At 47.4% G+C, this 68,174-nt stretch overlaps 1 protein-coding gene across 4 annotated transcripts; it reads right to left on the reverse strand.

Moving 5' to 3' along the window:
* Positions 1–13,259: 13,259 nt before the first annotated feature.
* P4HA2 (prolyl 4-hydroxylase subunit alpha 2) lies at positions 13,260–50,828 on the reverse strand. 4 transcript variants are annotated; one of them, XM_003259933.4, is made up of 16 exons: positions 50,629–50,702; positions 49,937–50,072; positions 41,475–41,574; positions 40,689–40,785; positions 40,133–40,284; positions 36,859–36,996; positions 30,946–31,185; positions 29,826–30,019; positions 28,351–28,527; positions 24,737–24,807; positions 24,408–24,507; positions 19,513–19,566; positions 18,849–18,914; positions 16,070–16,138; positions 15,547–15,643; positions 13,260–13,724 (listed from the first exon to the last, which is right to left on the reverse strand). In XM_003259933.4, the coding sequence occupies exons 3-16, from the start codon at positions 41,560–41,562 to the stop codon at positions 13,654–13,656; spliced, it is 1,614 nt and encodes a 537-aa protein (XP_003259981.2). In that variant the 5' UTR covers positions 41,563–41,574; positions 49,937–50,072; positions 50,629–50,702; the 3' UTR covers positions 13,260–13,653. The 4 variants fall into 4 exon arrangements, with proteins under 4 accessions (XP_003259981.2, XP_003259980.2, XP_030674339.1 ...); XM_003259932.4 differs by lacking the exon at positions 18,849–18,914 and adding an exon at positions 18,964–19,023; XM_030818479.1 differs by lacking the exon at positions 49,937–50,072 and having other exon boundaries at positions 50,629–50,828.
* Between the last annotated feature and the right edge of the window lie 17,346 nt (positions 50,829–68,174).

The following is a 68,174-nucleotide window of genomic DNA, read 5'->3' on the forward strand; positions in this document are numbered from 1 at the left end:
CTACAGGGCACAAAGACAGTTTGTGTACAGTCTCTATAAGCTGGCCAAAACTGGCTGGCTTGAGGTTTATGGCTATTTATCAGGAAAGAATGTAAGGCCAATTCTCTGTCCCATCAGAATTGTGGCAGGACCATGGTGGGCAACCAGCGGATCGGTTGGCTGGTGTCAGGTAGTAGTCTATCAGGGTCAACAGGAAATTTCCAGCTGTAGTTGTTTCTGTGATGTTTTTCAGGACCTGGTTTCTGCTTCACTAAAGGAAAGAAAACCTTATGGTAGTTAGTAACACAGGGATACAGGACCAAGCCCTCATCTTGCTGTGGCTGTTGGATTCTGGTTTTGGTATGTCTCATTCTAGCCACAGGGAGTCTGCTGGGGTATATTTCAACTCTAAGGCTCCAGATTTTTCATTCTATATTGCTACTGCTAAAGACAATGTTTCCATAAATCAGCCTGATGTGATTAATCAGAGTTAATGTTTGATGAAGGCTGGAATACAATGCATTCTCATTGTAAGTTTCTAAATCTGATGTTTATCTGTGAAAACACACTTTTTCATTTTATCATTATCATATCAGGAAGCTCTAACCAAAGGCTCAAATTCTTGAACTACAGAAGGTCTAGGAAGCTTTGAAACAGGTAAAATTTTGTGTGCACTTTTTAAAGGGAGAAAGACCCTGAAATTTCATATGGGTCTCGAGAGGGTCTGTCATCCCAAAAGGTTAACAGTCATTGTAATTGTATTTTTCCTACATCAGGCCCTATTTGTGATCATTTGTTGAATACTTTGTGACACCTATTCTAGATATGGGTCCAGGTGGGTATGTCCTCTAGAAAGTTGGATATAAGGGTCTAAAACAGAGCTCAAGAGAAAGATTCGAGTACAAAAAGACAATTCAATAAATCATAAACATATACATGTTAAAGCAGAGGAAGTAAAGATACTTCCTCCTATAGTATACAGTACTACCGTGAAAAGGAAACAAACTAGACTAGGGAACATATATATGAGAAGCCTAGGCTGATGAAAAGGAGCCAGGGAGGCCGGAAATAAAGGAGAACTCGAATCACGAAGTGATTCGCTGGAGGAAAAAAAAAAAAAAACTGTCCGAAGTATCTACTGGGTTTGGCCACTAGGAGGGCCCAGAACACTTTACCAGACAATTCCAGAGAATTAGTTGGGGTAGACTCACTGCATCAAAAAATTAAGAATGGAAGGTGAGGACAGTAAATCTAGCATAAGCAGCTTGCCTTAAGTTTCTTGAAATCAAAGAAGCAGGCAAGATGACAGCTGTGAGCCCAATGGGTACAAAAGCAGTTTGGGTCATTACTTTAGTGAGGCTCCGTTGGCTGCAAATTTCAAGAGAAAGAGACGGACTTTTCAGAGAAGAGTAAGAGAAGGGAGGACCAAGTTGGGGTGTGGGGAGGGGGCTGATCCTCCATGCTGTAAATGCACTTTCAGAAAGACACTGAAAAGTGCCTTAAAAACAAAAAACTTTGAGCTTGCCAAATACCCATGGCCTTTCCTACCACTTATCTTCTCACAACCCCCAAATGCTTTACAAAAAAAAAAAGTTTCCCCAGAGTTTAGAATAAAGAATCTTCACAAAAGTTAAACCTCTTCAAAGTAGCGTCAGCCTTAGATATTACGTCCAAGACGTCATTTGACTCACCCAGACCCCTCCCTCAGGGCACATCCTTGACTCACCAGCCTCTCTCTGACTCTGTCCTTGGGGAGAGACCGCCTCACAGGACAGAGCCCCACCGGCCCCAGGAGCCTTGCGAGCTGGTCCTGCCGGGCTGCTCCGCCAGGCCAGGTCCGAAAGGAGGGGCCAGCCAGAGCCCTAAGCCAGGGCAGCCACAGACACTGACACCCTGTGGTCCCACTGCTGTCCGCTGACCCCGCCATTCTCACCACCTAGCCTCTAGGAACACGCCCACAGGTCAAAGGACTTTCCCGAAACCTTTGACCCTGCCAGACCCCGCCCCAGGTCCTCAGAGGCCCCGCCCCTTCCCGTGGCCTCGCACAGCCTCGCCCCTTCCCGAGGCCTGCGCGGGGGAAGGGGTGGTGTCCTTTATCTGGGTACTGAGCTCTGAGTGCCATTTCAGTGCCCACTGAGCAAGAGAGGCTGCTTGATCCTTTCCAAAGGCTCATTCTGGGCACTGGGGATAGAGAAGTGGAAAAACAAAGTTCCTTCCTTCAAGGACCTTCTATACCATGGGGGAGACAGACCACGAACTAATACACAAATTACATCACTTAACGGGTGGCAGTGATGTGGGGCAGGTGAGCCCCAAAGTGGAGCTTAGCCCACGAGAGTTCTTGGCTTTGCCCAGGAAAGAATTCAAGGGCAAGCCAGAGGTAGAAAAAACAGCTTTCTTGAAGAGGCAGAGCAGGGCTACCCCATAGACAGTGGGTAGCAGCTCAGGGCAGTTTTGCAGTCATGTTTATAACTACTTTTAATTACGTGTAGATTAAGGGGAGGTTTATGCAGACATTTCTAGAGAAGGAGTAGTAACTTTGGGGTCATTGGGTCATTACCATGGAAAAGGGCCCTAGCAGCAGGGTGTTGTCATAGCAACTGCAAATTGACGTGGCACCCTAGTGGGCTGTCTGATTGAAAGCTACTTTGGCCCTGGCCCTGTTTTAGCCAGTCCTCAATCTGGTCCGGTGTCCGACGCCTGCCTCTGGAGTCAAGTCCCGCCTTTTACCTCAGTGATAAGTGCTCTAAAGAAAAATAAAACAGGGCCGGGCGTGGTAGCTCACGCCTGTAATCCCAGCACTTTGGGAGGCAGAGGCAGGCTGATAACTTGAGGTCGGGTTGGAAACCAGCCTGGCCAACATGGTGGAACGCTGTCTCTACTAAAAATATAAAAATTAGTTGGGTGTGGTGGTGCACACCTGTAATCCAAGCTACTCGGGAGGCTAAGGCAGGAGAATCCCTTGAACTCAGGGGACAGAAGTTGCAGTCAGCAGAGATCGCACCACTGCACTCCAGCCTGGGCTACAGAGCAAGACTCTATCTCAAAAAAAAAAAAAAAAAAGAAAAAGAAAAAAGAAATAAAAAAGAAAACAGGCTAAGGAGGAAGAGAATGAGAGTGCAAATCCTTTGTAGTAGTCATGAAGGCCTCTTGGAGTGGGTTGCAGTGAGCCAAGACTGTGCCCCTGCACTCCAACCTGGGCAACAAAGCAAGACTGTCGAAAGAAAGGGAAGGAGGGAAGGAGGGAGGAAGGGAGGAACCTCTTGGGAAGATTGCTTGAGGCCAGCAATTCCAGACCAGCCTGAGCAGCACAGCAGTGAACCCTTTTGGATATGGTAATCTTTGATCAGTCTTGAAAGGAATGAGGGTAGAAACTACTTGGGATAGGTACCTTCCAGGCAGAAGGACCAACAAGCACGAATGTACTGGGGCGCTCAGTGTGACTGAAACACAGGGAGCTGGGGAGAGGGTCATGGCAGTGGGGAATATGCTCGCTCCTCTCCCCTCGGATGGAGTGAGGCTGCTGTGATCTCCTAGACCTGGTAAGGACCGGACATGCCTACAGGCTGGACAGTGTGACACAGAAGCCATATGACTCCCCTTGTGTGTGCTTCAGTCATCCACACAACCAGCAATCAAATAGGCAAGACGTTGTTGGTGCAACAGTTACATTGTACCAAGCAGGCAGCTTTTTCAACCATGTAAGACAATTATTTTTAGAATTACCAGATATTATACAAAATGCCCAGTTAAATTTCAGACAAGCAACAAACTTTTTAGCATGCATACATATATTCTATGTAAAAATTATTTGTTATTTATCTAAAGTTAAACTGTTACTTGTATTTTCATTTGCTGAATCTGGCAAACCTAATATTGGAGTCAAAGTGCCAAGTTTGGAAACTTAAGAGCAGTGCTGTGCCAAACCATATTGAAGCCTGAGGCAAAATGAAAAATGTATGCTCCTTATGTATGTTTTCGTGTTTTTGTTAATTTTTACACAACATTAAATTTGTTGACAATATTGAAAGTTGGTATATTAAAACTCACATTAAGTTTAAATATTTTATACCAGTGACTTTAATGGAAGTAAACTGATCAATAAAATTGTCAAAATCTACTCCTCTTGACTAAGTGACAATCTTAAATAATTTTTTTTTTTTTTTTAAACGGAGTCTTGCTCTGTCACTCAGGCTGGAGTGCAGTGGCACAATCTCGGCTCACTGCAAGCTCCACCTCCTGGGTTCACGCCATTCTCCTGCCTCAGCCTCCCGAGTAGCTGGGACTACAGGTGCCCGGCTAATTTTTTTGTATTTTTAGTAGAGATGGAGTTTCACCGCGTTAGCCAGGGTGGTCTCGATCTCCTGACTTCGTGATCCACCCGCCTCGGCCTCCCAAAGTATTGGGATTACAGGCGTGAGCCACTGCACCTCTTAAATAATTTTTAATTAACTTCAGGACTTTGCAGGATACCATGGTGCATTGGTCTCCTCTTGCATTGCCATAGAAAAATACCTGAAAATTGATAATTTATAAAGAAAAGAGGTTTATTGGCTCATGGTTCTGCAGGTTATACAGGAAGTGCAGCGGCTTCCACTTCTGGCGGGGCCTCAGTAAACTATGAATCATGGCTAAAGGCAAAGGGGAAGCAAGCACATCTTACGTGGCTGGAGAAGGAGCAAGAGCAAGAGAACGAGACAGCGAGAGAGAGAGAGAGAGGAGCTACTACATTTTCTTTTTGAGACAGGTCTCTGTCACCCCGGCTGGTGTGCAGTGGCACAGTCTCGGCTCACTGCAGCCTCCACTTCCCAGACTCAGGCAATTCTCCAACCTCAGCCTCCTGAGTGGCTGGGACTACAGGAGTGAGCCACTATGCCCAGTTAATTTTTGTAGTTTTTGTAGAGATGAGGTTTCACCATATTGCCTAGGCTGGTCTTGAACTCCTGAGCTCAAAGCGATCAGCCCACCTCAGCCTCCCAAAGTGTATACACACTTTTAAACAACCGGATCTCACAATAACTCACTATCAAGAGAACAGCACCAAGGGGATGGTGCTAAACCATTCATGAAGGACCACCTCCATGATATGATCTAATCACCAACTACCAGGCCCCACAACCAACATTGACGATTACAATTTGACATGAGATTTGGTGGGGACACAGATCCAAACTATATCACACTGTGACTGGTTTTAAAAAAATTCTCAAGACCATTTTGAAATTTGGGTAAGACTGGACGAAGAAAAATTTGCAAATCAGTTTTAGAGGATACAAACATCATGATTTTATATTACAAATGTGAACAAAAGTTCTCTGGAAGAAAGAGACTTTATTCCAGTGAATAGTTTGCAAACTAGGGGGTACAACACAGTCTTCAGTGTAAAAGGAAGGTGTCGTCCAAAGAACAAAGGAAGGGTTATAGCTTTATAGCAAAAGTTCCTGCCCTGGTTCCCAATCAGGTCCCCTGATTGGGACAAATGAGACGGAAACACAGTTCTGATTGGTTGATACAACTGAGCAGCAAGGGAGGTGGGCTCTGATTGGTTGGTTCAGGTGAGCTCTTTAAGTTCCAGAGTTAAAGAGGTGTGGGTTTTCAGGGAACTCAAAATAGGTGTGTGGCCTCTAGTCACCAAATGGCTTCTTGGCTCTGCTTTAAATTTAGGCCCACTCAGCCACTTAAGATCCATCTTGAAGGACTGGCTCTTTCAGGGTCACATTTGTTCATGCAAACTATTGATATTGTATGCTATTTACCACTATTTCAGATGAAATTGCCACAGGATTTAAATCATTGGACTATTTAAGAGGTAAGTCAAGCCAATGGCTGCTTTTTGTTAATCAGATGTATTCGTAGAAAATTTCTCCAAGTAAAAATACAAAAATACTTCATTTGATTTTTCATATCTCCATCTCTAGGACATCTGTAATCTCTTTAATTTCTATTTGACAAACACTTTTCCCACAATAATTGATATACTCATTCAGTAATTTGTATATTTCTGATTTTTCTTTAAGTATATTCATATCTCTTTTAAAGTTTTACATTAACCAAACATAACTTTAAGTTACTTTCTCTCATTTGTTATAAGCAAAGGAATAGGCCTTTTATTAAGCATGCAGCTTTGTATACAGTCTTTTTTTCATAAACCTTTTTCTACTATACTTAGTTCAAAACACCATCCCACATAGACAAGTTACATGAAAATTTGTAATCTGTTCACACAAAGATGGTTCCCATTTCAGGATACTGCATTTTGTCATTTTATGTTCTTTTAATATTTGACAAACATCTTTGTGTAAAGTACCTTGATCATATTTGACTTTGATGCCTCTCAGGATTTATGTTTTTAATGTAGTTTTTAGAACAAGCATAACATTCCACTGCTCAATGAATTCATAAAAGATTATGTATCATTTGTACACACTAAAAAGGTTATATTTGAATTCATAGAAGCAGCATTTTTGCGATTATGAACTTATTTGGCATAACCATTTTGGGGGGAAATAATGGCTTTTCCACCCTTATATACACACCTGCTGTATTTGTCCAATTATATCCATGTCCTCAAAGATATTTTATGTCAATATCTTTTTCAATTTATTAATAATTTCATAAAAGAGCCTATATCTCTTTTCTCAAAATAAAAAACTTCTAGTGTTATGACATTATTCTTACGCAAACATACTTAATAATCAGATACATTTGTTCGTGATGGGCTATATCTGATGTACAAAGAGTAAGGAAAAGTATTTTGCTTTAGTCTCAATAGTATATCAGATCTAACATGATTTCCTAGTAGTTTTATGTGTTCTCCCAAAATTCATATGCTAAAGTCCTAACCCAATATGTGACTGTATTTGGAGACAGGGCATTAAAGACATAATTAAAGTAAAATGAGTTCATATGTGCAGGCTTTAATCGGATATGACACAGAAAACACATAGACCAAGAGGTGACATAGAAAACACACAGACCAAGCCAGGCAGTGAGGCCTCAGAAGAAACACAACCTGTTGACACCTTGATCCTAGACTTCTAGCCTCTAGAACTGTAAGAAAACAAATTCCTTTTGTTTGATCCACCCAGTCTGTGGTATTTTGTTATGGTAGCCATAGCAAATTATATACATTATAAATTCATTTTGAATTCTATTAGACAAATAAGACACAAATTCCTTTTTATGATTAGCTACATCAACATTATAGTGTCTAATTCAACTAAATTAAGAAACATAACATTTGTGTTTTTAACTTTTAGAAGCAACTTACTATGGCTACTAAAATAATATCCAAAGCATAACTGACCAGCAGTTGGGAGACAAAAGGGGGTATGATACTTAATTCTATGTGTCAACTTGGCTAGACAATAGTGATCATTTGTTTGGTAAAATTCTAGTTTAGATCTTCATCTCACCATCTTAGTTTTAACCAAACAAAAAAATTTATGTTGCCAGGCAAACAAGAGAGGACTATACAAAACATAACTATCAAAAAATGGCAAAGGCAGGGGGAGGTGCCATGGGAGATAGTGAATATAAACTAAATAATCATCTCTCAAATTTTTGAAGTGAAAAAATCAAGGAACAGCATTTTATAAGCATTTAATAGGCAAAAAAATTTAAAATAAACATAATTTGTGAAGGTTCCCCTAGGAAGGGAGGCTAGGAGCCGGCAGTAAGGTGGGACAGGAACTATTTAGGGTAATTTCCTTTGTCCCTTATTTTTTAAGCCACGTGCACGTATTTTAAACTAGGATAGCACAGTAAACAAATTCCTGCTCATACTTCAAGACCCAGCTCTAACGGTGCCTACTGTAGTGCCAACTTCTTGGTTAAAGTAGACCTTCACTCCTCAAGCACATTCTCTGTTATCAGACTTCTCACATTTCACACACCTATTTATGAGTCCCTTCCATTGCCCAGAATTCTTTAAAGGTAAAGACAGTCTTTATGTTTCCCCATCAAATCTTTAATAACTGTTAAATGCATGAAAATATAAATTTTGTTTTAGAGCAAAGGCTTTTGGAAGCTGCCAGTTTCATTCCCAGGTCCTCCACTTACCAGCAATGAGACTTCATGTGACCTCAGGTATATTACCTAACCTTTCTGACATTCTGCTTCTTATTTATTCATTCTGAAGAGTTGCTGAATGCAATAACAGACTACAACATCCCTAGCACAGTACCAAATGCATAATGAAACGCTCAATAACTCTTTGCTTCCCTAGTGAACATATTAATGCCAAGCTGAATTAATAAGGATTGCTGAAAGCAGTGCCCTGTCTCTAAGGTAGAAGTTATCCCATGTTTGTTCCCAGGACCATGCTGGGATTGATAGGCAGACATCAACATATAATAAGATTCTTTAACGGCTGATTCTATGCTTAATGTGAGAAATGCTCAAGATCAGTGTGGAGCGTCTTGTTATACTAGATAACAAAGGAAGATATCAAAGATAAGGTTTTCTATATCAGTATAAGAAAATAATTTTTTTAAAAAATGAATAGGCGACTTCTACTTCCAAGATAGAGTAGCTTATGGTAGACCAATTTTCATTCCTAGAATAAAGCTGAATAAAATCTCTTAAAATTGTTGGAAGACATCAGTGAATTGCTGAAGCAAAAAGAGTTTGAGCATCAAGATCCTGAAGGATAAATCTTGTGGGTGAGCCAAAAGTCTGTAGTCTCTTTTATCCTTAAATAATTTACTGGCCAGGCGCGGTGTCTCACGCCTGTAATCCCAGCACTTTGGGAGGCCAAGGCAGGCAGATCACGAGGTCAGGAGATCAAGACCATCCTGGCTAACACAGTGAAACCCCATCTCTACTAAAAAATACAAAAAATTAGCTGGGCTTGGTGGCGGGCACCTGTAGTCCCAGCTACTCGGGAGGCTGAGGCAGGAGAATGGGAGGTGGAGCTTGCAGTGAGCCAAGACTGCACCGCTGCACTCCAGCCTGGGTGACAGAGCCAGACTCCATCTCAAAATAATAATAATAATAATAATAATTTACTGATTGTAGCCATGGGGTAAGAGTGAGGTTCCAGAGCAATGGGGAACTACTAAGAGGCACAGAAACCAAAGTAATTTTTGACAGTGTCAAGGGGCATTGAAAAACCAAAATTAGCCAGTAGTTTCTCAGAATATTGAATAAGAGGGAGGAGTGCAGAACTTGGCCACTCAGCCTGTTTACCCACTGAGGCATTTTCTGAATTCTGACACTGTGCAGAATGGAAGGCTAAGAAGGTTAGCAAAAAATATCTGCTTAGATTCAAAAATTCAAATTCGTTGAAAAGGACGGTAAATTTTTTGGGCTGAGTCTGGTACTGAGAAGACAAGAATCAGAGTTGAGGAACTGCCAGTGGAAGCAGATCCAGTGAACACACTAGGCTCTCAATTAGAAAATCCTGGAGGACTACATCCTATAAGGGGGGAAATAAGGGTAAACCAGAGGTAGAGTCTTAAGAAAACTACCACCTAGTCTTAATTTTAAGTCAGCTCAGATCCTTACTGGATTAAGGTGATGGATCCCCACTCTGCATAGTAGAGGAAAGGGTGAGCCCTTTGTGCAGGAGGTTATCCACCCAGAGGCTCTACCATTTGTCATACATATTCAATCAAAAATTACCAGGCATATCAACAGAGTGGACCAAATGACCAGAAACTAAGGAGGGAAAAAGACAATAGAAAGAGAGCCACAGCAAATCGAAATCATGGCGTTATCAGACAAAAAATTTCACATAACTGATTTATCAGTCCGAGAAAAACACTGAGAAAACAGAAGACAGACTCTCCAGAGAATTAAAATTCATTAAAAGGACATGAATGGGCCAGCCGTGGTGGCTCACGCCTGTAATCCCAACACTTTGGGAGGCCGAGGCAGGTGGATCACTTGAGGTCAGGAGTTCGCGACCAGCCTGGCCAACATGATAAAACCCCATCTCTACTAAAAATACAAAAATTCGCTGGGCGTGGTGGCGCATGCCTATAATTCCAACTACTTGGGAGGCTGAGGTGGGAAAATTGCTTGAATCTGGGAGACAGAGGTTGCAGTGAGCTGAGATCCCACCACTGCACTCCAGCCTGGGTGACAGAGAAAGACTCCATCTCAAGGAAAAAAAAAAAGACATGAATGGATATTTTAGAACTGAGAAATATAAGAAAAATGAAATTAAGAACTCAGTAGATGGGTTTAGCAGCAAGAGTAGTAAGTGAATTGTAAGACAGATCAATAGAAAATATCTAGTCTGAAACACAAAGAAAAAAGCATGAGAGACACAAGAACAGAAGATATATAGAGCACTATGAAGAGTTCTAATATTCAGATTACTGAAGTCTCAGAGCAGATAGAGAAAAAATGGGACAGAAACAATATTTGAAGATATAATGTCTGAGAAATTTCCAAAATCGATCAGACATCAACCCAGAAATTCAAGAAGCTAAATGCCAAGCAGGAAAAGAAAAAGAAACCCATACTAAGTATACCATAGTAAAACTACTGAAAACCAAAAAGAAAACAATCTTTAAAGCAGCCAGGTGAAGGCAAAATTACCTTCAAAAGAACAACAAAGGACCAGACAGCAACTTTTCAACAGAAATGGTATAAGCCAGAAAACAAAGAATTACATCTTTAAAGTCCTTCAACAGACTCCTGGATGCACTTGATAGAAGACAGAATTAGTGAACTTCGTACAAAACAGCTATAAAATTCTCCCCAAATATAGCATAGATATAAAAATATGAAAGACAGATTAAGAGATAAGAATATCATGATAGGATCCAACTTACATTTAATCAGTTACAGAAGAAACAGACAATGCTGAAAGAGAAAATCATTTAATTTTCCAAAATTGATTAAAGATACCATTGTACAAATTCAAGAAGCCAAAAAAGTCTCAAACAGGAAAAGAAAAAACCTACAAACAAACCACCTAGTGTGCCAGTCCCGTTTCTATTCTCAGCTGCAAGCTCATCCTTGTAGTCTCTACTGTTCTACTGTAGCTGCCACTCTGTAAACTACATTTCCCAGATTCCCTTATCAGCTGGCTTCCTGTGAGGGTCTACCAATGGAAGCCACTAGAGGGAGATTAGAAGGCAGTAGATAGCAATTGCCCTAGACCCAGTGGTGTTTTGCATGAGACAATTTTATATATTAAGCCCCTGAGATTTAGGGATTATTTATTACTATAGCAAAAGCCCATCCTATCCTAATAAAATATGCAAAAAATTAAAAGTAGACCTTTACACTTCATACCATGTATAAAGATAAAATTAAATGACAAAGACTATATAGCTTTCAGAAGAGAACACAGGAAACATCCTCATGATCTTGGGGTATAGAAGGATTTCTCAAATAAGACATAAAAAACATAAATCGAAAAGAAAAAGCTTGATAGATTTGATATAAAAATTAAAAGCTCCTGTTTATCAAAAGACAGAACTAAAATAGTGAAAAGACAAACCACAGAAGATATCTGCAAAATATATAACAAAGAACTTGTGTACATATTTTAAAATTTCTATGAATCAATAAGATGACTTGAAGAAACCTAATAACTAATAAACATGGAGTTGTTCAACATTATCAATAATGTTCAAATAGACACTATACATGTACTGTCTTAGGTAGAGCTGCTATAATAAAATACCATACATTGAATTAAAAACATTTATTTCTCATGGTTATGGAAACTGGAAGGTCCAAGATCAAGATGCTGGTAGGTTTGTTTCTGGTAAGGGCCCCCTGGTTCATAGACAGGCATCTTCTTGCTATGTGTTCCCATGGCAGAAAGAGGGCTGGGATCTCTTCATAAGGGCACTAATCCCACTCATGTGGGCTCCATGCTTATGACCTAATTACCTCCCAAAGGTTCCACATCCTAATATCATCACATTGGGGGTTAAGATTTCAACATATGAATCTGGTAGGGGACACAAACATTTAGTCCGTAACATGTACCAAGCTAGCTAAAATTCAAAAGTATGAAAATACTAAATATTGGAAAAGGTTGGGGTAATAAGAACTCTCATTTACTCCTGGTGAGAATGTGTATAACCACCTTGGAATACATTATTTAGTAAAGTTGGAACACCATTAAGATTCCACATTTCCACTCCTAGATATATATCCTACAGAAATATGTGTTTATATGTGCACCAGGAATCATGTATAAAAATGTTTATCACAGCATTATTCACAATATACAAAGACTGAAATCAATTCCAGTGTTTATCAGCAGCATACTGGCTGTATTATGGTATAGTCCTACAATAAGCATTAACAAAACTGAATGTACTATAAAGATTAAAACAAACTACAGCTACACAAGCAACACAGATGAATCTTAAAACAATGTTGAACAAAAGAAGTCACATACCCAAAAATATTTACTCTCATTCTATTAGTAAAAGTTCAAAATCAGGGAAAACAGAATAACTACTTATTTAGGGATCTAATCATAGATGGTAAAACTATAAAGACAAGCAAAGGAATGAGTACCACATATCACAAGACAATGAGTTATCTCCAAAGTGCTGGGGGCAGTGAAGGAGATGTGATCCAGGAGGGGTTCCCAAGGTTCCCAAGGGGCTCCCGAGGTACTGACTTGAGAATATTCTCTTTTTTTTTTTTTTTTGTTTGAGACGGAGTCTCGCTCTGTTGCCCAGGCTGGAATGCAGTGGCGCAATCTCGGCTCACTGCAAGCTCCGCCTCCCGGGTTCACGCCATGCTCCTGCCTCAGCCTCTCCGAGTAGCTGGGACTACAGGCGCCCGCCACCACGCCCGGCTAATTTTTTTTTGTATTTTTAGTAGAGACGGGGTTTCACCATGGTCTCAATCTCCTGACCTCGTGATCCGCCTGCCTCGGCCTCCCAAAGTGCTGGGATTACAAGCGTGAGCCACCGCGCCCGGCCGAGAATGTTCTCTTTTCTAACTTGGTGTTGACACAGGTGCTCCTGCTTACCTTCATATTTTTTTAAGTATACATCTATGTATCATGAACAATTCTTATCTCAAAATTTAAAAATAAATTACACATTATAACAGCATTACAACCATGAACACATGTGCTATGTCCTCTGGGAGACAAAGAGAAACTATTTACCCTACTTTCCAGAAAAGGACACTGACACTTAGAGGAGACACAAGTGTTGAAATCAGGTCTGAAATCCAAGACCCAAGATGCTTTTTTGCTACTAAAGCATTCATTATCCAGATTCTGCCTGCATAGGAAATGATGAACCTGGTAAAAGCTTCCAGTCTTAAAAATACTCCAAGTAAGGCTCTTTAAGGCTTCTGGCAGGGACATTTTATTTTTTGGTAAAGCAACAATAGATAGAAATGCCATAAAAACAAACATGTAAACAAGGTATCAGAACTTTGGTTCATTGAAACATCTCACACCTAAAACACCTGAGGTACAAAGACACCTTGCTAGGCGCTAGACAGCTAACTCTGCTGCAGCCACTTTGATCCTAGCCTTGGGGCCAGGGATGGCACAGGCTGAATGGAGGGGCTGGGACTTCAGTCACACAGGACTCGCCCTAGTATGGTCTTCCTCTGCTCCAGACAAACATTCATTTCTCCAAAAACCAGCCTGATAGAAACTGGAACATACAAAGGTGTCTGTCACGTTGACGTGGGCTGCAGGACCAGGAAGGGGAAGGACAGAAAAGGATGTCAGTCAACTTCTGTTGATCCACAAGGTCTCAAGAACTCCTGTCCTCGTTCATGGAACCACTTATTGGAGACTGTGAAAAGAAAGCAAGCATGTTACAATCCTATTGGTCAGTTTAGTAGCCTGAATGAACAACTGCTTCATGATGACCCCTGCACTGTGCCCTGGAATCAGACACAAATAAGACAAGACATGATCTCAGGCCTCAATTTGCTGATGAATTGGTGAGGAAGACACATGTAAACAGATAATTGTATGAAATTCTGCCAGTGGGACAAGATACATGTGTGCAGGTTGCCATGGGAATAGCACCCAAGGGCATCTAATCATGCCCTTTCATGCCCATGACCTTTGATGCCCTTTGGCTCTATTCCCATGGCAACCTGCACACGTTTCTTGCTCTTAGAGGGAAGAGGAAATCCTAGAGCTAGAATATAAAGCTACATAGAAGTTATCCTGGGAAGAAGATGGACATACCCAGATGGTTCTCTCACCAAGAGGGTCCCAGGAGTGACAACAGGATGAAAAAGTAATCAAGGCAGGAGCCACCCTGATGTGTGTTGGGGACTCAAGAGGCCTAATATTACTGGGAGGTGGCAGGTAGAAACTGAGAGGTAGGGTGTGAGGATGAGGAAGCCTGTCAGCATTGCAGAGGTCTTGGACGTTAACCTCAGGAGCCGTGGGCCAGCAGATCCAGTCTGTATGCCATGGGCACAAGAACAACAGAGCTGCTGCCAGCACTATCGCCTCATGCCGTTATCTTCAAACACACAGGAACCATGATTCTGTTCCTCACAGACTCTCTCATAACGAATAAAAATTTTATTTCAATGCACTACTGAAGTTACAGAACTTTTAAAATATAAAGTAATACATGTACTTCACTGAAAAAAATAAAATTGTCACAAGGCTTATAATGATAAACAGCAATCTCCTAAGCCTCTCCTTCCCATCCCTAATTCCCACTCCCAGGGAACATTAAACTCCTCTAGCTGTTTCTTCTGATATTTAACCTCATTTTTCTAGATAAGATGCTTATAGTTTTATTCCTTGACTTTCAACTTTGGAATTCTTTTATTCTACCCCTAAAACACAAACTCATCCCCTGCCATCTTTCCAGTATAGGTAAATCACAAGTTTTAGTTAAAGTAATACTTGGTGTGTACATAATTATATCATGTGTTACACCTGAGCCATCTAGTCGATTATACTTACATTTCCTTTCTTGTACAACTTTTTTCTTCCCCTGAATTTGGCAATTGCCTTGTTTTCTTTTTCATATGCTTAATTATCTGCGAACCTATCACTATCTTCAAAACTCTCCAAGGGGGCTACACACTCATCTCCTTACAAATACTACCTGTCATATCCTGGTTTGAGCCTCTCCAAGGCTCACAACTGCTCCCAGGATAAGGCTCAAGCTTAAGCCTCTGCAGTTTTGTCCCAGCCTCCAGCTTCATCTCCTGGCCCCTGTGCCACAGGCCTCCCTTTCTTCAAGTGACAAGGGAGCCAGCCCCCACACCCATATGCTGGTTTTAGCCTCTGCCTCCATCCATATAGGCCTTGTTTGCCTGAGACACTCTTTCCCCTCACTGCTTCCAGCTCTCCACTCTGCTCCCTCAGAAGCCTTGCCAGAGGGTCCTGGACCTATGGTGCTTATGCAGTTGTTCGTCCTCAGGCCTTCTTCAGCTACCTGTGTATCTCTGAGTGTTTCCAACCAGCTGCCTTGGCATTTACCAGCTGCATGGACATTGCATGGCTGGATGGTAGTAACAGCAGAAAAAAACCTAAGAAGGGAGACAGTCTCAGCAAATTTGGCAGCAGTTGCCTCCCAGCTCAGAATCTAAGGCCAATAAGCAAAGCCCAACACCAACACTACCCCTTAAGACACTCACCCCACTTGCAGCCCACAAGCACAGGGCAGGCAGCATGTCTTGTTCGGTAGTCACCTTCCCCACTCCGCAAGAGGTTGTACCAGAACACAGCTGTACCCTGGGAGAGAGATGGCCTTTCAGAACACATTCTTAAGAGACTGTGCTCGGGGACCTGACCGCAAGCATCACAGAAGCTCTGCCCTGAGAAGAAACACCCTCATTTTCCCATGGATGGGGGATAGGGCTCTGGGACTCCAGCAATAGAGACATTTCCCAGAAAGCACCTACCTTTCTGGGGTAGAAGTCTGGGAAATCACCCGCCCCTGAAAGGGCTTCCCTCCCTGTCCTTTCTTCACAGGGAGAAGCTGGGGCTACCAGGTCAGACCCCAGGTGCGCTAAGGCACATCACAGTGACAATCAGGCAGGCCAGGTAATGGTACTGGGGGACATGGACAAAGTAAAGTCTGAGCCTTGCTCTGACCCACAAGAATCAGACCCACAAGAATCAGAACTTAGCTTCTGACCCACAAGAATCAGAACTTACCTTCTTAGGCCAAATTGCAGCCCCCAGATCAGGGAAGACGGTGGCACCACCAGCTTCTACATCACTCATCTGGAAATATAAGACATAGAGCTTGACCCTCCTACCCAAGGCTCTCAGAGCAACTCAGCCACAAAGGACATGACAAGGTATACAGATTGCCCTTCTCTCAGCATGAGTGACACGCTTGGTGTCTGCTCCATGGCCAGCCCTTTAGCCAAAAAAGGCTCTTCCCATGCCTATTTAACCAGTGTGATTCATTAGAACAGTCTCCATGTCATGAGTGTTCAAGGGTTGAGGCCCACAGGAGACCCACATCTGGGCTGTCCTTGGATGAAAATAATCTGAGTCTGTACTCAGAAAATGCCTGTTCTGACCCCCACCCTTTGAATCCCCATCTAGCCTTGGCCTTGCCTAAGCCACTGTACTCAGCAAAGTGCCCTGACCAGGTGCTCCCTACTGTTTCCAACACCATGTGCAATCCCCACTGCAGCTCTGTTTCTCTGGCTCTAGTAGTTTGCTGCTCTAGTCAGACCTTCACCTTCCCAGAGTAGCCACCCTTCCTGGGGCCAACTGAGTTGGAAGGTGGGGCACTGTGTCTCTAGAGGCCCTGCTTTCTCCCATGGTAAGGCCTTAGACTACATTGAACACAAGGTCCACACTAGCAAGGCTGCACTCGTGCCCACAGAGCATGCTTTGACTCATGGCCAAAGCACTACTTCTTTCCCATCTGGCTCTCTTACTTTTTTTGTCCATAATGTAATAAAAATTGGAGCTAAAAAATATTTCCACAGGACACATACCAGACTCACTGAAGGGTACTTGACAGACATATGGTAAATGAATAAGACAAAAAGCTCTGATGGCTTCTCACAGCCCTGTGGATCCAACTCAGATTATTTTCTAGAAGGCCCTGTCAGTCTCACTACCCTCTCTCCAGACACACCAGCCTTTTTCTATTTTTCTAACATCCCAAGCTCCTTTTCTCTTACAGGACTACATACACTCTCTCTTCTGCCACAAATCATGTTCTACCAGCTAATTTCCACTCAACTTTTAAGTCTCAACTGATAAGTTACTTCCAAAGAGAGGCCTCCACTAAACCCCAAGCCTGGGGTTCACAGCACCTGTCTCCATAACTACATAATAATCTCTCTGATGTTTAGGCTGGGTGCGGTGGCTCATGCCTGTAATGCCAGCACTTTGGGAGGCCAAGGCGGGTGGATCACTTGAGGTCAGGAGCTTGAGACCAGTCTGGCCAAGATGGTGAAACCTCATCTCTATTAAAAATACAAAAATTAGCTGGGCATGGTGGTGCATGCCTATAATCCCAGCTACTTGGGAGGATGAGGCAGGAGAATCGCTTGAACCTGGGAGGCAGAGGTTGCAGTAAGCTGAGATCACGCCACTGCACACCAGCCTGGGCAACAGAGGCTCTGTCTCAAAAAAAAAAAAAAAAAAAAAAAAAAGAAGAAGAATCTCTCTGATGTTTAAAATAAGTCTCTCGTATTGGACCTCATGCACCACAAGAGAGACCACATATGTTCTGCCCACCAGCATGTGCACAACACAATCTCCAGCATGTAATAACCACACAATAAAAGCGTAAAAGGAAAAAACGGACATAGGCTTCTGTCTCTTAAGTTACTTTACTGCCTCTACGCCTCTTTAGAGCTGGCTCTCAGCAGAGCGGGGAGGAAATTGCTCCTTATGTGAGAGGTAAACCCTACAACCTATGGATGGAACAGAGGCAAGAGGTGGGAATCAGGCCATTAAGCCTTGGAGAACACAAAGGCAGCTCTCATCTAGAGAGAGCTAACGCTGTCTCCTCATTCTGATGCCAAGGAGGGAACCCTCCAAGGCACCTATCCCAAAAGTCCAGACTAGCACTGGGCCCAATAAAAAGGAGCCAGAATGGCCGGGCGCAGTGGCTCACGCCTGTAATCCCAGCACTTTGGGAGGCCGAGGCAGGCGGATTACCTGAGGTCAGGAGTTCAAGACCAGCCTGGCCAACATGGTGAAACCCTATCTCTACTAAAAATATAAAACTTAGCCAGGCGTGGCGGCTAGCGCCTATAATCCCAGCTGCTTGGGAGGCTGAGGTACGAGAATCGCTCGAACCTGGGAAGCTGAGGTTGCAGTGGGCCGAGATCCCACCACTGCACTCCAGTCTCAGTGACAGAGCAAGACTCCATGTCAAAAAAAAAAAAAAAAAAGAAGGATCCAGAATATGCTACAACATGGATAAACCTTGAGGACATTATGCACCAGCCACACAAAAAGACAAGTATTAATACTTTGATTCCATTTATTTAAGTAACCAAAATCAGAGACAGAAAGCAGAATGGTGGCTGCCAGGAGCTGCAAGAGGGAAACCTGGAATTATTGCTTAATGGGTACAGCTTCAGTTTTAGATGATGAAAATAGATGGAAATGAATGGTGGTGATGCTTGCACACTATGAATGTATTTAATACCACTGAACCATACATTTAAAAAATGGTTAAGATGGTAAGTTTCATGTTATGTCTATTTTATAACAATTTTAAACACTGGGGAATAAAATAGGAGCCAGGAATGTTAAAGTCCTGGTGGTGGCAGTGGGGAAAATGAATAGAAATAGAGGCCAACTCTCCCTACTGCAGCCAAGAAGGGTGCTGAGACCCAGAAAGACATGACCATTACTTAATAGCAGATGATGTCAGCCCTGATGGGGGTGGGATATAAGGCAGCCCTCTGGACCCAGAGTCCCCTTAGGGCCCATCAGCACACGTCATACTCACGTAGTTTAAGAAAGTGGCCACACGATTCCCCGTCCCTAAATGCTTGAAAGTATCTCGCTCATCATTCTACAAAATTAAGTGAGAATGAACAGGCGGGCCTGGACCCAGTACTTACGTAGTTAAGAAACGTCGCTAACCTATTCCCCTCTGTTTTCAGGCCGCTGTCAAAGGGTCGCTGCAACAGACAATAACTTTCACCCAAGTTTACAACAGGCTTCATCCACCACCCACAAGACTAGGACCAAAAGGGTCAAGGGACGGTAATAAGTGTGTGCTCCATAAATCAGCCTGGAACACGTGCCAAGGCTGCAAAGTAAATTCTGGCTAGGGCATGGGGTTGGTGGGGAAGAGGAAAAGGGACAAGAACAGTTTTCACAAAGACCTAGTGAGGCTCTTTGCTTTAGAATTAGGGCAAAGGGTGACAGAGTTTGGGAAGGGGATGAACTCTCTCTATAGGGGAGACAGCCAGGCTCCACTGCGCTCTGCAGGACCCTTGGTTCCAGATTTGGGATTCACCAGTAACGAAGAGTTTCCCCTGGTGATGTGGAGGTGGAGGGAGGACAAGGGGTGGGGGTACTGATGTGGAGGCTGAAATGCTCCTAGAAGCTCCACACTTCTCAAATCAGCTAGAGCCCTTTGAAAGCACCTGTGATTTAGGCCTTACCCTAGAGAAGTCGAAGTGCGGTTCATATTGTCCTCCCACTCCATAATTTGCAACCTGTGGGAAGTAACAGCATTAGACCTTGAAAGCAGCATGAACAGCTCTGTAGCAGCCCATCACTCTAGGGATACCATATTCCCAGGCCTGAAAACAACCAGAACTCCTAAGAGCAGCCTCTCTAAGGTGGAAGACAACCATGCCCTGCCAGCACAGGCAGAGCAAACATCACAAACAAGTCTATAGTTCTGTCCAAGAGTAAGGCTGCAGCACAAATGTGGTTTCCCAAACAAAACAAGATGGGTGAACTGCATATGATCACTGAGGAAAAGCTCCAGCCCTTCATGGACACTCAGACAGCAGCAAAGGGAGTACTGCTTGAGGCAGGCCCTGGCCTGGACCCAGTTGGTTTGGGACATATTAAGAAAGTAATCCAGAGGAAAGTGAGTAACAAATTTAAGATGAGGATTTTCTTTTTTAAACTAGTTTTGGAGGTACTCAGCACCTGGCACTGTTCCTACCACCTCTGCTATTCCTGGTAAGACTGAGTGGGGCAGTCTCCCACAGTGGTCTACTGCATGGAGTGAAACAGCACAACATGGGTGGCCAGCTGCCGGGCAGTCAAGAATTACCATGCTACATCAGCAACCCCAGTGTGACCCTGGACCTGAAGTAACATCTGAGCAACTACCAGGTGTCATAAATTGGATTAGAAATTGTAAATGCCTTTGTGGACAGCTTATCAGCACAATGGAAAGTCCTAAATCACAATTATTGTCTCAGCTTCAGTAGACAGAATGAGAGACAAGGTTAAAGATGAAGCACAGAATCTGATATGGAAGCTGATGGATCAAGCAGCACCACCAATGTCCATCTGGGAACAGTTGGCTATTGTGTCTCACTGAAAACATAAAAACCTCTGGGGCTAGGCCATAAGTTCTCAGAAAGTTGGTATTTTTTGTATATCCTTTTCTGCAATCCCAACAGTCAGGTGAGAGATGCTACAAAAGTAGCAATAACAGAGACCTATAGAAACGTGGTACAGAAGCCAGGCGTGTTGGCTCACGCCTGCTATCCCAGCACTTTGGGAGAAGTGAGAGGATTGCTTGAGCTCAGAAGTTTGAGACCAGCCTGGGCAACATAGCAAGACCCCGTCCATCTCTACTAATGAAAAAATTAGCTGGGCACAGTGGTGTGCACCTGTAGTCCCAGCTACTCAGGAAGCTGAGGCAGAAGGATTGCTTGAGCCCAGGAGTTCACGGGTTGCAATGAGCTATGACTGCGCCACTGCACTCCAGCCTGGGCAACAGAGTGAGACCCTGTTTCACATACACACAAAAAAAGAAATGCAAGAAAGAAAGGGACAGCGGACTTTAGAAGAGAGGAAATCCTCTTATTAGAGCACAAAATGTTGGTGGTATCATTTTCAATGTCTGCAAAAATAAAAATTTTGATACAAAGCATGGATGAAAACATGTTGTCATCCAATGCTTCAGGCTTTAAGATTCCTGCACCAAAAATACCTGGAAATCCTGTCAATGGCACAAGGAAGCCTGGTTCAGCAGGTGGCCCTAAGGCTGGAGACACATCTAAGGAGAGAAGTGCCAGAGCAGCTGAGAAAGCATATCTTTTTTTGTAGTCAAGAGCTTGAATAAAATTCTTTTCTCTTTTTTTTTTTTTGGGGGGGGGGGGTGGGGGTAGAGACAGAGTCTCACTATGTTGCCCAGACTGGTCTCAAACTCCTGGCTTCGAGCAATCCTCCTGCCTTGGCCTCCCCAAGTACTGAGTTACAGATGTAAGCCACCACACCTGGCCTGGAAGAAAATTTTAAACATGACCGTAACTTCTGTGCCAGTACACTCAGGAAAATTCAATTAGTGCTTGTTGTTAGAGCTGCAGAGTATGACTGCATTTTCCAATACTTCCACTTGTTAAATGGATTGCTTAAATTTACAGATCCCAGGCAGTGAAAGAAGTTGCATTGCGAGAGCTGGCTCATCTTCTAGGTTTGGAGAATTATATTTGCTCATGGTTCTGAAGCCACTGTACCTACACTCTTTAATACAGTTCCCAAATAAGTACAAAATGCATGGGACCATCTAGATTTGCGGCAGTAAGATTCCCTATCCAGGCATACTCAAGTCCCCAGGCTCATGCCTTTCATAACAAGCAACTGTGCGTCAAGACTGATTCATGTGAGGAGGTATTCACTTAAATCTTCAGACTTACTATTGGAAAAGTGGAATCAGTTATTTGAAAGATGTGGGTATTTACGATGCTAAGGACAGAGTAAAGGCAAAATTAAAAAGGTCAGAAATCACTTTTCTGGTGAGGCTGAGACATCATGCAGCCAAAGTTTTCAATCTTAGAGAATCCTGGAGGTGTAGCATCTCTTCTTCTCTATCAGATAAGCCCTCATCCAATTCACCAGAAAGCCTCAATTAACTTTTTCCTTCAAAAGATCTACAGCAAACATGTCGGCTACAGCTGAAAGAATGTCCACAGATAGAAGAACCAGCTCCTTTCCAGAGGCCTGCAGCATTTCCTAAAGGACCTGGTGTGAGGGCTGTTGCTGGTGCCTAGGCATGTATCATACCACAAGCATTTCATATGGAGTAAGCACTTAGGGATACATGCTGAAATCCAGGCTCCTGTTCCCCAGACCATGAAGGTTGTTCCAGGTTCCTGTTCCCCAGACCAAGAAGCCTTCAACACCACTGACTGGCAAAGGAAATGTCAAGACAGTTCCTAGGAGAAGAATGCAAACAAAAATGGCATCTCAACCACTTGGCAGCTGTGGTCTGAATTTCCAGAAGATCCTTAACTATAAAGCCCCTCTACCAAGAGGTCTGGCATTCAGGCCCCAGACAATTGAGCTACAACACAATGAGAGGCCAGACGAGATAAAGTCTGAATTGTAGCAGAGAAGTCAGTCCATAGGCAAGAAGCTGCTATCTTCCACGGGTGAGTGTAAGACAGGGATACAGTGAGTGCAGCTGCACAGCTAGCCAGGAAAGCAACAGAGCCACAGGTCCTGTCTACTCAGCCTCTTGGTCCAGGGTATGAAATCAGCCAAGCAGACTGTGGTCTTTGATCAGGACCATGAAAGTCCTGAAGACTTGCTCTGACACAGAGGAAGCAGTGGCAGATGTCTTTAAAAAACAAAACCAAAAACCTGCTGCAAGAAGATATGAGTCAAGACAATGCCAAGAGGGACTCATCTAGCACATCAAGAGCACCTATCAAAATGGTGGTGCTCTTACACATACGCAGCAAGTGGGAGATGAGGCAGAAGTCCTCCATGGATGCACTTATCTGCAGAACTTATTTAAAAATTACAAAACACTAAGTTAAGCTGAACTGAAAAAAAAATATTAAAATTTCACAGTACTATTTGCAAGGTAATTAGTATGTTTTTTAAAACTCTGGTAGACTTCACACCAATCCATAAAGATGACATTCAAAATTGATTTTCCAATTGCTGATGCAGCTACACAGAAAAAACAACAAAAAGAAGGCTGATTTGCTTAGGCGTGTCCAGGCAAAAGTTCAAAAAATCTTTTCCAAATGATCTTCAGTCAATATTCTAATGAGATCTATGGTAGATCAGACCCAAATGCCAATCCTAAAGGTAAAGGCTGCTATCTTTAAGTATACAGAAACTTTGGCCAAACAGAGAGACCCAGAGGCCTCTAGAAAGATGCCAGTGAAACTTCTCTTACAGTGTCTCAGGTCATCCATTTTATAACAGAACACAGAAGTTCCAATATTTATAAGGGAACATAGCCAGTGCTGATTTGAACTCAATACCCAACAGGACACTTTACTAAGCTTTACCCAAGAGGCTACTTTAATAAGGAGCTTTACCCAAAACCTTTCAGCAGCGTGCTGCCACGTTTCTTCAAAATCACCTCTCAATAAAGGCAGGAAGCCAGGGTCCCAGTGGGAGTACTTGGACAAGAACACTCCACCTGCACCAGCTTAACCAGTCCAGGCCTCTCACTTCCACCTACATATCACAGTGTAAGGTCCCCCAGACCCACCCCGCCTTTCTTTCTTTGTTCTGACTGAAAATCAGACTCCCTTGACAGCTCTGTGACCCAACCAGCTGCAGGTTTTTCCCTTCAGGCTGGAACACAAGCTGGAGTCTTCAACATTCCCAGGCACTGATGAAGATGTTTAGGTTGTTACCCAAAACACTGAAAGAAATTAGCCACAGCCCTGAGCCAAATTCCCTAAACCCTCAAATAAACTCCATACTCTGACCCCCTCACTGTGGAAATACTTAGGTAAAACAATTCTTGTCTCTTGCTGAACATTTTGAGGATTGCTGCAGCCCACTCTGCAAGTTCCCTAATAAATGCTGTGGACTGAAGACCCAGGGGTTTAGTGCCGCTCTCTTTGGATTCTCAACCAACCCCATCTTGGCAGTCCCTCATGGGAACTCCCCTGCTGCTGCTTTTTAAGCAACTTCAGTTGTGGTTCAGCAGGAGAAAACACACAGAATACTTTGACCTTCAAATGTATTTGATTATGACACAGAACCATGGCCTCTGAAGCCATTTTTAGCTCTCTTTGAGATGTCCCTGAGACCATTCAGGATTTGAGCTTCTGTTGTCAAGAAGACACGAACGAACCTACCATAACTACCGCTGATCCCTAGCTTGCAGCACACTTGGGCACACAGCAGATGCTCAATAGATATTTGTTGAACACTAATTGTTGAAAGCCAGCAGGCGTGATTAATTCTGGTTTCCTAAAATGAGATCACTCCATATTCATAGCATTAGGCAGTAGTCATACAGTTGGGCCTCTTTTGGCCCAGTTCTGGACGCCTTGTTAGACCATCTAGCCACAAATACCCACTTCCCAACTCCTACAGTCCCAGGGACTATCTGTACCTGTAACAATTCTGCAGTCTTTACTGTTAACCCTGTGATATGCTGCATCCGACGATTTACTCGGGCCACAACAGGGTCATCGTCTTCCTCTAGCCAGGAGCTGGGCAAAAAGGGTAGAGAAAAGAAGATGGAAGGGCAGGCTTCAATGAGGTCCTGCACTCTGTCCCCAGAGTCAGGGCCAGCATGAACAGGCAGTACAGGGTGCCTGCTGCAAGGGGGTGAGGAGGTGCCAACAGGCAGGAAAAGGCAAGGCACCCATCCCTAGGGTAGGCACTGAGGAGTCCTGAAGTTGGGGATTGAGTAGCTACCAACCCCTGCTCTTTGCTTACCTTTTGGAAACCCGGTAGCTGGCGACAGTGAGGACTCCTGTCTTGGGATCACGAACAGTGGCTCGTGCAAGCTAGAAGGAAGGCGGAGAGGGAAGACTTGATTTGTTTGTTTGTTTTGCCTTGAATATTTTCCCAGAGAGCACTGGGACCAGATTTGCTGCCATGCTAGTGGAGGAGGCTTTGCAGCCAATGGCTCTAGCCAAGGCCCCAAGATCCTGCAGGCCAGTTGAGGGCAAGAGTCTGAGGCCACCACATTCCTAATCTGCAGTCAGTTCCTGGCTATTGCCCTGCTCGGTCACTGCTCATCCCTTCTCCTCCCCAGGTCTGCGTTGCCTGCAGAATTATGCATGCCTTGTCTATCCATGCATCTGCCTGGCTAGCCCCTTTCCTTGCCAGGCCCACATACCACCCCTGCCTGAGCACAGCCTGAGCTTAGCTACTCCCACCATATTCAGACTGTGCTACCATCCCTGAGCGTCCGCCTTATGTACTTCTCTCAACTCGGTCAAGTTCCACCATACTTCCGAACCTCAGTGGGCTCCCCTGCCAAGAAACCCATCCAAACACTCTCCTGCTGCACCACCTCACACTGGGTTCCCACAGCCTCAAGAAGCAAAGACAGATGGCACAGTTTTCGCTCCCTTGGGATCCTTACAAGTCAGATGATAAAACCAGGAAAAGATTCTGTAAGTTAAAATAAGTGAACCATTGCCTGGAAGCCACCCACTCACACATGTATACACTATACACACACTCCCTGCATCTACTTCATCTCCCCCAGCCTCCACAGTCAGGCTTAGTGAAACCCCAAGGGGGACTCACCGCCCAGAGCCAGCCAACATGGCAAAGGTCCATGTGCTTCCGCTGTGGACTGTCCTAATGACCTCACATGGGTGGGGCCACAGGCCCAGGTACTCCCACCCCAACACACTTCCCCTTGATTTCAATAAATATTGATGAGTGCCTACTTTGTGCCTGGCACTATGCTAGGTAACTGAGACATGGCCCTTGCACTCTTACAACTCAGTCAAGTGGGGAAAGCAGAAAACCAGCCAGGTAACTGCAGCACAGCATGGGTGAACTTACCATCCTGTGGAAGCTCAGGGTATAGTGTCAAGAATAGCTTCCTAGGGGAGGAGACCACCTAGCTGAGGCCTGAAGGGTGAACATGAGTTATCCAAATAGAGGAATATTACAGGAACAGGGAAAGAGCAGCAATCCAGAGGCCTGGGAATGAAAATGGGAGTTGCAGTAGGTGTGGATTAAAGGTTATAGGAACTAGTAAGACAGAATAGGCTGAAGAGACAAGCAGGGGCTAGGAACTAGATGCAACCTTGTGGCCAACAAGAAATGGGGAAGGCTTTATGCAGGGGAGGGACACTCAAAATGTGAATGTAAAATGGATCACTGTGAATACCTCATGGATAGTTGACTAATGAGGGACCAGAGTGGGGACCAGAGGCTAGTGAGGCCATGGCAGAGGTCAGGGCAAGAGATGATGGTGGCCTGGGCCAGGTGGTGGCAGAGGGATGGAGAGGAGTAGATGGACCAGAAGGCTAGTAAGGGGGCAAGATGGACCAACCTGGACACTGTGCTGCTATGGCATCATCTGGTAAGATGGCCAGCGCAAGCAGGACAGACGGCTCCCAAGCTCCTACTCATGGCCATTCCTGAGCTCCAGCTCATGTCAGTCCCTCCCTGAAAACTGCAGCCACAGCCAGACCCCATCCAAACATCTGTGCCTCAGCATTGGCCTGACACCCACGAAGAGGCTCTGAGCAGCTGTGCTCTGCCCCAGGGGAAGCACAGGGCTATTTTGAAAGCAGGCCAGAGAACCCACAGACAGCTGCCAGGCATTCCCCACAGGCCAAGTTAAGCTCATTGGCTCTACTTCAAAGCCAGACTAGCATCTGTCCCTCACAGTCTCCGGAAAGGAGGGGTCAGCTTATCTTTGAATAGAAGCCATGTTAAGAGCCAAACATGTTTGCCAACCTTGTTTGGCTCTTCACATGGCTTCTATCCAAATATATCTTTTCCTAACACTACCCCCTGGCCAGCCACACACATGTGTACACATATGCACGCATGCACAGAGAAATGTTCTCAATGTCTGGAACTGAAGAACAGGTAAGAAATCTCTCAGGAAATCCTGGCACAACCAACAAAGTAGTTGTCTTTCCTGGAGGACTCTGGAGCTGAGTAGAAAGGGGAGTCCTAGTCCCCATTCTCCAAACATCTGACTAGCCCCCTCCCTCAGCCACATCGATGATGCCAACCACTGACTCAAAGCCCTAGATGTCCTAGTACCTCAAGCCAAAGTTGTTCCAAGATGAGGTCCAGGGGCCAGGATAGGAACCTATTTCAGGTCTCTCCATGAGCATCGGGCCTCCTGGTCACCTCGGCCACTACGATTCTATTAGGAGCAGAGCAATAGAGAATCCAGCTAAATCCTCCCTCCCAATCATCAGTGACGGGACATGGCAGCAAATAGGTCTCTTTGAAAGATGTCAAATGGGGAGCAAATCTTTTATGAACTAGAAACAAGAATAATTTTAAAATATGGCATATATACAAAACCAACAGCCAACTGCATTCTTAGCAGTAAAATACCATAGGAATTTCCAGGAAATTCAGGAATGAGACAAGGATGCCTATTCTATGTAATTATGCTCTAGAAGTTCTGGGCAATTCAATAAGATTATAAAAACAACGGAACTACAAGTATCAGGAGAAAATAAAATTTTCATTATTTCCAGGTGTTAATGCTATCCAGGCAACCAGAGAATCAGCTAAAAACCAAAAAAGGAATAAGTAAATTCAACCACTAGCTGCAATCTGTATGAGTTTGCTTTTTCATAGGTAAAACAAAGACAGTGACACCATTATGAGCAGCTGTTCAGAACTGTGACATAACAGTTAATATATATGTTAAGCACTTAGAAGCTCCTGCCACAGTTAAGAACTCAGTAAACATTAGCTCTTACTATGAAATGTATTTGTAAAATCAACAGTTTGGCATATAATAGTAAACTAATAAAATAATGTAATCAGTTAAAAATAATAATGAAGACATAAAGTAAATTAACAGTAACAAAGAAACTACCTAGGAATAAACTTAAGAAATGTGCAAGGCTTATATGAAGAAAACTTAAGAAGATATAAATAAATGGAGAGACCCGTCACGCCCTTGGATGAGAAGACCCAATATTATAAAGATATACATTCTCCTCTAAGTCATTTGCCTCATTTACAGTCCTAATCAGGACCACAGGACCCAGCTTCATAGCACCCTACGGAACATTTCCAAAAAACTCACCCACACACCAGTCTCCCAATCAGGTGAACTGACACACCAGTGTAGACCTGCCCTGTTCCCAGCGTGACCTTCTATGATAGCACTTGGCCGTCCACATTGTTACCCTGTTCTTCCCCACTGGACCATGAACTCAAAAGGTCAGGCTGAGTCTGAAGCATCTCTGTATCCCCATGGTAGGCCCATGCTAGATATGGATAAAGGGTGGCCAGATGGGCAAACCAACCACCCATAGTGCTAGGGATGAGAAAAAAGACCTGCCTCCTTCAGTGCCCCGAGAAGGACCTGCAGTGACACCTACTTTAGGTTTTGCGATCTCCTTGATCCTCTCGATTTCCTCATCAGACATGACATCATAGTACCTGACGATGTGCGGGCTGTCCCACTCGTCCTCCTCTTTGAAGGGGGCAATGAGCAGCTGTGGGGCCCTGTTGCCATGGTGGTACCTACAGAAAAGCCTCTTCTGTCTCCGGGGTGGCTGAAAAGCACAGAGTAACAGGCCCTGAGCTGAGTCAGTCCTAATCCTCAGTCTCAGTCTGGCTGTCTGCAGACACTGGACTCACCTCATGGCCAGCAGCTGCTCCCTCCCACCACACCACAGAAGAAAACAAAAGTCCCAGCAGGTGGGCATGCACAGTGGCTCACGCCTGTAATCTTAGAACTCTGGGGGGGCCAAAGGATAGCTTGAGACCAGGAGTTTGGGACCAGCCTAGATGACATAGACCTGTCTCTAAAAAAATTAGCCAGGCATGATGGTGCACACCTGTAGTCCCAGCTACTCAGGAGACTGAGGCAGGAGGATTGCTCAAGCCTGGGAGGTCAAAGCTGCAGTGAGCTATGATTATACCACTGCACTCCAGCCTGGGCAACAGGGTGAGACGAAAGAAAAAAAAGAAAAGAAAGGGAACAGAGGAAACAGGAAAAAGAGAAGAAAAAAGAAGGAAGGAAGGAAGGAAGGAAGGAAGGAAGGGAGGGAGGGAGGGGAAGGCAGAGGGGAGGGGGAGGGCAGAGGGGAGAGGGGGAAGGGGGAGGGGAGAGGGGGAAGGGGGAGGGGAGAGGGGGAGGGGAGGGGAGAGGGGGAGGGGAGGGGAGGGGGGAGGGGAGGGGAGAACCTCTTCAGCTTAACTGGCATGAAATGACACCCCACAAGTCATGCAATTTTTCTTCTCTCCCAAGATCACCTCATATCCTCAAGTCCCATGGCACAGAGTAATTCCTGACCCTTTTCGTGAAGATGAGTAGGTCTGAAGGGCTGGCACAGGGGAGAAATCTTTCTTGGTGAAGGAGCCAGTGGAAGCCATACAGACAGGGGCCTGGAGAAGGCTGAGAGCCTGTCATACCTGGGGCTCCTCAGGAAGCACTAGGATCCCAGGGCTCTCAAAGGCTTGATACCAAGCTCTAGTACACACTGGTGTCTTTACCACAGAGACTTACTCTCCACTTATACCATGACTTCTTTTGGGGCCTGAGGTACATCCACCCATTGTTTTCTTCACAACAGTGAGTGAAGCAAAAAGTGGGACATGTTGGGGTAAGGAGGCGAGCTCAGTGGTAACTTAGAGGAGCAACACTCTACCTGGGGCATGAAGGGAGACAATCTCCTTTCCTACACCTCAGAGAATATCCACATGTCAGCCTCAGCAGATGCCATGAAAAACTGGGGGAGATACTGAGGAAAGTACCTACAGAATGAAGAACACCTTCCCCAGACCTGCCTGCCCAGAGCCAGAGTCCAGATGCACAGCTTTGGCCCCCTGGCCCCCTCACACATCTCACCAGTTTGACACCCTCCCCACGACAGAGGCTCTCGTAAACATCCCTCTCAGGCAGGTAGTCCACAGGCCTCTCATAGATGCCTTCTGGGGTTGCCAGCTCAGCTTCTGTCTGATTTGATAACATTTTTTCTCTCTCTTCCTCCAATAACTGCTCAAAGTACCGCAGATTCCCTCCAGCTCGTTCATGGCTTGGGTCTAGAAAAAGCAAGGAATGAGAAGGAAAAGGAAACCACAAACATCTGTTAGGTCATTCAGAGAAATTATTCTGTAAGGGTTTCTCTCCCAGCAGCTCACCTGCATGCTGTATTCTACCTTCCACAACATCTAACCAGAGTATGCTGGTCGTAAATGGAAAACCAACAGCAGCCAGGCACAGTGGCTCATACCTGCAATCCCAGCACTTTGGGAGGCCGAGGCGGGTGGATCACGTGAGGTCAGGAGTTCGAGACCAGCCTGATCAACATGGTAAAACCTCATCTCTACTAAAGAAAATACAACACGGGGGCATGTGCCTCTGTAATCCCAGCCACTTGGGAGGCTGAGGCAGGAGAATCTCATGAACCCGGGAAGCAGAGGTTACAGTGAGCTGAGATCGTGCCACTGCTCTCCAGGCTGGATGAGTGAGATTCTCCCTCAAAAAAAAAAAAAAGAAAAAAGAAAAAGAAAAAGAGGTAGATGAGTTTTAAAGGCACATGCCTTTGGCCTTCTTCAGTCCAACAGCACAAGGCACACAAAGTATCAATGCCATATGAAGTCCTACTATTAGACCTCAGGCCTCTAATAGCACCGCCACTGTTTGTCACTGTAGCAATCCTGAAGTACAGCCTGACTCCTGAGATGCTCCTGATGCAGTAAAGGTTCCACCCTGTGTAGTCCTGCATGGTGACAGATACACCATAACAGAGTCCTTATTAAAAAGGGCCACAAGTGCCACAGGCCTGAGTGTATCTATCAGCAACTGGACAAAGCTAAGGCCAGGATTGAGGTGGGTAAGGAGCTCACTGGCCAAGTAACAGGGTAAACTGACTCAGTCCCAGGAGAGGGGTCAGGCAGATGCCAGCACAGTGCAGTTCCTCTGCCACTCTCCATTCCCATCTTACCTTCCCCTAGAATCTCCTTACCAAGGGAGAGCAGGCGGCGGGTGAGCTCCAGGGCACGGTGCAGATCACCCAACTGGAAGACAGCATAGCTGAGGTAGTCCAGCACCTGGGACTTGGTTGTGGTGGCCTCCTCCCCAGCATCAAGCTGCTTTAGCACCTGCTCCATCCACAACACTGTATGATAATAGTCCCCTTCATTGTAGGCCGAGCGGCCCATCCCAAAGCAGTCATCTACACTCAGCATTGCCTGGTACTTGGTTCCTACAGCAGAGGAAGTAAATTATCAGGCTCCAAAGAGCCTCTGGGTTAGGGAAAGAGATTCTCGCTTTAAGGAAAGCCTGAGCCACTGGATAGGGGGCATCATCAAGCAGAACTCCATCAGACATTTAGACTGCATATCCTAAAGGGCCTCTGACAAAGTGAGCACAGACAGATGGCCCTGCCCTGGACTGGGGTTCACAGCCACCTCTTAGCCTCAGATTCCCCATCTCCCAAGTGGGAAGGGACCTTTTTAGGGGGAGCCCCAGAAACCCACCAGGAAGCATTGTTGAGGACAGTGGGAAGGTCCTGTGGACCACAGAGAAGATGATGTCTGGTGGGCAGTTTACCGTATGAGTCTGGAGGATGGAAAAATTAGCTGAATATAAAAAACATAAATTTAGGTGGCAACCAAGCCATGGGTGAGGAAAATAGCTTGCAGGAACTCTAAGGAAAGAATGGAGAAGATGGCTAATGCCAGAGCTCCAGGGAGCACCTACCCAGAAAGAACAGACAATAAATAACCCTGAGAATGAACTAAAGATAGGAGAAACAGAGGGAGCGGGAATGGTGTGAGAGACAGCAAGGGAGGCCAAGAGCCAAGGTTGCAGTGCCAGCTTTGGCTGTTAAGTGGCAGGGACCTTGCTGAGTATCAGCTCAGTGGGTCTTATGACCAAAGGTCATCTGCTGTAGATGGAGTGCTGGAAAGTGACCATGAAGATAGTTTCAAGCCAATATGAAGAAGCAGCTACAGGGAGATGCAGGATTTAGGGTGGGCTCAAGATGGGAAAGACTATATATGTGGTTCCTCAGAGAATAATGAGAAAGCAGATACCATGGAGGGGAAGTAGGGGCTGTGACTCTCCCTGGAAAGCAAGGAAGACTCCCCACAGCCCCATTAACAGCAACCTGGACATGGTTGACACAAAAGAACTCAGAGAAGGCTCTTTCTGCCTGGAATGAAACCCCTACACAGTAGGCTAAATGCTTCAGAGACCAGGGTCTGTTCACCCCGGTGGCTCAGGAACCAATAAGGAGGAATAGGAAGTTGGGGAGAGTAAACCCAAGATGAAGTCCATAGGTAGGTCAGGGATTGCGGGGGCTCCTGGAGCCCCTTTTCCCTCTCCACAGGTCTCCTCTGGCTCTGCAGGCCCAGGAACCTGCATTGCTGGGGCAGAGTAACATAGCTGACTGAGCTGGGGCTCTGGAGCTGAACTAAACTAGGTCTGTGTTGGCCTCACTAGGGCGCCCACCAGCTGTGTGACTATAGACAAGTTATCGTATCTAAGTTTCAGTCCCCTTATCTCTAAAGATAATATCATCAATTTTAAACAGCTTGTGCCAAGAATTCAATGAGATGACATATGAAGATGTCTCCTATGATCCCCAGGATGCTAATGACCAGTAGCTATTATCAACATGTCTCCCAGATGCCAAGAATGCTAAGAATGGCTCCCTGGCACTCAGCATCCTCCCCAAAAGCCAACTCGAATGTCTACTCCCTGGAGAGCACTTGGGAGAGTGACAGCTGAGCTGAGCGCTGATAGGCAATCAGACATGGAGTAGCCTAGCTGACATAGGTAAAGGTATTCCTATAGAGGGGGTGAGACAAAAGAGCTGAGTGATAGGGAAAGCTGAGCACAATGGGCAAGGAAGCCAGGAAAATGGAGTCATACAGGACCCCAAAGACCACACACAGGAGGAGTTTGGGTTTAGCTTTGGAAATTAAGCACAGTAATCAGGAAGTCATGCGAACAAATGTGTGCTTAAGACCACATGGAGGATGGTCTTAAGCAGTGAGCTGGAGGTAGGAGACAAGTCAGAATGGTATTTTGATAATCAAATAGAGAAAAAAGTAGCTGTGAGGCTGGAGTCAGGGGATAAGCACGGAAGACATGAGAGAAGGAGGTAGAATCCATAGTAGGCTCCTTCCTTCCTTCCCTCCCTCCCTCCCTCCCTCCTTCCTTCCTTTCTTTCTTTCTTTCTTTCCCCTCTGTGGCCCAGGCTGCATGTCATCTACTCGAGTCAGGGGATAAGCACAGAAGACATGAGAGAAGGAGGTAGAATCCATAGTAGGCCCCTCCCCCCCTCCCCTCCCCTCCCCTCCCCTCCCCTCCCCTCCCCTCCCTTCCCCTCCCTCCCTCCCTCCCTCCTTTCTTTCTTTCTTTCTTCGCCATCTTGGCCACGCTACTCTCCGGCTCCTGACCCCGAGTGCTCTGCCCGCCTCGGCCTCCCGAAGTGCTGGGACTGCGGGCGGAGTCTCGCTGACTCGGTGCTCCGTGTGGCCCGGGCTGGAGTGCGGTGGCGTGGTCTTGGCTCGCGGCAGCCTCCGCCTCCCAGCCGCCTGCCTTGGCCTACCAGGGTGCTGGGATTGCAGCCCCTGCCCGGCCGCCGCCCCGTCTGGGAGGTGAGGAGCGCCTCTGCCGGGCCACCCATCGTCTGGGAAGTGAGGAGCGCCTCTGCCTGGCCGCCCCGTCTGGGAAGAAGTGAGGAGCGCCTCTGCCCGGCCACCCCGTCTGGGAGGTGAGGAGCGACTCTGCCCGGCCACCCATCGTCTGGGAAGTGAGGAGCGCCTCTGCCCGGCCACCCATCGTCTGGGAAGTGAGGAGCACCTCTGCCCGGCCCCCGTCTGGGAAGTGAGGAGCACCTCTGCCCGGCCGCCCCGTCTGGGAAGTGAGGAGCGCCTCTGCCCGGCCACCCATGGTCTGGGAAGTGAGGGGCGCCTCTGCCCGGCCACCCATCGTCTGGGAAGTGAGGAGCGCCTCTGCCCGGCCACCCATCCTCTGGGAAGTGAGGAGCGCCTCTGCCCGGCCGCCCCGTCTGGGAAGTGAGGAGCGCCTCTGCCCGGCCACCCATCGTCTGGGAAGTGAGGAGCGCCTCTGCCCGGCCGCCCCGTCTGGGAAGTGAGGAGCGCCTCTGCCCGGCCGCCCCGTCTGGGAAGTGAGGAGCGCCTCTGCCCGGCCACCCATCGTCTGGGAAGTGAGGAGCGCTTCTGCCCAGCCACCCATCATCTGGGAAGTGGGGAGCGCCTCTGCCCGACCGCCCCGTCTGGGAAGTGAGGAGCGCCTCTGCCCGGCCATCCATCGTCTGGGAAGTGAGGAGCGTCTCTGCCCAGACACCCATCGTCTGGGAAGTGAGGAGCGCCTCTGCCCGGCCGCCCCGTCCGGGAAGAAGTGAGGAGCGCCTCTGCCCGGCCGCCCTGTCTGGGAAGTGAGGAGCGCCTCTGCCCGGCCGCCCCATCCCGGAAGAAGTGAGGAGCGCCTCTGCCCGGCCGCCTCATCTGGGAAGAGAGGAGCGCCTCTGCCGGGCCGCCCCGTCCGGGAAGAAGTGAGGAGCGCCTCTGCCCGGCCACCCTGTCTGGGAAGTGAGGAGCGCCTCTGCCCGGCCGCCCCGTCTGGGAAGTGAGGAGCGCCTCTGCCCGGCCACCCATGGTCTGGGAAGTGAGGGGCGCCTCTGCCTGGCCACCCATCGTCTGGGAAGTGAGGAGCGCCTCTGCCCGGCCACCCATCGTCTGGGAAGTGAGGAGCGCCTCTGCCTGGCCGCCCCATCCCGGAAGAAGTGAGGAGCGCCTCTGCCCGGCCGCCCCGTCTGGGAAGTGAGGAGCGCCTCTGCCCGGCCACCCATTGTCTGGGAAGTGAGGAGCGCCTCTGCCCGGCCGCTCCGTCTGGGATGTGGGGAGCGCCTCTGCCCGACCGCCCCGTCTGGGAGGTACACCACGGAGGCCAGAAGCAATGTGCGGGCTGGACGTGGTGGCTCACGCCTGTGGTCCCGGCACTCTGGGGGGCCGAGGCGGGTTGATCACTTCGGGCTAGGAGTTCGAGACCAGTCTGGCCAACATGGCGAAACATATGAAAAATACAACAGACAAACCAACCAACCAACTCAGTGACAACAAAACAGTTCTATCCTGGAGTCATACTCTAATTTTTTCTATTTTCCTCCCTTTCTGATCCTTTATCCCACTTTCTTTTTCTTCCTCTTCCTTCTCCTTCTTCATCAAATAGAGGATTGAGTTATTATCATTGATCCATATAAAGTCCCTCTCTCATTTATTTTGATTCCCACTCCCCATTTCTATTCCCCGTCTTCCCATGTGCAACCTTCCTAATATGTGTGATATGCATCTTTTTGTTTGTATGTATTTTTAGAAAATGTTTATTGTTTTTGTGTGCAAAAAAAATTATTAAAAAAAAAAAAAAAAGAATCCATAGGCCTTAGGCTTCTGGCTTAGGCAGCCAGAGGATGGAGGTCCTTTTTGCTGAGATAGAAGGATGAGGGGGAAGGTAAAGTGTTCACAAGGAGATGAGGATTTCAGTTCAGGACACATGAAGTTCGAGAAGTCCATGGAACATTCAAGTAGAGATGTCCCAAAGGCATCTGTCTACACTGTTTAGAAGCTCAGGAGACAAGCCTTGGCAGGAAACACAGATCTGGATGTCATCCACCTCAGGTGATGGAAATGGCTGGGCTCACCTGGGGAAGGTGCTCAGGGAGAAGATGAGGTAAGGATGGAGTCCTAGGGAGTAATTCCCTTCTGCCCCATATCCCCATTGAGGACATTCATGGGTTTCCTGAGTGAACGTGAGAGGTCAACGCCAGGGTGTGGTTCCCTCCTCCAAGCAACCAATCTCAAGGCTACAGAGTGAACAGATCTTGCAGGTGCCCTGAACTGCCCTCTCTCTAATGGAGTCTAAAGGGGGCAGCTGGGGCTCTGGAGCTGGAATAAGCTGGGTCTGCATGGGCCCCACACAGTGAATTGCTGGGTTTACTGGTCTCCAGCAGCCCTCAAAACATCTTCTTACAAACACTAACACTGGGAAGTCAGTGGGAGAGGGGCCACTTGAGAGAAAATGACCAGAGAGGCTAAAAGAGAAGCAGGTATCAGCATCCTACAATTCAAAGGAGGAGAGAACATCACAAAGAATGAGGCAATCCATCTGTCAAATGCTGCTGTGAAGTTAAAGAACATTATGTGTGAAACTTGTTCGCTGCATTTACCAGCCAAGTGGCCACTGATGACCTTGCAAGAACAGCATCAGTGACAGTGGGGAAAAAGGCCAGATACTGTGAGTTCAGGAGTATATGGGAACCAGGAAAGTGGACAGAGTGTAGATTACTCTATCCAGTAGCCTAACCAGGAGGGGAGAAGAGATGGATCAGCAGCAAAGACTCAAAAGACTCTCAGAAACTGAGGGAGGCAAGTGTAAGATGAGCAAGAATAGAGCCTATATGGGAGCTGAAGGGTAGAACCCAGAGAGGTGGAGACAGAATGTATAGGAGCAGAGATTGTAACTAAGAGGATTCAGGACAGGGGGAGAGTAAGCCCAGATCAGCCTTAGATGAAAAGACATTGGAGGGTGGGAGATAAGAAGCAGGTCTGAATGCAGATCTGTGTGGTGCTCTGGGGACAGAGGCGGAGGGGTTCCTGAGCAGCAAGTTTGGCTTTCTCTGAGATGCAAGAGGAGAGGGCCTTGGCTAATACATGGAGGGAGGTGGCAGGGCAGGGGCTGAGGGATAAACCTGTCATGGGAGAGGGAGTCCAGCACAAACTGGTGAGCCAAGAGGTGCACCAGAGGTGCACCCAAGGGTAGAGGCCACAAGTTGGTGGTGGCTCCAACCTGTCCCGCCACTAAACAGACACATGCGGGACAGGCAACACCTGGAGTGGTGAGTTACCTGGAAGTTCCCCTCTGGAAATTGTGCCTGGGTCCAGCCTGTATGTGTCCTGAAGTCTCATCAGGGCTTTGGCAGCTCCTATCTCGTCCTCATCAGTGGGGAAGAACTGCCGCTGCACAGAGAGGTTGGCGATAAAACCTTCCAAATGAGAGTCAGAACAAGAGATTACCCTTGATCCAGGGGCAGAATTCCACTTGGGACCAGAGAGGCAGCCATAAAGAGGGTCTCTGGCTAGTGAAATTTCCCCGCCCCCTCCCTCAAAGGCTGTTGCCCCCTTCCACCAGGAAGTCATCCCTGATGACTCCAGTCTATGGGGACTTTTCCTTTCTTACTCCTCATTGTACCTACTGCCCGTATTGCTCTTTGGAACTAAGTAGAAACAGCCTACCATACTGGTTAATATTTAGGAGTCTAGAAGTCTTGGCTCCAAAGCATTCAGTTAGAGCTGGTGGAGACAGAAGAAACAGAGGATAGAGAGGGTAACTGAGAAAAGCACAGGAGAGGACTCAGGGAAGAATTGTCAACCACTCAGTGGAAAATGAATCTCATGGAAAACCTTGATCCAGGGTAATTGGGCTAGTCAGGTAAACACAGACTTCCAGCACACATTTCAAGTTGAGGAGTCCAAGTGACAACGGCAGTTAACTAATGAAGCCGAGCTGGCCACTCATTACTGACCACTGGCACTTATCATCCAGAAAGGTAATGATGAAAGTCCTGGAGGTCATCCCCCTCCCCCTATGTTGACAGCTGAAGGACCACCTAGACAGGCCAAGGACCAAGGTGGGCCTGCACCAACCCAGCAAGGTCGGTCCCCTGAGAGACCACAGTGGGCCTGTTCTCCCCTGTACTCCCACCACTCAGACCTGCAATGAGTTCAGGGCATGGGCTCTCCAGTTATGGTGCTCAAGACCACAGCCTGAAGCCTGGGAGAGCTTTTGACCACAGAAGTACTCCAAGGAGGCTTTTCTGGGACTCCAAGCCCTAGCTGCAAAGTAAGATGTGTACCTCCTACAATCCCAGGTGGGAGCCAAGCCTTCCCCGGCTGACTTAGGGCCTTCAATTCTGCCTCTATGCTGAGAAGTGAGAGGGGAACAACAAGGCCATTCCTTCCCCAACCTCTTCCCAAGAGCAGCTATATCCACTGCCACCTATGACTTCCGACCTAAACATCCACTTCAGCCATAACTGGGGACAGGGACCAAGACGCTGTAACCCTGCCTTCCTTGTCCTCATAGCTACATGGTCAGGGACTCTGAAGAGTTTAGAATCTGGTGGGGTGGGGGTAGGGGAACATGCTGCCAGGAAAAGCCACACTGTCAGCATGCCCCACTCCTTTCGGGGGCAAGAAAAGTCAGAGATGAAAACAACCAATTATTCTCTGGGCCTGCCCTATCTCCTTCCAGGTAATCATAAGGTTTTCCAAAGGAACCAGATGATGGCAGGAGTATAGGGTGTGGAGAACAAGATTGGAGAGAGGAGGTCATCTGGGCAGGCTTAGTCTCCTGCCGTGCAGGCAGAACAGCCTGTCCCTAGCTGCAGGCCCAGGCGGAGAGGCCGGAGTCTGGGAAAGGCAGCCGTGGTTTCTGGAGGCAGTGAGCTCATTGGGCACAGCTCCAGCCTGGCTGAGCTCACCAATCCCTCTCCAGAGGCCACCCTTCCCCCAAGCCCAACCCAGTCTGGCCACATGGGCTAAAATGTCTCAGCCAGAGAGACAGCTAGTCTGAAGTTAATCAGCACTCACAGCTCAGGGAAAAGAGGCAGTGAAGAGCTGGGTACAGTGGCTCTGTGCCTATTGTTCCAGCTACTCAGGAGGCTGAGGCAGGAGGATCACGTGAGGCCAGGAGTTCAAGGCTGCAGTGTGCTATGATCACACCTGTGAATAGCCACTGCACTCCAGTCTGGGCTAATATAGTGAGACCCTGTCCCTTTAAAAAAAAAAAAAAAGGCGGCCAGGAATGGTGGCTCACACCTGTAATCCCAGCACTTTGGGAGGTGGAGATGGGTGGATCACAAGGTCAAGAGATCAAGAACATCCTAGCCAACATGGTGAAACCCTGTCTCTACTAAAAATACCAAAAAAAAAAAATTAGCTGGGCATGGTGGCACATGCCTATAATCCCAGCTACTCAGGAGGCTGAGGCAGGAGAATTGCTTGAACCCGGAGGTAGGGGTTGCAGTGAGCCGAGATCGTGCCACTGCACTCCAGCCTTGTGACAGAGTGAGACTCTGTTTCAAAAAAAAAAAAAAAAGTCAGTGTGTCCAGGGGACTAAACCCAGGGCTAGGAGTTAGGAGATAGGAAAGCCCACCTCCAGGCCCACCCTACCATCTCTTCTTATTGACAGAAAAGTATTAGGGCATAAAAAGTATTATCACAATAAAAGCACCAGGTATAGTTTAAAGCTTTTAAAAAGTTCACACTCTGATCTGTAAATATCACTTCTAGGAATTTACCCTAAAAAAGTAATCAGAAGTATACACCAAGAAATATGTTAAAAGGTGCTGATAATTCAGAAAAAATCCCATATCCAATGACTTGACCCATTTGACAGTATTATAGTATGACAGATTATCACCATCTGACAGGTAATCACCATCCAGCCATTAAAATCATGTTGCAGAAGAATGCTGAATGGCATATAAAGAAGCTGGGAAATTCACGGAAAGAATTTTTTCTTCTGTCACAAATCTACCAACAGATATGCTTTGTTTGTAAAAGATATGAATAGGAATGAATTTAGATCAGACCTATGCTCCCCAACTTGCCCTGGTCCCACCATCCAGCCCACTTGACACTTGTAAATTCATTTGTCCCTCCAAGCAACTGAGTTTGCATGCCCTGGTATGTATGTATAGTTCCATTTTTTAAATGTATATGCATAGGTAGAAAAACTATAAGTTTAATAATGCTCACCACTGGGCAATTGGATTAAGAATTATAATTCTCTTGTTTTTGTGTTTTCCGACTTTTCTATAAACATGTATCACTAAAGTATAATTGGAAAAATGTCATTAGCAAAAAATAAGAAAAGACAGACACTAAAAAAAAAGACGCTAAAAAAAGAACTGACCATCACTACATGTTAAAAACCAATGACAGCCAACTTCCAGGTCCCCACAGAGAAGGGAGAGAGCCATGAGACCAGCAGGGTACTGTTTCCACAATGCACTTGCCCACCAACACCCAGACCCAAGACAGGCTCAGACACAACAACCCAGGCATGAGCACACGAACATATGGGCTCACTCAAGTACCTGCTCACCGTCCCTCACCTGCAGCTGAGTCCTGCAGGACAAGGTCCTCCAGCGCAGGCCAGTCTGTGTTTAGCCGCTTCACCAGTTTGTAGGCATTCACAGGGTGGGCCAGGTAGCCCTCAGCGTCAGCAGCTGACTTGCTAGTCAAGGCTTCCATTTTGTTGGCCCAGCTGTGGAACCAGAGGAAAAGGAAGACTAACGCATCCACCCACATAGGTCTTGACCTGTGATAATTTCCCTAGTGAGAATTCCCTGGTGCCAGGTTCTGGGGCCCTTTTCATCAAGAGGCAATGAAAAATGAATACAGTAACTCCCCACAGATACTTCTAGCCCCTTAATCTAGATAACAGCTGGGACCCCCAATGTAAGGGAAAAGGTCTTAAATAGAAAATAAACAGTGACTCCTTAGCCCATATACTTCGCTCCTCTCAAGGACTGGCATGAAGTAACCCGGCCAGCCCCACATCACCCTCTCAAGGGCTTCCTCTTATAGGCACCCTGGATGGCTTCCTTGTTCCTTGACGGGCAGAAGGGAAGGAAGGCCAACTAAGGATGGTATGGGGACTTAGGACACCTCTTAATCTTGGAAAGCTTGGCTTCCTCCACAAGGATGTACTCCTTCAGAGACTGCACCAGCTCTTTCTCTGCATAAATCAGGTCAGTCATGTGCCCTGCAAGGGAGAGAAGAAAGGCACCAGTGAGAAACAGATGAGGGGTGTCCAGCCTACTTCCTTGGGGCACAGAATAGCAGGACAGAAGCAAGTCCCTGGGACAAGAACATGTCAGCTCTCTGGGGATGATGGGGACTTGGAGTTAAAGGAGGCCTAGGCACTCATGGGGTCCTATCTCCCAACTTCAGGAAGAAAGAGGCAGAGGCACCAAGGGGATGTTTGAAATAAATGCATTGGATGTCACTCAAGAAGCAGCCCTAAATCTCATTCTCTGTTACATAGCTGGTCATGACACTGGGGCATGGATATCCTGGGGGCTCACCACAGGATAAAAAGCTCTGAACTTTAGGTCAGAAGGATAGGAAAAGCTTGATCCTCAGGATACAAATGATTTGCTGCTCAGAACCACTCTCTGGTCCACGGGCAAGGTGGTCAAAAAGACCAGAGCCCAAGTGCAGCCTGCACTTCCCAGGGAGAAAGACCCAATTCAGACATCTGGCTCCCTGAACATCCAGATCACTGGGATCTTACAGGGTAAAACAGCAACTCTGCCAGTTCCACTCTCCTCAGAACTGGTCAAAACCAGTAGTTAAGGCTATCCCACTCTAAATGAGAACAGGCTGCAGCCAGATACATCCGTGGCATGTGAGCCAAAGTGTCAGTGAGACGACAGTCCTGTTGGCACGTACCAATAGAGGTGAAGAATTCGGCCTGCACACAGCTCAGGACACCAAACCAGGCCATCAGCAATGCAGACACCCAGAGTTTCATGGTCATAGAGGGAAGCGTCTGAAAGGCATTCGGTGACAATCACTGGATCAACAAAGTGAAAAAGAGTAATTTAGGTGAGGAGACACATATAGGCATGTGCACACATATGCAGATAATCAAACATACCAAAATCCTGGCCTAGCACACAGAAGCTAAAAAGGACAAACAGCAGAAAGAACAAAGAGCATGCAGCCAGTGATGTGTGCTCAATTCTAGTCCCTGCTCTGGGAAGTCATGTGCCCTATGGAGAGAGCCCATCCTCTCAACTCCCAGCAACCACCTGTACCATGAGAAGGTGGAATCACAGTGGGGTACAGTCAGCTCTGGTTCCAATGGTCTGTCAGTCCAAGATTCTGGCCCATTCCATCTTATTTCACAGACTGCTGTTTGTTTCTATCTTACCTTCCAACACATATGCCAGGACAGTGCCAGGTTCTGGGGAACCAGTCCCTGCCCACAAGGAGGCAACAGTACACGAGAGATAATAACAGAAAGATAATTTGACAAAATATCCTCCAGGGTACCAACACCCAAACTAAGGTGTACAACAGATGGCCAGCCAGAAGAGGAATAAAACTAACCCTTGTCAGTCTGCACCTGCCAGAGAAAGAGCAGTCAGAGGAGACAGTCTCCTAGGCAGACAGTGTTCTTCCTGTAGTAAGGCTCCTTGGCAGACACTGTTCTCACTGGCCCGTCACCATTCATTCACAAATATTTACTGAAGACCCGCAGATGCCAGGCACTGATCTAGGCACTCAGGATACAAAAATGAATATGCCACACATGGCCAAAACCTCAGGCTGGGCTGCTGACATGGGAAAGGGGCCAGCTACTGTCTTCTCATCAGCCCAGAAATAGGCACAACCTGAGACAAACCCTACTGGCAGTAAACCTCAGTCCACAACAGAAGCTTCTGATATCGTCTCCCAGCTGAGCCATGCAGCCTAGACTGTGCTGGAGGATTAGCACCCATCTATACCCCAGCTTTGCTGGTCTTCTTCCTGCCCTGCTTTTGAGCACCCCACTGGAGTGCTCAAATGGAAATTTACTAAGACAAAACAAGCAAAACAAAGGAAATACAAATGCTTCCCCCCAGAAAACATAAGCCTTATCTGACAGAATTCTAAGTCTAAGCTAATGCCAGTTCATCAATTTTTTGCCCGCCACACTTGATTAGACACACAGCACACCCGATTCCTCATCTTACTCTTTCAGAAGAAATCCTAATCCATTGAGATTCCAGGTTAGGCTCAGAGAAGGCCAACCACAACTCCCATCTGCAAATGGATCCTCTATCAGAAGGAAAGAATAAGTGAATGGCCCCATGTGTTCATGCCTACACCAAATGTCTGCAGAGCTGACAGTCTTCCTGTCATAGTCTAGGTGTGGGGGTCCCAAGACACACAGGACAATTATCTTTCAACCTGGAACCTGCTGCAGGGTAGGGAGTATTGTGCTAAGGGGTCCATTAGGGAGTTAAAGCAGCAGAAGACAGCAAATCAAGAGAAAGTGAGTAAGCCTGGGCTGGCCCTGAGGGAGAGTCCAGGCCCTCCTGGTTCTAGCCACAGGTCTGCTCCAAGGCCTTACTATACTGTCTTCTCTATCCCAGGATTTCAGAAGGCCTCTCTCTTGCTTACACAAGCCCCTTATACCTAAGTGATGCGGTGTCTGTTCCTTGTTCTTCAAAAGGCTTGACTGGCTCAGGCTCAGCACCTTCTGTATGTATGTAGGGAAGGGACAGTGAAAACATAGAGCTGGGAGGATGTATCTATGAGCAGAAAGGGACCAGCTGACTGCTCCTCAGAGCTGGGGTGGTGGGAGAACAGGGCCCAGGCAGGATTCCAAACCAGACATGGTTGGAAGTGGGGAACCCAGCATCTCTCCCCAGGTGTGTCTCCAGTTGCAGTTGCATACCTTTTTAGAGGCCAGATAAATTCCAGGGAGGAAGTCTGTCCATTCCTTTCAAATCATTCTGCTCCTATCATCTATGGTTCATACCTCACAACACTCAGGGAAAAGCCAGGTTTCTTCATTACATGAATACCAGCTGTGATTTCTCTGGAATGTGCGATCTGGCTTAGACTGAGCCCGTTCTTGAATCTCAGCCTGGAGGCACAGCCTCAAAGAATCACAGATGGGGTTTGGGCAGAGCCTCAAAGAATCACAGGTAATTACAGATGACTTACCTACCAAGAGCCTGCAAAGTCTTGCTCTGGTTGCAGAAGGGGATAACTAACTCTGCTAGCCTGGAGAGCTGGGCACCTCCAAGCAGCTCCCAGACTGCATCAACACTGACATCTCTGGCAGGGGTACTCCGGAGCCCTACCCCATTTCTCTCAAGCCTGGGCCCCGTAACTCAAAAGGCTCTGTACAAAAAGTCCTCTAATTAGAGTCAGATTGGGAAGAGGCAGCATCCAAGAGGGACTGTGCCCCACAATGTGGGAAAGGCCAACCTCCATCCCATCTCATAACTATGCCCACAGCTTGCTTAAGACAGAGTAGGTAAAAGTATGTGGTACCTGCTAAGTGCCCCTGCAAAGCGTCCAGTGCTGCCAAAAGCCCTCCCAGTAACTCTCAAAATCCAACTGGAATAAGTCTGGAGGTGAACAATGTCAAACCCACTTTTATGAAAAACAAAGTGACATCTTGAGCAGAAAACCAATACTGAGTTTTATCTGTGCTGCATTCCCAGAGTTTAGAACAATGTCTGTCCCATACCAGGAACACAACAAAAAATACTTCACCACACACATGTTCAAATTAGGAAACCAGAACAATAGAAGATTTTACATTTCTTCTATACAATGAGTTTTTATGGAGTATATTAAGAATGAATACTATATATCAACATGGAGAGATCTAAGCATACTGTTAAGTGAGAAAAGTGGGCCCCAAATAATATGCACTCTATAATTCCATTTTTGTAAGGAAAAATTAATGTGTGTGTGTATATACAGAGATGCAAGAAAAGAGTCATACATCTGGCTATATCTTGGTGAAATAATTTCTTTTTATTTTTACGCTTGTTTCTCTTTCTACAAGAAATTCTCTAGCAATTTTTAAAATTATTTTATCATATGCTTCAAATGTAAAGAAAACAAAGCAGGCCCTTCTCAAACAGACTCCAAACAGGACCTGCCAGCCCCAGTGTTTAGACCCCCACAGGGAAGTCCTGCAAAACCCGCCAACATCCCAGCAACAGTGATTCACCCATCAGGCGACTGGCACTGTTTCTCAACACGGGGCAATTCCAAGACATACAACCAGAGGTCCCACCAAACCTGCACTTTGGAAAAGACATTCACAATCTGGCCAAATGGCCATGAAAAGATGTTTCCAGCTGCAAACCAGCAGCGTCCTTAGCTTCTCTCCTTACCTCATCAGGCAGACCCTCTGCCAAGCTCCCAGCTGCAACCCAAATGCAACAGCTTGAGTTTTAACAATGTATTTAACAGCCTAGAGACAGAACATGAGCTTGCTGAGAACAAACTGGTCTTGCTTGGCACTGAACAAGAAGCTGCCTGCCTTCTGTGAAGGGGGAAAACCTAACTGGACATGACTCCCCGCTACGTCCAACTCTAGGATAACAGGGCTGAAAGGACCTGTGTGTTCAGCCTAAGAGGATCCAGAGGCTCCAGGAGACCCTGCCACCAAAGCACGTGGATGTCCATTCAGGCCCATAAGCTGCTGCCACAGCACCCTAGGCAAGTATGGGGGGCACTCTACTCTCCTTAGCCTCAGTCGTCACCCTGATCTGAGCCACCCCTAACTTCCCCTACAGCCATCCTGGCCCCCACTACACTGGCCTCTCCACATGTCACCTGGCCTTCCTCCCACCTCTGCTCTACAAAGTAGCCAGCATAGTTTATCAAGGCCCTCCTTTGGCTCTCTACTGCCATCAGGATAAAGTTCAAACTCTTTAGCCCAAAGGGTCCTTTTGACTGTGTGATCAGGCCCTGCTGCCCTCTCAAGCCTCATCTCACCATGCCAGGTTTCGTATCTTCAACAACTACTTTATGTGAAAAAATATTCTCCTTCACCAAGAACCTAATAAAGCCAAGATCTTTATCTGTATCTATCCACATACTTTCTCTGTCTGGTACATGAACAGTGGTTGACTTCCACTTCCCCACCTGGGTACCATCAACACCACAAAGTCTTGCTTCAGTAAATTGACAATGAAGTAGCAGAGAAGGCTGTTAAAACTGACATGCAAAAGCCAAGTTGGGTTTTCAGTCACAGTCTTGGCAGAGACTTGGCAGTCTGGATGAGACTAACTCATAAAAGGGAACTACACTTGAGGATAAAATCCATATACCACTATATTGGATGCATCTTACGTCCCACCTTGCAACCCCTTGGTCTCACCTGTCTCCCAGGTCCCAGGGTATTTCCTTTGCCTCAGCCAAGTGGAGGAGACTATCCAGGCCCATGCCAGAATCTCTGGCTCCTCTCACTATCTCCAGACTCTGTTGAAGTACCAGACTGGCCTCCCCAGTAGCTACCAAAGGGCCCTCATAGGGTAACCAAGTACATCTCCGTGCACAGTAGCCAGCTTGCTAAAACACCACCTCCCATTCTCCTTTATACCTCACTTTTTTTTTTTCTTTTATTTTTTTGAGACAGTCTCGCTCTGTCGCCCAGGCTGGAGTGTAGTGGCACAATATTGGCTCAATGCAACCTCCACTTCCTGGGTTCAAGAGATTCTCCTGCCTCAGCCTCCTGAGTAGCTTGGACTACAGGCGTGTGCCACCATGCCCAGCTAATTTTTGTATTTTTAGTAGAGATGCGGTTTCACCATACTGGCCAGCTGGTCTTAAACTCCTGACCTCAAGCAATCCACCCACCTCGGCCTCCCAAAGCGCTGGGATTATAGGCATGAGCCATTGCACAGGCCTGCACCTCACTTTCGTTTTCCCTCACCCTGGCTGCCCTGCAATTACACCTTACAATAAAGCATTAAGTACTTAAGCTCTGTCTCAGGGTGTTTCCTGGGAACACAGTCTGAGATAAGAACTATTTGTTTCCAAAAATCTTTCATTTCTACTATCTAATTCTCACCCAAACCTTCTAAGCTAGATAACGACCTCCATTTCAGATATAAGATAGATACAAATGACCAACAGCTGAGTCTGAGAGAGGGTTTCCTACATATCTGACATCTGACAGCAAATCAATGACAGAACCAAGAGTCAAACCCAGTCCTACTCAGTAATCTGTTACCTTAAAGTGCAATGGACTCCCAAACAAGGGAGCCACACTTTGCCCAGGAAGAGCATGCCTGCCCAGGTTAAGGACTTTATCATGGGTTACACCAAAGGTTCATAAAGCAGGTCCATGACATCCCTGGCTGGATCTCACCAGAGGAAGGAATGCAACAGGCACCCAGAAAACAGCAACATGGTCCCTTAAGTTCAGATGGGCAGTCACTCCTACCTTAGACATGACAGCACTCACAAATAACCAGCCAGTCCAGCTCAGGGCAAGGCAGTATAGTCAAATGGATAGGCACACCTGCCCTAGGGTCAGACATACCACTTCCCGGCTTTGTAACCTTGGACAAGTTATAGGATTCCTCAACTTCTCCATGTATATAATAGAGACAATACTAGGACCTATATCGCATAGGGCTATTGGAGGACTGAATGTGATGACAGATGTTGGCAGGTAGCCCCACACTAGGCATAATTTATGTCAATCATTAGTACCAAGGGCACCAGAGAAACATCAGTGGACCTGAGGCAGCCAGCTGCCCAGCCCAAGTCAGCTGATTCCTGGGTGAGAAAGAAGGTCCAGACTAGGGGACGGTGAAGATGCAAACAAAGCAGAAATTGGGTGATCTCCACGTCCCAGGAGCACCACAAGAGATGAAACATTTAATTCAGGAGAGACTGGAATCAGGTATAATGTAGTACACTGATCATCAGGGGATAACCCTGGAACTGGTCAATCACTGGCTCTAAAGCTCATCAAGCAATGTTCTCTAGCAAAAGGTGGGGGATTGGACCAATACTCTAGGAACTCACGCACTTATATGCTTCTGACCTGCTCATTCCAGGCTCCTACAAGTACCCAGGCCTGAGGATCTCCATTACACCCTGGCCCTCAGAATGCCAGGTACAAAACAGGCCACACTCTAAGCAAGCACTTCCTGAAAGGTCCAGAGCAGATGCTGGCCTGTCACCAGGCTCAGAGAGATTCCATCTGAGCTGAAGAGCACTCTACCCAAACACTTAATCCTCTGCCCTGCGATGACACCAGCTGAACAAGAACTCTCTTCTAGGGCTCCGGTAAATCATCCAGACTTTTCATTCCCCTCTGCTCTGTGAAAAAACAAACAAACAAAAAAAAAAAAAACTGTCTTTCTATCCCTCATTCCATGTCCCTAACACAAAGCCCACAGACCACAGGACCTTCAGCCCTCTTTGCTCTAGGACAGGCTGATGTCTTACCCTAAGGAACTTCAAATGTCCAAATTGCTAGATGTGAGCAACTTTCCCAAAGTTTAACTCTCACTCCAGCACTCTGCTGGGCTTGCATGTACTTGCATCACAGCTTTTCCTGCCAACTTCCATCTGCATAATAGTAAACTCTTGACAGACCCCAGGAGCCAGGGACACACCTCCTAGCCCTCTGCACACTATCAGCCAGCGTGGCCACAAATCAGCCAAGGCCTTGCTTCCAGTCTCAGACCCTCCCAAGGATGTGGGAGGGCAGAGTGAAAAAGGGAGGCCTTCTTAGGAAATGAGGAGACCCTAGATTCCCTCAACCGACTCATTCCTCAGAGCTGCACCCACGTAGTCTCTTCCTTTGATGAGCACTCACAGCCCGGCTCCTCCCCTGGCACATGGCCAGCTGCCAATATGAAGCAGCAATCTCAGAGTACGAGCTACCCACAGGCAAGAATAGTGCCTCAGCCACCTCCTCTCTCTCGTCCCTCATTACAGCCCCAGGCACACTCCAGTCAGAAGCAAAACAGGCAGAAGGCACTCAAGGGATGAACTGAGATCAGCTGGGGCCAGTCTAAACCAGTGACTAAGTCAGCACTGTCTACAGTACCCCAGTGCAGAGCTTTCGACAGGATACAAGGGCCTATCACATGCCACAGACAACGCCTCAGCTAAACTGTCACCAAGTCTGCCTGCTGGGCTCTCAGAGAACTAGGGTGATCCAGTATGACAGCATCTCTGGGATGAGGCCCCCAGCCAACTCACTCCATCCTTGCTTGCTACATGGCTTCATTGGCTGGGCCACACAGTGGACACTTGGCTGTGTAAGAACAAGGAGGCCCTAAAAGAAAAGAATTCAAAGACCAAACATTCTGTGAGTGGGGAGAAGCAAACAGAGAGACTGGGCCCTGAGGCCCAGAACCACAGTGAGCAGCTGCACCCTGGACACTTCAGGGGCAGTTTAAGTACAAGCCAAAGGAGATCCTAGTTCATTTAACAGAGACTAAATTATGGAACCTGTTAATGTCAGATGAGATATAGGCTGAGAACAAGCAGCGGACCCCAAAAACATCCTATAAATTCTTAGGTGGACAACGGATCTCTGCAAAGTCTGGGACATTTAAGAATGCCCCAAGCTACAATGTAACAGACTCCAGCCCTTGCTCTTAGGACAGGATTTCCTACAAGAGGGCTGGGGCTGTGAGGCTCCAGGTAGTCTATATCAAGAAGCACAAATCTCAGGTGTCACGCTACAGCAAAAGACAACAGTCTCAGTCTTGGGAGGGATCTCAGTGCTCTCCTGCACCATCTCTCTTTTTTTTTTCTTTTTTGAGATGGAGTCTCGCTCTGTCGCCCAGGCTGGAGTGCAGTGGGGCGATCTCAACTCACTGCAACCTCTGCCTCCCAGGTTCAAGCGATTGTCCTGCCTCAGCCTCCCGAGTAGCTGGGACTACAGGTGCGCACCACCATGCCCGGATAATTTTTTGTATTCTCCTGCACCATCTTAAAGGGTCAAATAGAACACAAAGGCCAAGGACCCACCTGGGCTGCCCAGCAATACCTGAGGCAGGAAGTGCCCTGATCCAGGCTCATACTGCGAGGGTCAACTGGGCATCTTACACATGCAGGGCACAGTACCAGGCAAGTCGTCTCACTCCAGGGTCTTGTAGACAGTGTCCGTGGACAGCTATCCCCTACAGTGTTCCTTCCCCATCACCTTGCTTCCACTACAAGGCCATAAGGAATGACATTGGCCAAGGTCTCTGCTCCCACTCATATAGGCTGTTCCTCTGTCCACGCTGCCCTTTTGCCAGCCTTCCTCTGACCACTCCAGCTCATGGGTCACCTCCTCCGGGAAGTCCTCTGGCCGGAGCCAGTCAGTGCTCTACCAAGTACCCACAACCCGCATTCCCTTCCAGCACAGCGCTCACCACACTGCTCTGGGCCAGGACCTTCCCGCTCTTCCAATCCGCCTGTCCCACTGGGTTAGCAACTGCTTGCGGTTTCTGGCACACAGAAGGGTCCCGTTTGTTGAATTAGTTAACGAATTATCACGGGTCTCCGCAGCTGCCAAGGAAAAACAACGCTGGTTCCACAAGGATGTCTGGGGGAGAAAAGACTTTCTGATCCAATGGCCCATCTAATGGGCTCCAAGTTGGACCCTGCCCGGACAAGACCTCGGACTCCCAGCCCTTGGGAGGGTGCAGAACAGGCTTAGCCAATATGAAGAGGCCCCTCAGGGCCAGGCGGACGCCGCGCCCCCTCTCCCAATAGCCGGCAGCCCGGGGTCAGGCCGCCACTTCCCGGGAGCCTGACAGGGAAAAGCGGCCAAGTTCCCAGCCCCGCCCGACCGCCGAGGGAACTGCACGAAGGGCGCCGCTGACCTCACCACCCTCAGCTCGGGAAGGCTTGAGGGCGGCGGGACAAGAACCCAGACAGGAACAGGGCGGAGGGTGCAGGGTTGCGGCCCGGGCTGCGTTGCTGGCGGCTAGCGGCGCGACCCCCGGCCCCGGCCCCGGCCCCTAACTCTCGGCCCCGCGCGGGCAGAACGCACAGCCTGGCGACCCCAGCCTGCGCCCCAGCGCTGGGGTTGATCTGGCGGCTGAGCGGGCGGAGCGCTCACCTGGACACTCGCAGCTCCGGGCGTTTCCAGAACCTCCCGCGGCGTCGCCCGGTCAGCTCGGCACCTCCTCCCTTGGCGACTCCGCCTCCGGCCGCGGCCGGGGCTCCGCCCACTTGAGCCGCCGCCACGTCCCCACCTCACGCTCCACACGCCTGCCTGCGTCCTGCTCCGAGCTCCGGGGGCTTCGGCGGGGTTCGCCGTCTTCTGCGACCCCTGGGAACGCCCAGGCTACCCGGCCTCGCGGGAGCCGGAGCTGGCCGCCCGCGCCCTTCATGCCACCCGCAGCGCCCCGCACGTACTCCGCGCCCGCCTGGCTTTGGCGCCCCCCACCTGCGGGCCTTGGCCCACCCTCCTCCCCAGCCCCTGGGCGCCTGGAGAGGTCGCCACGACGCGATCCCCGCGCCAGGGCTGTAGGGAGGGCGTCCCTGGAGGCTGACGGGATTTCCCTGCCTGCGCTCATGCCCATTGCCTGGGGGGCCCTGCCGGGTACACGGGCCCCTTCTTCCCAGCACCACCACAAGGAGGCTGTTACGGGAGGCTGGGATCACCCCGGCTACGAACTGGGTATCAGGAGAGGAGGCAGACCAGTGGAGAAGACCCTGAGGAAGACTAGGGACCTGGGGCCCACCCCCTGGAGACCAAGATTGGAAGGCCCATTCCCAGGGCCGAGCTCCCAATGGGTTTCAGAGTCTCGGGCTCTGGTCCAGGCAGTCCTGGTGGCATGTGCAGGGGTGATAGATTGATGAGAAGGGGGTCCATCAAAGGCTGGGTGGGGGTGGAGGCGGGGGGCCGGTAACAACCTGGGACACACTGGGTTGCCCAAACCCTTCTTTATGCCATGGGCCAAAAAGAGTGGACACCTGGTTCAGCCAATCCAGTCTAGAAGGGAATAAGGACAGAGATGCAGCAAACCTCAGCCTGAGCGGAAGGAGGCTCTGGCGGCCAGGCAGGTTCCCACGCCTGCTCTGTGAACCTTCCTCTCATGAATGAGGGGAAGCACGGTCTGAGAATCTCATCAGGGAGCAAGCCCAGAGCGGGAGATGCCCAGCCTCCGCCCAGGCCCAGTGTGGATATTCCCTATGGCACACGGGCCAGGCAGGCGGCCCAGACCTGGGGAAAGCAGGAGCACGCACACGGAATACACATAAAACATGGGTGAGCCACTGTGCCTGCCTGCGTCAGCCACCGGCCCGAGCCCGACTAAAACCACACAGAAACCCTCCTGCATCTGCTGCATCCACAGAAGGAAGCTTCCTTCCATCTCCTCCCCCTTCTCAGGAGTTTGCCCCATGGATCATCCCTTTTCTCTCCTGAAGGCTCAAACACCCGCTCTCAACTGGATCTTTCCCATTGGCCTATGAATGTGTTCAAGCCTCTACTATGGGAACAAAACCCTCATTGGACCCCACTGAGTGTCTCTGTTCTCAACCACAGCAGAGTTTCTTGAAAGAGCTGTCTCCCCATCCTCATGTCTCTCCCACTCTTCAGGCCCTAAAAGAGCTGTGTCTCCCACTCTTCAGGCCCTAAAAGAGCTGTGTCTCCCACTCTTCAGGCCCTGCAGTCAGCCTTCTAGCTCCCTAACAGCACCAAACCAGGTCTCAATAAACTGTAGCCTCCAATCTCTAAATTCAACAGCTGTTCTTCAGACCTCATCTGCCAGGGCCCTGAGCAGCGTCTGACACCCAGCGATGACCACAGCCCCTCTGGAACACTGATTTCCCACGGTTTCCCCTCATCCTCTCTGGCCACCTCTGCTCAAGTTTCTTCAGCATCCTCTCCCCATTAGTAAATGTTGGGGATTCCTCAAAACTCAGGTCTAGGCTTTCCACTTCCCGCTTCTCTTTACATGCAGGTGACACAAATTTCTCTCTTTACCCTTATCCTTACTGCTGAGCCCCAGATTAATATAACTCACTGTTCAGTGTACATCCCCACTTGAGTGTCCACAGGCACCTCAATGGCAATATGTCCAACACAGAGTTCTTGTTCTCCCCTACATCTTCCCCCTCCACACATCCTGTCTTCACTGCTGTACTGAAGGAGATACTTCCCATCAGTTCCAGGCATACTTGGCAGCTCCCTCTCCCTCGTCCCCACACCCTATTTACCTATATCCCAAGTCTGTTCAATTTTACCCCTAAATCTCCCTCTAATCCACCCACTTCTCTCTATCTTTTTCACATGAGTGACGGCAACACTTTCCTGACGGGCTGCTCCTCCATTTTTGTTCCCTCTCATCTCTCCTTCACTACAACCGTGATGATCTCAAAATGCAGATCTGAGCCCATTACTTGCAGCTGGGAAATTGCACTGATCTTGAGAAACATCGAAAAGTGGTTTATAAGGTTCCACATGGTTTGGCCTCTGCTCACTTCTGTAACCACATCGAACTTCCTCCAGTCTCTCTAACTGGCCATTCCCCCTCCCCACCCCAGACCTTTATACATGCTGTTCCTTCTGTCTAGAAAAAATTTTTCCCTCCCTGGTTAAAACCATCAGAATCCTTCAGATTCCCTCAGAGGCAGAGAGATTTTCCTTACTTCCGTGAGTAGGTCAAAACCTCCCATAACAGACCAGGCATGGTGGCTCACACCTGTAATCCCAGCACTTTGGAAGGCTGAGGTGGACAGATCAACTGAGGTCAGGAGCTCGAGACCAGCATGGCCGACATGGTGAAACCCCATCTCTACAGCAATACAAAAATTAACCGGGCATGGCCAGGCGCGGTGGCTCACGCCTGTAATCCCAGCACTTTGGGAGGCCGAGGTGGGTGGATCACAAGTTCAGGAGATCGAGACCATCCTGACTAACATGGTGAAACCCCGTCTCTACTAAAAATACAAAAAATTAGCCGGGTGTGATGGCGGGTGCCTGTAGTCCCAGCTACTCGTGAGGCTGAGGCAGGAGAATGGGGTGAACCTGGGAGGCAGAGCTTGCAGTGAGCCGAGATCGTGCCACTGCCCTCCAGCCTGGGCGACAGAGCGAGACTCCATCAAAAAAAAAAAAAAATTAGCCACGCATGATGGCGGGTGTCTGTAATCCCAGCTACTAGGGAGGCTGAGGTGGGAGAATCGCTTGAACCCAGGAGGCAGAGGTTGCAGTAAGCCAAGATCGTGCCATCACACTCCAGCCTGGGTGACAAGAGCAAGACTCTGTCTCAAAAAAAAAAAAAAAAAAAAAAAAACCTCCCATAACAGCTTCTCATGTCCCTGTGTGCTTCGTAACACTTGCCAGAGTTGATAAAATCGAATGATCACTTGGGTAACGTCTTCCCCTACTGGCCTGGGAGGTCTGGGAGTACATAAGCTATGCATGCATTTGTCCATTGCCATTTTCCCACCACAGAACTGGGCTCAATAAATATTTGCTAACCCCTTGAATGGACGGATATCTCTTCAATACCTTGCTCCACACTGTAGGATTTAGTCTCCAAAGGCGTGAGTAAGACCTCCGCAGGGTCTTGGAGTCCTGGCAGCTCAGGACCACAGCATTGGTCAGATATCCTCCTAAAAATCTGAGGCCTCGAGAAAGGGCAGGACTTCAGAGGATCATGTCTCCTTGGTCTTCCTGCCTTGCAGGAAGTGGCCATTCATTTGTTCTTATATTCCTTTTCCTCTACCTGCCTCCACCCAGAAGATACCATTTCCGACCTCTGCCTTTGTGGCCTCACTTTCACCACTCAGCCCTTAACATAAGGCCCTCAGTCTCCATCTGGGCTCCTGATCTATTCATTTCCTGGGGTTGCCAAAACAAATTACCATGAGCTAGGTGGCTTAAGTCAACAGAAGTTTATTCTCTCACAGTTCTGGAGGCCAGAAGTCCAAAATCAAAATGTTACCAGGGTGTGCTCCCTCTGAAGGTTCTAGGGGCGAACCCCTCCTTGCCTCTTCCAGCTCCTGGTGGCTCAGGAGTTCCTTGGCTTGTGGCTGTATCACATGAATCTCTGCCTCCATCTTCACCTGCCCTTCTCCTCAGTGTCTGCATCTTCTGCCCTTCTGTTTCTTATAAAAATAACTGTCATTGGCTATAGGATCTTCCCAGGTAATCCAGGGCAGATTGGGAGGTCTACCCAGGTAATCCAGGGAGGTTTGGCACTGAAGCCTCCCTAAATGCTGATGACTCTTGCAGGCCCTGGAACCACCGCAATAGCTCCCCTAATAACCTGTAACTTAATAATATCTGTAAGGTCCATTTTTCCAAATAAGGTCACATTCACAGGATCCAGGTAGTAGGACATGAATGCAATTTGGTGAGGTTGGGGGGCACCATTTAATCCACTACATTTGACATTCCTCCACACCCTCGAAGGCTTCTGGACCCATGTAAATCTATCACTCAGTTTTGAATCTCCAGCTTGGGTCCACTCCAGACCCACATCGTCACAGCCTTTTCTTTGTGGGCACTTGATAAGTGAACTCATTATCTCATGTAGGGTCCCCCAGGTTCCCCCACTTTTTTCTCTCTCCTGACAAATACCAAATGCCTTGACCACTCTATGACTCAGACAGCCGAAGGTTTTTTCCTGTAGGCTTGAGCCCGAGCTGGGGCCTTAAACTTTCCCAGGCACTGATAAAGGTGTTTAGATTGTTGCCCGAAACACTGAAAGAAACTAGCCCCGACCCTGAGCCAAATTCCTTAAAATCTCATAGAAATTCCATACCCAGCCACCCCCTTGCGGCAGGCATACCTAGATAGAACATCCCTGTCTTGCTGTCTGCCTAGAGGATGTACTGCAGCCCCCTTAGAGACCGAGAAATTTCTCCAATAAATGCTTTGGACTGATCACTAAAGTGCTACTTTCTTTGGAATCCCAACCATTTCAGGATGGTTTGGGGTAGTCCCGTATGGGGACCCCCCCTGCCACTGCTTTTGGGGCATCTCCAGCAGCAGGTTCAGCCAGGATGAAACATCTCCCCCATACCACAGCCCATACCACCCAAACTGCTTCTGCTCCAGCATTTCCTACATCTCAGCAAACATCACCATCTCCCAGTCACTTCCCTTTTCTTTCCCACTGCATGCCCACCCTGGAGATCTTGCCTGGTGGATCTCTCTCAGTTCACTTACTTCTCCCCAACCCTGCTGTCGCAGACCAAATTCAGGACACCACCATCTCTCACTTGGACAATCCATCCTAGCCCACTCTTCTACTCAGCTCCCTCTATCCTTACTCCATTACACAGGGCAGAATGACATTGTAATCATGTGATTCCCATCATGTTATTTCCATATAGAACCTCTCAAAGGTATTCCATGGACCCAAGGGTAGACACAAATCTTGCCAATGCTGCCAATCCCCTTTATCCAGCCCTGATGGTCTCTCTTCTTATGCACAGCCTCAAACTTGATGCAGCAGCCACTCCAGGCACTTTTCAGTTCCCTGGCCTTTGAATGTGTTATTCCTCCTGCCTAGAACACTCACTTCCCAAAAGGTTGTTCTTTCAAAAGCCTTTCTGAGTCTAGCCTGAGCCAGATCCTGCCGTAGGCCCCAGAGCTCCTCATGGATGAGTTTCACACATGCTACCTGACCTCATTCAGTGTCTACCTCATTTACCATTTGGCCCTCCTGGGGACTGCCTCTAACCTATTCATCACTGTGTCTCCAGCTCTAGCATAGGGTCTGGCACCCAGAGCCTAGACAGGAATTGGTGAACAAAAATACATGAATGAACGAGTAGACATTCCCACTATTGTGGCCTCTAGCAGACCTCATTGAGTACACCCAGTGTGTGTCACTTAATGAATCCACAACCATCTTTAACAGTCACACATCACAGCATGTTTTAGAGATTCACATCCCTTCTCCCGAAATCCATTGTATGAACAAAGCCATACCTCCCTTCTGGAACAGCTCTATGGTGTTTACTCAAACATTTGCTGATCACAAGTTGAGGTCAAGGCAGGGGATTCAGGGACCACACGTATCAAAGGGGCTCTGTCTAGTATAAAAACTAGTAGATAAGCAGAGGCCCGCCCAGCAACTTTGTCTAGGGAGGGAAAAGCCCAAGCCTTTCCAGCTGGGAAAGGCTACCAGTAGGAGGTACTGCCTACCTAGACCCAGTCTTAGACACTTCCCAGGCTCAAGATCAGGCATGGCCTATAACCTTTCACCTCAGCATGGCCAGGGCATTGCCAAATGACGGTCTACCTCCATGGTGTCCCTAGGCAATATCCCTGGCCAATGGCTCCTTGAAGCAGTCTGGACTTGTCTGCCTGCCATCCCCACCCCGAAGGAAGAACCTGGTGTTTCCCCAGAAGGGATAGTAAAAACATCTGTGCTGGGCGGACAGGAAATTGGATGAATAGGAGGGTGGGTGGGGCATAGCCCTTAACTCTAAACAGGAGCCTCCTCAGCCTGCCCTGCCCCAGCCTCCTCCACTCCTCCTCACCTGTGATCCCTGTTTTGGGGAAGGGGAGTGGGGCAAGCTCCACTGCTTGGCACTGAAGCCTCCCTGAATGCCGATGACTCTTGCAGGCCCTGGAACCACTGCAGCAGCTGGAGGACTGGTCAGGGTTTACGACTATCTGGCCTTCCATGGAATTTCCCAGAGCAAGGCCCTCAGGTTCAACCAATGCCACACAGAGGGCATTGTATATGTAGATACACATCTGTATTCTTCGGCACATTCCGCGTGCAGCTGTCCACTGGAGCCTGGAAACAATCCTCAAGCCACCCTAGGTTTATCCCCTTAGAGACTGAGGAAAGACCAGGTGTGTCTCAATTGGCCAGCGCTTTGACTCAAGGCCAAACACTGACAGCAAGAGGTGCAGCTTTGAGTGGGGCTACCTAGTGGTGGCCCTACTGCTTCTGAAATAGGGCCTATCCAGTAGTCTGGTCTTATAGCCTGGTGGTTGACCCTGGAAGAGGGAAAGATAATCTGGCAGAATCCCCAGAAGCCTGTGGAGACAGGCTGGGCAAGACCACGTGGGTCCCTAGAGAGTGCCCCCCTAATCCCTGAGCCTTCTGGTGGGTGCAAAAACCAAAGCAGGCTACAACTCTCCTACCAGTTGCCTCCTCCATGGACCCCTGCAACCCAAGACAAGCAGAGTCAGCAATCAGTCTGAGCTGTCATTACAGGCACGCCAAGACCTTCAGGAACTGCAATTACCCAGCAAGTCCAGGGCACGCCCCCCACGGTATAGAGTGAGCTTAGACTACAGCTTTCCTCCTCACTTCACCTCCATCCTGGGCAAGAGGCTCTGGACTAGTGCAAATGTCCAGAGGGCAGGAGTTAGCTAGGAATGGTGCTTGAAATCTGATATTTTGATGTATATACTCTAAAGCACACTTTTAGAATTATTATTACAGTCCAGCAGCCACCCGTCCTTCCTTCCCCAGTCCTGACCCTATATTGGGGCTGGGTGGGGATTAGCGATAGGTGATGAGGTGAGGGTTAAGGATAGCTATTGGGCATCTGATGTAGCTACTATCTAAAAGGCTGAAAGTTTAGTATTTTTAATGTTTTTTTCAGGCCTTGTTAAAATGTCGAAGCCAGTAGAGATAAGACCTATAAAAAGGTTAATAAAGGTTAAGTGAGGTCATAAAGGTGAAGCCTTACTTGAATACGACTGGTGTCCTTATAAGAAGAGGAGAGACAAGAGAGTTGTATCTCTCCACATTTGCACAAAGATGAGGCCATGTGAGGACATAGCAAGAAGGTGACCATCTACAAGCCAGGAAGACAGACCTCACCAGGAACCTGCCCTGTTGACACCTCAACCTTGGACTTTCGGCCTCCAGAACTACGAGAAAATGAATTTCTATTGTTTAAGCCACTCAGGCTGTGATATTTTGTTATGGCCGCCTTAGCACACTAATACATCTCCCCAGTTTATTGTCACAAGCCTCCAAGGCCAAACCCTGGAAGCCCTTGATTGGGGAACAACGGTGGAGCAGACTGTAGGGGAGTAATAAGAGGTAAAGCTGCAGAGATCCCAGGGACAGATCACCTGAGTCCTCATGGACCACAAAAAAGGATTTGGATGTGAGGCTGAAGACAAGGAGCAGACACCCCAGAGCAAAGGCAGGGGAGAAGCAGGATAAGATTTGGGATTTGGGAAAAACACCCTTTCTACTGTGGGTGAGAGGGGGAGAAGGAGGAGCAGAGCTTGGCTGAGGTGGGGTGACAGCTGATAGTGACCTGAACTGGGAACTGCCAATGAATAGAGAGAGAAGTGGATAGAGTTAAGAATTGGTGAAGTAAAGTAGGAAGGGCTATGTTCCTTTGCTCATTCATTTATTCTGTAAATATTTGTTGAATGCTCTGCCCCCCATTCTGAGATCCCTTTTAGGGATGAGGTCCTACTTGTCATCCAGGCCCCCTCAGCCCTGTTACCCTAGAGCAGCCCTTGCTAAAGGAAATTAGTGGCAGCCCCGAGACAGTACAAGAACGGAGAGTGAAAATTGGCTGCCTCCAGAGAACACGCCAGCACTCTTCTGGGTTTCAGGCTGAGATGGAATCCTAATCACAGTGTCTGGCTTCCTCAAATATGAGACTCCTTTCATTGTGAGGTAACCACCCATTTAATGACGGTTTCATCACAAACTCTCCTGGTGCCACCCTTCCTCTCCTTTTTTTTTTTTTTTTTTTTTTTTGAGACAGGGTCTCACTCTCTCCAGGCTGAAGTGCAGTGTACGAACACAGGCTGGAGTTCAGAGGCTCACTGCGGCCTCAGCCTCCCAGGCTCAAGCAATCTTCCTACCTCAGCGTCTCCGGTGGGACCACAGGTGCATGCTACCACACATGGCCAAATTTTTATTTATTTTTGTAGAGACGGGGTCTCGCCATGTTGCCCAGGCTGCGTCTCTCTATTTTTAAATGAATGTACTTCACTTTGCTATAATGAAAGATGTCTGTAAGACACCTTATATCCTTTCAGGAGCAAGATTAGTGTCCATGAATCTATCCATGAGTGATCCTAGCCCAATCAAACATTGCTGAATTGGTGCACTGCACAATGAAGCCTGGGGCTCCATTTACTTGGCAGACATCATAGATGTGCATAGTCATTACAACAAGTTTTCAGTAGATGGAAATAAAGTGGATTGGAAAGGGATTATCTTTTGCTAATTAAAAAAAAGAAAAATCGGCCGGGTGAGATGGCTCACGGCTGTAATCCCATCACTTTGGGGAGGCCAAGGTGGGTGGATCACGAGGTCAGGAGTTCAAGACCAAGAACAGCCTGGCCAACATGGTGAAACCTCATCTCTACTAAAAATACAAAAATTAGCTGGGCGTGGTGGTGTGTGCCTGTAGTCCCAGCTGCTCGGGAGGCTGAGGCAGAAGAATCGCTTGAACCTAGGAGGCAAAGCTTGCAGTGAGCCAAGATCACGCCACTGCATTCCAGCCTGGGCAACAAAGCAAGACTACGTCTCAAAAAAGAAAAAAACAAAAAACCACATGAGCTGTCAGTGGCTAGCCCTAATCCCAATCTGCCACCACGTGATCACAAAAGCCTGAATCACTGGCGTGGCTGAGGCCTGCTCATTCCTGCCTCAAGGACCCTAAACCCTCCTGTGGCCTCTTTCCTGCCCTCCACTGCCCTGCTAGTATCAGCTCCAGTTGCAGCTCTGATCTCCCCTTCCCTTAAGTAGACACCAGAATTTGAACTTGCTGGTCAGCCCTGCCTTGTGCCCCTGCAGGACACTGCCCTGGGACTCTTACCCACCACAAGGAGGCCAGGGCACTCATTCCTCCAAAGGTCCTGACTAGCTCATTCCACATCAAACCTATTCCACACACCCACATCCCACATAAATACATTTTAAACTTAACCACACAAGAACATGGCTTAACTTCAGCTGACTATGACTATGACATACTGTTAACATTTGCTATACTTAGTATTTACATTTTTTATAGCTTTCTATATTTTTTTCATGTTTCAAACATTTGCATAAACCTGTGAGAAGCTTGATAATCCCTGACCTTCTAGTGCCTGAAAAGCAGAGCAACTTGGCCATAGCCTAAGGAAAGAGGGCTCTCACCCACCAACACACACACATTCACACACACACACACACACACACACACGCACATTTGTATGCTCACGCACAGAGGGATTCACATGCATACGCAAGCGTGTGGATCTGGCCTTTCACATGGGAAGGAGGAGATTCTGTCCTTTGTCCTCTGGCTCTGCCCTTAATCTTGACTCTGAACCAGAGCCTAATAGTGACTTTCAACCAGACTCTGGCCTTATTCCACACCCTGAACCAGCTAGTTGCAGGCTTGGAATCGGGAAGATGTGTACCCCTATCATCTGTAGAAATCAGAGCCCAAGGGAGAAGGGATGGCTTGGACAGTACATCTTCTTGGCTGAAGAGTGAATGATCAAGGTGGTGAAGGTGGAAAGATGGCTTTCTCAAACTGGCTGGGCTGTTAGACGCTGTCATTGGTGGCTGCAGTTTTGGGGGCAAGTACTGCCCTCTCACCCCAGTGGTCACCCAACAGCTATAGGCCAGGCTGACACCCTGCCCTCATCAAGATCTGGAATTTTCTCTGCACTCTCTCCTGGGGCACCAACAGCTATTTTTGTCCCAGGGCAAAGGTGTGTGAGGCCTTCTGGGAGAATCTTTTAGGGGAGCTGCTTCCTTCTTGTCCAGAGCTGTAGTTGCAAAAATGAGGTTGGCCACCAGAGGGTGCATGGAGCCCAACAGGGGACACTCAAAGGAGCAGCCCCAGACTTGCTCAAAAAGCCCCTCTACTTGGGGCTCCACTTGGTGCCCCATCCCTCCAACCTGCCAAGGTTTAGCTGAGACGTGTGTCTAGGGCTGCATAAGCATGAGCAACTGGGAAGAGAGAGATGTTTTCCAGGCCCTGGGGAGTGACTCCAATGCTGGGATCTCCACCAGCTGAGGAGGCAGGGAGGATATTGGGAAGACCCCAAATCCTTTCCTCATCCCATAGTGATCAGGGCCCTTCATAGTCAGCGAAGTTGACTTGTAGTCTTGGGAAGGCTCAGGCTGTGGAAGCCTTGGGCCATAGGAGCCAGTAGCCCTAAGGAAACACCAAGGACTAGTAATCCAGTGAAGTTAGGAAAGGAGATGGGGAGACCTTGAATTCTGAACATACCCAGAATATCCTGGCTCTGTGGAGAGGAGCTCCTGGAGGAGAAGAGCCAGAGGAGCAGGATGGGCAGTGCTCATCTGGGTTTCTATGATGCTCTGGGATGCTTCTGTGATTGGACAACTAATTTATGGAGCACTTTCCCTGTACCAAGTGTTACCTAACACTTGACAGATGTCATCTGCTTACCCTTCCAGATCTCCTCTCCTGTCTCCTCTTCCTCCTGCTCTGTGCCCTGGCTGCTGACCTGTATGGATAGCATCAACAAGTTCACCTGCCCTGCAACTTCTGGTTGGGTTCAACCAATGGGGAGTAGCAGCAAAAGATCAGTAGGGAAGAGGAGATGGACTTTGAGGAAGCTGTCTGCAGCCTAGACATGAAGACCTGGCTCTATGACCTGTCAAGCCTCAGGACTGCCTTTGAAGGAGAAGACCAGCTGCCTTGGCCATGCTGAAGTGTGGCAGGCAGTGTTTCCATACTTGGTCACTCAACCTAGGTCTTCAGGAACCCTCTACACCCTCACTTACTCACATTCAGTCAGTCAACAAACATCCCCTGACACCTCCCTTGTGTCCAGTCCTGGGTACCCAGGGACACAGAGATGAGTCAGAAAAACACCCTGCCTGCATGGAGCTCATGTTGTTTTTCATTTGTTTGTTTGTTTTGTTTTATGGAGGGAGAGGAGGCACAGATGAAGAAATTGACAGTGAATCCCAGAGGCTGAAGGAGACTACAGAAGGGGAGGCTCACTTGCCGAGTGGTCAGGTAGGAGGATGAGGTGTGGGTCTCCCTGCATAGTCAGCCAGGGGAAGTGTTGGAGGTCTGGGAGAATGGTATTCCAGCAGAGGAGATAGAATGAGCAAAGCCTGGGAGAGGGAATGGCTCATTCCCATGGAGACCTGTGGTGGCCAGGCAGGGCCTCATTCCTCTCTGGGCCTTGCTGTGTTTAGGAAGTAGAGGGAAGTGCCTAATGAGAGAGTATACCCCCCACCACCATTGGGACTGGGCTGGGGGTATCAACAGTAAACAGCATCTGTCCCCAGTGGTGACCAGCACAGATGATACTTCCAGCAGAGCAGAGGCCTCCCAGAGACATGGACAGCAGAAGTAGCAATGGGTGGCAGGGCAGAGCTGTCAGTCTGGCTCAGAGGCAGGGGATTGTTGCAGAACACACTGAGGTGACCCCCAGGAAATGCTCTGAGATCAGTGGGGTGAAGGGGGCCAAATTGACATGGGTGTAAAAAGTAAATCAGCTCCTTTTGTGGATTGAATTGCATAGCCTCAAAATTCATATTTTGAAGCCCTTACCTACAATGTGACTGCATTTGGAGATAAGACCTATAAAGAGGTTAATAAAGCTAATAAAGGCTAAGTGAGGTCGCAGGGGTGAAGCCTTACTTGAATAGGACTTGTGTCCTTATAAGAAGAGGAAGAGACAAGAGAGTTGTATCTCTCCACATTTGCACAAAGATGAGGCCATGTGAGGACACAGCAAGAAGGTGGCCATCTACAGGCCGGGAAGAGAGGCCTCACCAGGAACCTGCCCTGATGACACCTTCCGGCCTCCAGAACCACAAGAAAATGAATTTCTATTGTTTAAGCCACTCGGGCTGTGATATTTTGTTATGGCAGCCTTAGCACACTAATACATTTCCTCAGTTTATCATCACAAGCCTCCAAGGCCAAACACACAGGTCACCCTGGAAGCCCTCTTTGATTTGGGGAACAAATAGTGGCATGCAGAGAGAGGAAGAAGGTATGCATGAATGGGTTCCACGTGTGACCTGCAATTGGTGTGCCCTGCTCCATAAACTAGGGGTGCAAATATGAGCCCGTCTTCTATAAACTGGAAAGCTATTAATATTATCTCCCTCTTTGGGCCTCACAAATCCTCACTAGCAGGGGTAGAGAGGCATGGGCAGCCAGGGTGCTTTTGTTTAAAAACTACTTATTAAGATATAGTTAACATACAGTAAACTAAACATGTCTGAATATACACCTAAATGCGTTTTGCTTACGTATAAATTCACATAGTTGCCTCCCACATAAAAGTATAGACTACTTCCTGAATACCAGAGGGCTTCCATGTGCCTTTTCATAGTCAGTAAACTCTCCCAAAGTTAACCACTATTCTTTCTTCTTTCATTTTGGATTAGTTTTGTCAGATTTTGAACTTTATAAAAGTGAAGTTATACAATATATATTCTTTTGGGTCAGCTTCTTATATTCCACATTATGGTTGTGTTGTCCATCTCTCTTGTTTGTAATAGTTCCTCATTCTTTTTCATTGCTATGTGATATTCCAATGTTTGAATATAACACAATTTATCCATTTTTGTTGATGAACATTGGGTTGTTTTTAGTCATATTAAATAAAACTGTTTTGTGTGCCTTTGCACATGTCTTTTGGTGGGCACAAGCACTTATTTAAATATAATAAAAATCCAGGAGTGAAATTCCTAGGTCATAAGACACGCATATATTGAGCTATTGTAGATATTACCATTTTTCTAAATAGATGAACAAAATTACATTCCCAATGGCAATGAATGAGAGTTCTAGTTGTTTCATATCTTTGTCAACATTTGCTATTGTTAGCTTTTCCAATTTCAGTCACTTTGGTGGGTGTGTAGCAATATCTCATTGCAATTTAAAAGAATATTTCCCTGGTGATATTGAGCATCTTTTTATGTGTTTATTCGTTATTTCTTGTGACATGACTGTTCAAGCCCTTGTCCATTTTCCTATTGGGGTTTCTGCATTTTTCTCACTGAATTGTAGAAGTCTATGTATTTTCTGCATATGAGTTTGTTGTTGGATATATGTATTGCAAATATTCCCTCTCAATCTGTGCTTTGGCTTTTCATTCTCCTAATAGGATCTTTTGATAAATAAAAGTTCTTAATTCTTACAAATCCAACATATTAATCTTTTATATTTTGGTTAATGCTTTCTATGTCCCATTTCAGAAATGTTTCCCTACCCAGAGGTCGTGAAACTATGCTTCCATGGTTTCCTTTAGAAGCTTGATTGTTTCATAGTTCAGTCTATGATCTATCTTAAATTAATTTTATGTGTGGTACAATGAGGAATCAAGGTTCAAATGACGCCGGACAGGTAGAGGTCACATTTACATAATAAAAGATTAAGGTGGGATGGCCAATTTCTTCTCAGGCTATGTAACCATTTACACCTGATCAAACCAATCCCCTGGCCCCTGTGTAAATCAAACACCGCTTCTTCAAGCCTCTCTATAAAATGGATCGCATCCCATCCCCAACCCAGAAACCCTCTTGGGTGCCCCGCTTTCTCTGTACGAGAAAGCTCTCTCTCTCTTCTTTTTTTGTATATTAAACTTTTCCCTCCTTAACCTGCTCCACGTGTGTGTGTCTGTGTTGTTAATCTTCTCAGTGCAAGATGAACCTAGGGTATTTCCCCAGACAACGAAGCCGCTTCAATACCACAGAATTACAAAAGATTATTCAAGGGTACTATGAACACCTTACATGCATAAACTAGAAAACCTAGAGGAGATGGTTAAGTTCCTGGAAATATACAACCCTCCAAGATTAAACTAGGAAGATAGAGAATCTCTCAACAAACCAGTAACAAGCAGTGAGATTTAAATGGTAATTTAAAAAATTGCCGGCTGGGCATGGTGGCTCACGCCTATAATCCTAGCACTTTGGGAAACCAAGGTGGGCATATTACCTGAGCTCAGGAGTTCAAGACCAGCCTGGGCAACATGGTGAAACCCAGTCTCTACTAAAATACAAAAGAAATTAGCTGGGCGTGGTGGCAGGCTCCTGTAGTCCCAGCTACTCAGGAGGCTGAGGCAGGAGAATTGCTTGAACCCGGGAGGCGGAGGTTGCAGTGAGCCAAGTTCACACCACTGCACTCCAGCCTGGGTGACAGAGCGAGACGCCATCACTAAAAAAAAAAAAAAAAAATTGCCAACAAAAAAAATCCATGACCAGATGGATTCACAGTTGAATTCTATCAGACATTCAAAGAAGAACTGCTACCATCCCTATTGACACTATTCCTTTCAAATCCTGTATCATGTTTTTGATTTCTATAAGTAGGACTTCACTTTTCTCTGGTGCCTCCTTGATTAATTTAATAATCAACTTTCTGAATTCTTTTTCTGGCAATTCAGAGATTTTTCCTTGGTTTGGATCCATTGCTGATGAGCTGGTATGATCTTCTAAGGGTTTTAAAGAACCTTGTTTTGTAATATTACCAGAATTGTTTTTCTGGTTCTTTCTCATTTAGGTAGACTATGTCAGAGGGAAGGTCTGGAATTTAAGGGCTGTTGTTCAGATTATTTTGTCCCATGAGGTGTTCCCTTGATGTGGTGTTCTCCCCCTTCCCCTAGGAATGGGGCTTCCCGAGAGCTGAACTGTAGTGATTGTTTTTGCTCTTCTGGGTCTAGCCACCTAGAGGAGCTACCGGGCTACAGGCTGGTACTGGGGAGTGTCTGCAGAGTCCTGTGATGTGATCCATCTTCAGGTATTGCAGCCATGGATACCAGCACCTGCTCCTGTGGAGGCAGCAGGGGAGTGAAGTGGACTCTGTGAGGATACTTGGTTTTGTGTTGATTGGCCTCCAGCCAGGAGGTGGTGCTTTCAAGAGCACATCTGCTGCAGTCCTGTAAGGAGAATGCAAATTTGCCCTAGGGACACCTGGTTAAGACGGTGGGCAGGGCCATAGAGCTCCCAAGAGATTATGACCTTTGGCTACCAGGGAGAGTAGACAAAGACCACAAGGTGGGGGCAGGGATAGGCGTTTCTGAGCTCAGCCTCTCTTTGGCCAGGGCTTGCTGCAGCTGTTGTAGGGAATAGGGATGTCGTTCCCAGTCCGATGGAGTTATACTCCCAGGGGGATTGTGGCTGCCTCTGCTGAGTCATACAGGTTGCCAGGGAAGTGGGGGAAAGCTGGCAATCACAGGCCTCACCCTGCTCCCATGCAGCCCACAGTCCTAAAGGCCAATCTCACTCCCACTATGCCCCCACAACAGTACTGAGTCTATTTGCAGGCAGCCAGTGCCCAGGGATGAGAACTTGTCCCAGACCATGAGCCTCCCTGCTGAGAAAACAAGCAGACTCACAGTTTTTTTGCATCTCGAGGAGCCTGCAGTAGTGATCCAGTTCCTTCAAAGGGTCTGTGGATTCTCTTGGCTTTCCTAGTATGTTCCTGCAGTAGTTCTTGGAGCAAAAGTTCAGGATGTGAGTCTCCACACACTGCTCTGTTTGTCTGAGCAGGAGCCGCAAGCTAGTCCTGCCTCCTATCTGCTATCTTTATCCGTATTCTGGCAATTCTAGTTTTAAATTCTCTAGCTTTTCATCTTTTTTTTTTTTTTACTTTCCCTCTATTTTCTTGAACATTTTCATCATAATTATTGGAAGTCTGTCATTTCTGAAACACCTGTGGGTCTGTTTCCATTGTCTGCCTTTTCTCTTGATTTTTAGTCATTTGGCCCTGTTTTTTTGTTTGTGTTTTGTTTTGTTTTTTAGCATGTCTCATACTTCTCTATTAGATGACACACATTTTGGATGAAAAGTTGGAAAGTCTCTGGCTGATGTTGTATTCCTCCAGAAAGAGAGAATTAAGTTGACTTCTGGAAGGCAGAGTACCAAATAAATACCCTATTCCTGTCAAGGCTTTGGTTTATGTCATGCTTTGGCTGGTGTGGTTCTTTTTTGTCCTAGGACATATCTCTTATTCCTAGGATGTGACCCTCTCTCCTAGTGGGTGACCCTTCTGGGACTTAGCAGAACACCTACGCATTTACCAAGGCCTCTCTACCTTGATAGAAGTTGAATTCCAATTTGGTTCCCCAACACTTTAAGACTACTAAAATTTGCTCAGTTCTTTAGCCTGATAGGCTAAAAGTAGGCCAATAGGGTGGGCACGGTGACTTATGCCTGTAATCCCAACACTTTAGGAGACCCAGGCTGGAGGATTGCTTGAGCCCAGGAGTTCAAGCCCAGCCTGGGCAACATAGTGAGACCTCGTCTCTACAAAAAAATAAGCAAAGTCAGCCAGGCATGATTGCATGTGCCTGTAGTCCCAGCTACTTGGGAGGCTGACATGGAAGGATGGCTTGAATCCGGGAGGTTGAGGGAGGCTGCAGTGAGCCAAGATCACACCACTATACTCCAGCCTGGGCAACAGAGCAAGACCCTGTCTCAAAAAAAAAAAAAGCCAATGAAGTAGGAGGAATTTGCATGCAATTATTGGGATCCTTCTCTCTTGTTTCCTACCTTCTGGAATTTTCCTTCTTAATTTCCATCTTCTTTGGCATCCCTGAACTCTGCCCTTTGTATCCTCAGTCTGGTAAGACTGATGCTTTCTGCTTGGTCTTTATTCCCTCAAGTAACAATGTGTGAAATGCCCCTAGGGAAAAAGCAAAGGTAAGTGTGGAACTCACTACACATTATTCCCTTTTCTCCAGGATCATAACTCCTTAATTCT

Source organism: Nomascus leucogenys, chromosome 2 (assembly GCF_006542625.1).
Source record: "Nomascus leucogenys isolate Asia chromosome 2, Asia_NLE_v1, whole genome shotgun sequence".
NCBI lineage: Eukaryota > Metazoa > Chordata > Mammalia > Primates > Hylobatidae > Nomascus > Nomascus leucogenys.

Bases quoted from the DNA above. Each gene is read 5' to 3' on its own strand.
- P4HA2 (XM_030818479.1), bottom strand. From the start codon at position 41,562: ATGACCATGAAACTCTGGGTGTCTGCATTGCTGATGGCCTGGTTTGGT. The intron at 28,528-29,825 runs GTGAGATGTGTG...TGTGCTTTTCAG, and splicing joins GTGGGGAGGGTGTCAAACTG to CCACCCCGGAGACAGAAGAG. The intron at 19,567-24,407 runs GTACAGATAGTC...TACTTCCCACAG, and splicing joins AGACTGCAGAATTGTTACAG to GTTGCAAATTATGGAGTGGG.